Raw genomic sequence first — 72,089 nt, forward strand, 5'->3', positions numbered from 1 at the left:
AATATAATAATGATATATGCTCAGTGTTTTAAAAAATAATATTAGGTATTTTACATGTTTAAATTTTAGTTATTCATATTATCTACCATTAAGTTGCCAATAAATAAATAAATATTGGGAAATAATTCAATGCAATCACGATAAAAGTGTTGAAATAATATCCCATGATACATGATTGCATCTGTGCCAGTTAATATTATAATAGATGGTAGAGACTTTTCTGGCCAAATATTCTCTAAAATTCTTTGGATGGGATAAAATGTATGCTTTAGGAGCTTTCAATTAAATTACACTTTCATTCACCCTAAATCAGAAACTTGAGTGTTTTTTTTTTTTTTTTTTTTGCTTACCTGTCTTAATTTTAATTATCTGTTACGCTTTGAGTCGGGGTAACTTACCTCTTTTATGACGACTGCCAGTAAAGTCAAATGGGAATTTGACCCCAGTTATATAGAGAGGATGTCCAGTGGCTATTTATGGGATTAAGCTCTGAAATAGACTCAGAACTTCCTCCCTAAGGAGTCTAAAATTATTTTTTTGAATCATTGGCTTAAGTGAGTTTTGGAACATAATGAGTTTTTCTATTACATTTTATGGCACAGTCCCCTCAAGTCTGGCTCCAATGGAGTCTTCCCAGGCACACAGAAGAGAAACCTTGTCAAATCCCTTCAAATTTGCCCAATGAAATTGCAGTTATAGCCCTGAGTCTAGCCTGCTTCAACCACATGGGCTGCTCACCTGCATTCCCTTCTCCTGACCAAAATGTACTGTGGGTCTGTTACATATTTTCCCATCCTGTCATTGCCAACTATGTCAGGTTTGTTAGATGCCCTTTGTTAGATCCTTTGTCACCCAGGACCTCTATTAACTCTACATGCCAGGTATCTGGAACTGTCATTGAAAGATATCCTTTCACACATCCCCAAACATCAAATGTTCCCTATATTTTTTCAATGTTTCTCTTCACTGTCCTTTGATGATTCAAATTCCCTAGTAAACTTTCAAGTAGCAATAGTCTATTTCCCTTAAATTCTCATATCAGCCTCAGATAGCCTAAGGTTACACTGTTTTTAAGTTGCCCTTCTTGCTTCATCCACTGACCAAATATCTTCCTTTGTAAACTTTCCTCATCAATGCCTCTCATTTAGCATGTGAAAATTATTTAACATTTTTTTAAAGTTAATAATTATATCAAGCTCTCTCCCTCCTTGTTATTTTGATCTATCAATCACTTTATAGAGTGTCCTCCCAACACTATAGAGAATACTGCTTTGTGTTCACAATTATTTCTTCTTCTCTAACTCTCCCAAGCAGCTTCAATACTTTCCCCTCAACAAGGTAGATTTTTTTTTTTAAATCATCCTCAACTCATTGATACCCTTCATTCTACACTATCATCCAGAACTGCTTTCCCCAAATACCATAACCTTGGGAATTTCATTTAAAAACTAAAACATATTATTCTGATAATTTTTAATGAAATATTAAGAGTGAATTTGGAGAATGATGTATAAACAGGTATTTCAGCATAAAACACATGTGTTTTAAAGAAATCTTCTTTAAATAGGCATATATTTTAAAGAATATTTGATAGGATTTTTATATTCTGGGAATTCAAATTTAGCCAATTCTAAAAATTTTACCAAATTCTTAAAAATGTAGCCTGCCTGTTGGTAAGTAACCATGTATGAATTCAGTCTATTTTACTATTATAATAAAGTAATGTTATTTTTAAAAATAATCTTACCTGTAAATGGTGGGTGATGAATGCATTCATACCCTTCTTATTCCATTTTTATGTTGTGTTATTGCCACTGCCATTATTTTTACATGATTTACAAGAACATTCATCCAACTCCTAGAAGTATTTCCCAGAGAATGCAGGCTGGCAATGACAGCTGTACGTCTTGCTGTAAGACATTGACCATGCCCAGAGCAAAGTTCTGAACTTGGATTCTCCTGGCACAATCGCTCTTTCACTGTCACATTTAGGGCAAGGCCCAGTTGACAAAGGGATGAACCATGACTGTGATAAAATAATGTGTTCTAACACTCAGCCACTAAGAATTAACAGTGTGCATTCCTTTTAGTTTGCAACCAAACTAAATCTGATCTTCAGATTTAAATCAACCATAACTGATCTTCAGTTGTGGTATTTTGCAGACAGTCAATGAATGATGCTTCAGAAATGTTCATTATTTCTGGATATTGAAGAGATGGTTCAGAAGAAATTACGAGGATATCTCCTATTTGAATTTGCAAAGGGCAAATCTAGTAAACAACTTGATTGCCAGAATTATTCATTTTAGTATTTACATCTCCAAGCCAGCAATCTCTGCCTGACATTCAGGCAGATGTCTTCTTTTAGTGTCCAATTTACCACATACATTAAGGGCCATGTATGCCATTCTTGCACCAAGTGCCTTTTGCATGTTGTTTTTACATGGTGTAAACATGCTGCAAAGAATCACCAGGCTCACAAGCATAATTAATTTGCTAGTCATTTTGAAAATTGTGCCTAGCAATCTATCATAAAGTGTAATAAAGAATTGCTGCAAAACACGCTTTTAATATTGATGGAAATTTCTAAGCAGAGACTTGATTCAGAGATTCTCTAGGAACTGGCCTCTTTTTGTAGTCCCAAAGTGCAAGCAGATTTGATGACTGAATTTTGATCAAGAAGAGTAGAGTTCAGCTATTTAAAATGCCCTTTAAAACAGAGAAAAAAAAAGTTAATGAAGTTTTATTAACTTAATGATATAGAAAATTCTTACTTGCTTTCTGCAAAGACTGTGTCATCAGCAGCTAGGCAGCTTCTTTGTGAAACTAGGCCAGGAAGACTGTGGTCAAGATACATTGTATCTCTTCCTGCACTATATACTCACCTGCTTCCGAAACGTGTTGGTCTCATTAGACAATTAAACCAACAACTTACTGCAGTCTTTTATACCAAGTTTCAACATAACTGAAACACACTAGTCAAGACCTTTATTTTATGTGGTTTAATTAATTAATTTATTTTTTTTCAGATACAAGTATCCCTCTCTGATTAGTTTTAGAAAAACTTCTTTAACAAACACCTAAAATAAAAATGGTTCAAGTATACTATTTATGTAATATTTTCTCACAAACATCAGGCTTAAGGCATCTGTTGGTGACCAATCATGTTCATGTAATCCAGGAGGATGGAGTTTCCACATTTGTACAATATTCATGGAAAATTCTGTTATACACATGGCTAAACTCAGAACGAGTCTTCATTCAACTTCTGAAGAAATGGCGGGAGAGTAGAAGGCAAAGAGAAAAGGAAGTATAAAATGGTGCGATGAAGGGATGATGCACAGAAACAGTGTGCATCTCTTTCCCTGCTCAGCTTCACCATTCACTCCCACTGAGGAGGAAGGAGTTGGGGGTCAGGTCTGTTGTAAGGCACCATTACTGTCCAAGGGTAAGAAACCAAACAGGAAATTTGATATTTAATCAGATCAGATCAGATCAGTCGCTCAGTCGTGTCCGACTCTTTGCAACCCCATGAATCGCAGCACGCTAGGCCTCCCTGTCCATCACCAACTCCCGGAGTTCACTCAGACTCACGTCCATCGAGTCAGTGATGCCATCCAGCCATCTCATCCTCTGTCGTCCCCTTCTCCTCCTGCCCCCAATCCCTCCCAGCATCAGAGTATTTTCCAATGAGTCAACTCTTTGCATGAGGTGGCCAAAGTACTGGAGTTTCAGCTTCAGCATCATTCCTTCCAAAGAAATCCCAGGGCTGATCTCCTTCAGAATGGACTGGTTGGATCTCCTTGCAGTCCAAGGGACTCTCAGGAGTCTTCTCCAACACCACAGTTCAAAAGCATCAATTCTTCGGCGCTCAGCCTTCTTCACAGTCCAACTCTCACATCCATACATGACCACAAGAAAAACAATAGCCTTGACTAGACAAACCTTTGTTGGCAAAGTAATGTCTCTGCTTTTGAATATGCTATCTTATAAGCTTATTTAAAAAAAAATAGTAACTAATATTTATTGAGGGTTTTCTCTGGGCAAATCATTCTACTCCTTAAGAAACAGTTGCAATCCATTCTCACAAAAAAAATCAAATTCTGAAAAGAAAGATAAATAGTTTAATATAAATAATCTTTGGATCTATGTTATTTATTTTCTCTGTTTCTTAGACCATATGGATTTTCATTCCCTCCATTGTTCTATAAATAAGAATACATTTAAAAGGTTAATTTAAATAAATTACTATAGTAGTATTGAATTAACAAGTTAGAATTAAAGACTGAATTAGATTATGTAAACATATAGAAGTTATTTAATAAATGGTAGTTTTATTATTGTCTAATTTTACTCAGTAATCAACATCCACATTTATCAGATTCAAAATACCAGCATTCTCTAGTATATAGAAACAATATTCTTTAAGTATTGTTAAAATAAATGATTTCATGCCATCATGTTGTTAATTTTTAGTTTATATCAAATATTTATGGTAAATCTAATATATTGATGAGTATTGTAGGTCATGTAGAAATTAAATCTGAATTATAAATTTTTATTTCTGTTTTTTAGTCACGAAGGCATGATTGACTCTTTTGTGACTCTATGGACTGTAGCCCCAGAATGCTCCTCTGTCCATGGGATTTCCGAGGCATGAATATTGGAATGGGTTGCCATTTTCTTCTCCAGGGGCTCTTCTCGACCCAGGGATCAAACCCAGGGATCTCCTGCCTTGGCAAGTAAATTGTTTACCACTGAGTCACCTGGTAAGCCCCAAGTTATAAACTACTACTTTGTAAATTCAATTTTGTATATCATAAATCTATAAGATAAAATTCATATAATATACTATTGCTATCTTAAGATTTTTGTGGAAGTGTTAAATTATAACTTAGAACTAAAAATTATATGTAATCATGTTCATTTAAAATATGTTAAATATAACTTCTGAATTTCAATAAATAATAATCCTAAGGTTAAAAAGATACTTTAAACAAATATCCCAATCTACATGCAAGACAATATGCTGAGTTCTAGGTATTGGTCAGTGACCAAGTGGAGTTAGGTGTTGATGTAAAGAACTGAGAATTTAGTGATAGACACAGATTAATGGGCAAGCAACATCATCAAGTTCCTATTGAAAGGATAGTCTAGAGCCCTCTAAAAAGATGCCACAGGGGCATTTAGTAGGAAACAAGGATAAGCTGGACAATGAAGTTGAATCATTTAGTAAAATTGCCAAGGGAGGAGAACTCCAGGAGAAAACAGTTATCTGAAGATTTTGAAAATAGTGTAACACTGTATGCTTTCCAAGAAATGAGAGGTTTAGCTTCTAAAAGTAGAGGGAAAAGAACTTATAATAAAATATGCACTCTTAATTTATATAGAGATTATCTCAAGAAGGATCAGGCATTGTTAATAAAGAAGGTCACATTTTATCCAGGGGAATTGAAGAGCTTCTTGAGGATCTTATGTAGGAGATTAACAAAAGTAAGGACATTGGCTTAGTGGGAATGTGAAGAAGATATTTGTGGATACACCTGGGTGAGTTGAGAATTTGGGGAGGGGGCATAACACTGTAATCTAATGAAATAATAATGATGGTCTGATTAATGCAATGGCACTGGAAATATAACACCAGTGGACTCCAGAAATATGCAAATGCTAGGTCTTGATGCAAGTAATAAAATATGCAAGTAAGGCCTTGATGGCTGCTGACCCAAGGGGAGAAAAGGAAACCCAGGTGCAGGAACAAGATGATAAAGGAGAGGGTATGTCAGAATCACTTAAATGTATATTGAATTTGAAATGTGTCTGAGTAATTTTCCTATAGAATACCCAGATATCAATGGTATGTACAGATATGAGTGTAGTAGAGAATCTGGGCTGGGATCCAAATTTTATCGTATTTATCACATATTTTTGAATTTCAATATGTATGTAAATGTTTTGTAAGATTGTTTTAAGATGGGAAAAACTTGATCTTATTTAAATCTTAAGGAAGGGATACCTATAGAGATAATAAAGCAGATGGAGTTGCAATGAATGCAGTACAGGGTAGGAGGAAAGAAGAAAGATCACTGTATATTGTTAAAGTTGTGGAAGGAAGTTGAATAATTTATCTTGTGGGATTTTCACTTGTTTCTGTGAAAGAAGAGGTGGATGGAGGAGATGGTTATATTGTAGAAAAGAGAGGAATGGGCAAGGTTTGAAATAAGCAGTGAAGATATGTGAGATAATGTTAATTTAAAAGAAAAACAGAAGGATCCCTAGGCAATATTGAAAAACTTTTGTGGCTGTAAATCACAAACTTAACAGTAGTATCAGCCTGCACAGGTGCATTATTTTCCCAGTAGCCTAGTTTAAAAATATAATAAAAAATTAAGTAGTCAATGGGTTTAAACAAACACAGTCACCAGCAAATTACATTTGCACTGAAGCAGAATTAGATCTGTATGACAGTTTTTAGACTAGCTGCAGATGTGAGCTCATATTACTGTGTGGCTAATCCTGTACTTCTCAGAATTCTCTGTGTCCCTAATTATTGTGCATTTATATTTTCTAAGAGAAAGTGACTTGATGTGTTCCATTTCCATCTTAAAAAAATTAAATAAAATGGCAAGCCACGGAGGGGGGAAAAAACTCTCTGAGGTCAGTTTGCACCTAAATATGCCAAAACCAAAATGCTTTGGGTTTTACTAGAAACAAAAATAGTATGAACATCACATACAGATGTATTTGAATAAAGAGCTGTGATTTGAACTCAAATTTGAACTCCATTCTTCATTTTAAAAGAACTCTTCAAATTCTGTCCAAAGTGGAAGCCAAGTGACATTCTGCTCACTTCTAAACATATACACATGTTCATGGTGTATATAAGAGAGGCATCCGGGGATTATTTTCACCCCATTTGTGGTATTGCCATCTTATTAAAATCTTGAGCCAAGAAATCCAGAGTTATGAGGGAAGCATTCATAACACTGTGCATAATAACAACCTGAACATCACTCAGAACTGACACTACCAAAATAATATTTAAAAGGAAAAACAACTGAGTAATTTTAGAGAACGTGAGCTGAATCACTTTAGCAGAAGCTTTGTAGTTACGTTACTCTAACAACAACAACAAAAAAAGCACAACTTAGAGTCAATAGTTAATAAAACATAGATAACATTTCTCCCATTCCAATGTACAAATTATCTTAAATGACCTTAAAATTAAGAAAATGTATTCAAACAAATAAACTGTACCTAAGCAAAGAATGATTTACATATAATGTGCCTATTACAGTGATCAGATTCTGATAAGCATTCAATAAAAGATAGCTGAGTGAGGATTAGAAACGTTTGTAACTCATTTGCATTGGTTTTGTTTAGTCCCCATGTTGTCTCCAGGTCTTTTGCGATCCCTGAACTACAGCCCACCAGGCTCCTCTGTCCATGGATTTCCTATGCAGGAATACTGGAGTGGGTTGCTCTTTCCTTCTACAGGGAATTTTCCGGACCCAGGGTAGTGCCCAGGTCTCCTGCTTTACCACTGAGCCACCAGGGAAACCCTTGCTTGATACATAATATCATGAACTGTGGAAACTTGTAATGAGTTTGTAATTGATTCTATGATAACTGACCATTTTTCTTTTTTCACCCTATTATGAAGTATGATTCTATAATAGCTTTTTCTTTTTATACATTGCATGTTATACTTGATAAAACATATGCAAAAATAAAAATTATAAGTATAGACATCAAAATTCTAATGTTCTGTGCTTGACCTTTGGATAATCTACACCATATTTGAGATACCACACATTGGACTAAAACTGAGGGTAGGTGATGGGGGAAAATTAGTTTTAGAAATGTCAATAAAGCTACCAACAACACAGAGGATGAACATCCTAGGCAGGAGTCTAGAAGGAAGGTGGAAGAGTAAATTTTAAGGTCAGAGTTGAGATAGAAGCAAGGGAAAAGAAGAGACAACTAGTGTAGGAAGATAATTCAGAAAAACCTGATCATGAACAAGACACCATAGTGAGAACAAGGACTTAGGTGAAAGATGACAGATAAAATCCTGAAGAACTATAATGTTCTAGAGATGGATGAAAGATGATAGTTCAAAATAACTACATGTTTCTAAGGAAAACAATGGAGGGAAACATCCTTTTTGTTTTTGTTTTTTACAAATTTAGTACTTACATGTGAACTATGATCTGTGTTTACTAAATTTGATGACTAAATATAGTTTAACTGATGTAATAAGAAGAGGAAAATTAGATGATGGATTTAAAAAAGTTAAAAGAAAATTTCAATGTATTGATAGAAACCTATTTGATAAACAATTTGTCTATGAAAAAGGGAGACTGAATTAAAAAAAAAATCCAAAATTGAATTAAACTCTCATCAAACAAATGAGGAAATTCAGTGCAGGAATATTACAATTAAGGAGACCAAATAAATTTTATTTGCCATAATGCATTAATAGCTAGTATATAATATCTGAGTCCAAATGTAAACAGGAATGGAAAGAAAAATCCAAGTGTTTCACTTCTAAAGAATATCTATGATGCTTGATAACTCTCTGTGTATAAAATATAAAGGATAAAGGAGTCACCATCCTAAGAACTGTAATTTTAATTACTATAATGAATTCTATATTAACTTTTCTATGTATTGTGGTTGGTTAAACTGTATTAAACCAATTGATTTAATACATGACATTGTGAAAATGTAAATACATTATTGTTGACATCTCCCTAAAGAGTTAGAATTTTTTTTAGTAATATTAAACTCCTAATTTTAAAATATTACCTCAGTAAAGTTGCCATTTTCTAAAGGTTGAAATATTAATGTTAAATAGAAAATGATGGCATGATGGCACCATAGGTTTAACCAATGTGATTATTTGCTCTTAGGAAACAGACTAGGTTTGGTGAAATTAAAAATCAATTAATTATGCCTTATTTTATACTTCTTTCCTTCTCCATTTAACTAGGAATATTATCTTATTTTTCAATCTCTTTTTTAACTAAATGAAGCATTCTTTCCATTTTCTATACATTTCAGTTGCCATAAAAATTAAAAATTTTGAATTTTCATTGAAATACATTGCTAAAATATGTGAGAAAGTAGTAGCAATATATGATGTATACCAAAAATATTTTGAGAATTGAAGCTAACATTACAATCCTTTCATGCTAACATCCATTCATTTCTTAACCTAGAGAAAAATCCACATACATATGGACAACTTATCTTTGACAAAGGAGATAAAAATATACAATGGAGAAAAAAAAAATCTCTTTAACAAGTGGTGCCGGGAAAACTGGTCAACAACATGTAAAAGAATGAAACTAGCAAACTTTCTCTGTTCAGTTCAGTTCAGTTGCTCAATCATGTCTGACTTTTTGAACCCATGAATTGCATCACACCAGGCCTCCCTGTTCATCACCAACTCCCAGACTTTACCCAAACCCATGTTCATTGAGTGGGTGATGCCATCCAGCTATCCCATCCTCTGTAGAACCCTTCTCCTCCTGCCCCCAATCTCTCCCAGCATCAGGGTCTTTTCCAGTGAGTCAGATCTCTGCATAAGGTGGGCAAAGGATTGGAGTTTCAGCTTCAGCATCAGTCTTTCCAATGAACACCCAGGACTGATCTTTAGGATGGACTGGTTGGATCTCCATGCAGTCCAAGGGACTCTCAAGAGTATTCTCCAACACCACAGTTCAAAAGCATCAATACTTTGGCACTCAGCTTTCTTCACAGTCCAACTCTCACATCCATACATGACCACTGGAAAAATCATAGCCTTGACTAGACGGACCTTTGTTCCCAAAGTAATGTCTCTGGTTTTTAATATACTATCTAGGTTGGTCATAACTTTCCTTCCACGGAGTAAGCGTCTTTTAATTTCATGGCTGCAGTCACCATCTGCAGTGATTTTGGAGCCCCAAAAAATAAAGTCTGACACTGTTTCCACATTTCCCCATCTATTTCCCATGAAGTGATGGGACCCGATGCCAGATCTTCATTTTCTGAATGAACTTTTCCACTCTCCACTTTCACTTTCATCAAGAGGCTTTTTAGTTCCTCTTCACTTTCTGCCGTAAGGGTGGTGTCATCTGCATATCTGATGTTATTGATATTTCTCCCGGCAATCTTGATTCCAGCTTGTGCTTCTTCCAGCCCAGCGTTTCTCATGATGTACTCTGCATATAAGTTAAATAAGCAGCATGACAATATACAACCTTGACGTACTCCTTTTCCTATTTGGAACCAGTCTGTTGTCCCATGTCCAGTTCTAACTGTTCCTTCCTGACCTGCATTCAGGTTTCTCAAGAGGCAGGTCAGGTGGTTGGGTATTCCCATCTCTCAGAATTTTCCACACTTTATTGTGATCCACACAGTCAAAGGCTTTGGCATAGTCAATAAAGCAGAAATAGATGTTTTTTGGCAACTCTCTTGCTTTTTGTATCATCCAGCTGACATTGGTAATTTGATCTCTGGTTCCTCTGCTTTTTATAAAACCAGCTAGAACATCTGGAAGTTCATGGTTCATGTATTGCTGAAGCCTGGATTGGAGAATTTTGAGTATTACTTTACTAGTGTGTGAGATGAGTGCAATTTTGCAGTAGTTTGAGCATTCTTTGTCATTGCCTTTCTTTGGCATTGGCATGAAAACTGACCTTTTCCAGTACTGTGGCCACTGCCGAGTTTTCCAAATTTTCTGCCAATTGGAATGCAGCACTTTCATAGCATTATCTTTCAGTATTTGAAATAACTCAACTGGAATTCCATCACTTCCACTAGCTTTGTTCATGGTGTGTTTTCTAAGGCCCGCTGGACTTCACATTCCAGAATGTCTGGCTCTAGGTGAGTGATCACACCATCGTGATTATCTGGGTCATGAAGATCTTTTTTATACAGTTTTTCTGTGTATTTTTGCCACCTCTTCTTAATATTGTCTGCTTATGTTAGGTCCATACCATTTCTGTTGTTTATCAAGCCCATCTTTGCATGAAATATTCCCTTGGTATCTCTAATTTTCTTGAAGAGATCTCTAGTCTTTCCCATTCTGTTGTTTTCCTTTTTTCTTTGCATTGGTCACTGAGGAAGGCTTTCTAATCTCTCCTTGCTATTCTTTGGAACTGTGCATTCAAATAGGAATATCTTTCCTTTTCTCCTTGCTTTTCACCTCCCTTCTTTTCACAGCTATTTGTAAGGCTTACTCAGACAACCATTTTGCTTTTTTGCATTTCTTTTCCACGGGGATGATCTTGATCCCTATCTCCTGTACAATGTCATGAACCTCTGTCCATATCTCATCAGGCACTCTGTCTATCATATTTTGTCCCTTAAATCTGTTTATAACTTCCACTGTATAATCATAAGTGATTTGATTTACCTGAACGTTCTAGTGGTTTTCCCTACTTTCTTCAATTTAAGCCTGAATTTGGCAATAAGGAGTTCATGATGTGAGCCACAGTCAGCTCCTGGTCTTGTTTTTGCTGACTGTATAAAGCTTCTTTATCTTTGGCTGCAAAGAATATAATCAATATGATTTCAGTATTGACCATCTGGTGATGTCCATGTGTTAGAAGAAACACTTTCTAACACCACAGATAAAAATAACCTCAAAATGAATTAAAGATCTAAATGTAAGACCGACATTATAAAACTATTAGAGGAAAACATAGGCAGAACACTGCCTGACATCAATCACAGCACGATCCTCTATGACCCACACCCCAGAGTAATGGAAATTAAAACAAAAATAAACAAATGGTACCTAATTAAGCTTAAAAGTTTTTTCACAATGAAGGGAACTATAAGCAAGATGAAAAGATAGCTTTCACAATGGGAGAAAATAATAGAAAATGAAGCAACTTACAAAGAATTAATCTCAAATGTATACAGTCAGTTCAATACCAGAAAAACAAACAATCTAATCAAAAAGTGTCCAAAAGAACTTAAAAGACAGTTCTCCATAGAAGACATACGGAGGGCTAGTAAGCACATGAAAAGATATTCAACATCACTCATTATTAGAGAAATGCAAATGAAAACCACAATAAAGTATCATCTCATACCAGTCAGAATGGCCAACCAGAAAGTCTCAAAACAATAAATGCTGGGGAGGGTGTGGATAAAAATGGAATCCTCTTACACTGCTGATGGGAATGCAAACTGGTACAGTCACTGTGGAGAACACTGTGAAGATTCCTTAAAATATTGAAAATAGAACTGCCATATGACCCAGCAATCCCACTCCTTGGCATACACACTGAGGAACCCAGAACTGAGAGACATATGTACCCCAATGTTCATTGCAGCACTGTTTACAATAGCTAGGACATGGAAGCAACCTAGATGTCCATTAGTGGATGAATGGACAAGGAAGTAGTCATACATATACACAATGGAATATTATTCAGCTATAAAAAAGAGCGTGTTTTAGTCAGTTCTAATGAGGTGGACAAAACTGGAGCCTATTATTCAGAGTGAAGTCAGAAAGAGAAACACCAATACAGTATATTAACACATACATATGGAATTTAGAAAGACAGTAACAACAATCCTATATCCGAGGCAGCAAAAGAGACACAGATGTAAAGAACAGACTTTTGGACTACATGGGAGAAGGGGAGGATGGGATGAATTGAGAGAATAGTAATGAACCATGTGTAATTACCATATGTAAAAGAGATGACAAGTGCAAGTTCCATGCAGGAAGTAGGGCATTCAAAGCCAGTGCTCTGGGAACACCCAGAGGAATGGGGTGGGGACAGACGTGGGAGGGCGGTTCAGGTTGGGGAGACATGTCTGCACCAGAGGGTGATTCATGTCGATGTATAGAAAACTCCATCATTATATTTTAAAGAAATTATCTTCCAATTAAAATAAATCATTAATTTAAAAAAATAAAAAAATAATATCCATTTCTTGGCAATGTTGAATACTATAGAGTTTGTAGAGTTCCCTACAGTTTTTAGTACCCACTGCTGCTGCTGCTGCTAAGTCGCTTCAGTCGTGTCCAATTCTGTGCGACCCCATAGACGGCAGCCCATCAGGCTCCCCCGTCCCTGGGATTCTCCAGGCAAGAACACTGGAGTGGGTTGCCATTTCCTTCTCCAATGCGTGAAAGTGAAAAGTGAAAGTGAAGTCGCTCAGTCGTGTCCAAATCTTAGCGATCCCATGGATTACAGCCCACCAGACTCCTCCGTCCATGGGATTTTCCAGGCAAGAGTACTGGAGTGGGGTGCCATTGCCTTCTCCGTTTAGTACCCACTAGAGAGATATAATTATCCCATGTTGAAGTCTGAATAAATGATTTTTAAATGCAGTGATATATACTGGAAGTCCATATTCTTTGAAGATCTGAATGGCTAGACACATAAGGAAACTGGAAGTCTAGTGGACAATGTCACTGGCTTTGGCAGGGCCACAGATGTCCACTTCTAAATCATTTCAAATATAGACCAAAATACGTAAAGTCAAGAAAATCCTGTTTGTAATAGTATTATATGTTAAAATGAAACTTGTAAATTACTCTTTGAAAGTCAAAACATAAATATATAATTTGAGATGTTCATACTTAAACTGAAGGGAAAAAAAAGACCTGGTTTTATTTGCAATATGATTTATGTGAAAATAGAGCAAAAAAATACTGTCAGACAAACTCAAGATAACTTTTACTTACTAAAAGTTTTACAGAAGTTAAGGAGACTAAACTGCAGTCAAGAAAGGAGAAAAGTAGGCACTGCAACAAAATTCATGTAAACTAGAAAATGTACTGAAAAGAAATTATGAAAGTGAAAAGGAAGAAATTAGACCACAAAGACACAGTGAAAAAAGACAAAATGCCATAGACAGCAGACTATTGTAAGGGACGCTAACATATCCAAAACTAAGTGCCATCTAATCAAGTGACAGAAGTATAGATAAATTATTTTGGGATATTCTTAAATTTTATTTTATAATTACTAAAGTTTAAAAAAATGAATAATTTAAGCTATAGAAATGATATTTCATGAGGCACTTAATGAAGTAAAAGTGGCACTCCACTCAAAATCATGACTTTTCTGTCCAATGCACCAAAGACTGTACATTCACCTCTTTAATCATTTTCTTCAAGAAATTATTTCTATGTTGCCAAATTATTTATATATGTATGTTTAATTTTTAAGTGGAATTTTTTTTTTAATCTTACAAGTTTCAGATATACAGAATTAGAGGAAGAGTGCAGTGTTTTGTATAAATACAACACCTAGTTTCTCCTAATTAAAAAATATATATATATTTTTTTTAAATTGAAGGATAATTGCTTTACAAAATTGTGTTGGCTTCTGCCAAACAGCAACATGAATCAGCCGTAGAGATACATGTGTCCCCTTTCTCTTGAACCTTGCTTCTGCCAGCCTCCCCTCCCACCCCCTGGGTTGTTACAGATTCCAGGTTTGAGTTCCCTGAGTCATATAGCCAATTCCCACTGGCTGTCTACATTTGGTAATGTAAGTTTCCATAAAGTAACTTCCGTAAAGTTCCGTAAAGTAACCTCGTTACTATATTTTTAACATCTCACATTAGTCAATTAACTTCAGTTAGTCAGCCCCTCCTGCTGCTGCTGCTGCTGCTGCTAAGTCACTTCAGTCGTGTCCGACTCTGTGCGACCCTATAGAGGGCAGCCCACCAGGCTCCTCCATCCCTACTTTATTCCAAAGTTCTCAGTTTTTAACCTCATGTTTTTTTGTTTTCCCTCCATGATCTTTTCCAGAGAAAACAATGGCAACCCACTCCAGTACTTTTGTCTGGAAAATCCCATGCATGGAGGAGCCTGGTAGGCTGCAGTCCATGGGGTCACTGAGCATCAGACACAACTGAGCGACTTCACTTTCACGTTTTACTTTCATGCATTGTAGAAGGAAATGGCAACCCACTCCAGTGTTCTTGCCTGGAGAATCCCAGGGATGGGAGAGCCTGGTGGGCTGTGGTCTATGGGGTCACACAGAGTCAGACACAACTGAAGCGACTTAGCAGCAGCAGCAGCATGATCTTTTCAGGCTCCCGAGTTACATAAGGTAATCACATTTCTTACTCTTCTCTTGGTTGTGATAGCTTCTCAGATTTGCCTTACTTTTGATGACCTTGATATTTTTCAAGAGAACCTGCCAAGTAGTTTGTAGACTTCCCCTCAATTGGGATTTGTATGATGTTTATTTCATGTCTAGACTGGAATAACATGTTTTTGGAAGAAGAACCACAGAGCTGAAGTGCCATTTTCATCACATTGTTTTGAAGGTAACTTGTGTCATTATGACTATTACTGTTTAGGTTAATCTTGGCTGTCTGGCTACAGCTAGTGTTTGTCAGGTTTCTCTGCCTAAAATTACTATTTTCCATCCCCACACCTCTGCCTTTTACTTCCATGCTGTATTTTTTAGAATGTGGTAAGACTGTGTTTGTGCTGAGCTACTGGGCTCAGTCATATCTGACTATTTGCCAGCCCATGGACTGTAGCCCCAAAGGCTCCTCTGTCCACGGGATTTTCCAGGTAAGAGTATTGAAGCAGCTTGTCATTTCCTTCTCCAGGGGATCTTCCAACCAAAGGACTGAACCCTGTCTCCTGGGTCTTCTGCACTGGCAAGGCATGTTCTTTTTAGTTTTATTAAGGGGAAAAAAAAAAAAAAAACACAGAAAAAATAAAAACTGCCAAAATATTTTCCACAGTGGTGGCCCCATGCTTCATTCTGTCAGCAATGAATAAGAGTTCTCATTACTCTGCAGTCTTGCTAGCAGTTGGTATTTTTGCTGATTTTTTTCTGCTTTTAATTTTATTATTATCTGATATAATTTTACTAATATTTTACTAATATCTCTTCTAATTATTGTCTATTCTAATTTTTATCCACCTCCCCTTTTTTTTTTTGCTTATGTTGGCTGATATTCTTCTTTTTCTAATGTCCTGAGGTGAAAATAAGTAACTGATTATAGGGTTTTTTTTCTCCTTTCACTATATAAATTTAAATGCTACGATTTTTTCCCCCTGTTTTTGTTGCATCCCATAAATATTGATGACTTCTATTTTCATTTAATTCAAAGTAATTTCTTAAAATTTTATTAAGACTTCTTTGATAAAAATGATGTTATATTTCTACATACTTGAATACTTTTCAACTATCATTGTGATTATTGCATCCTAGTTCTATTCCACTTTATTTTGAGAACACACTTTGCAAGATTTCACTTTTAAAAATTTGTTTTTTTGTGTTTTTATGCCCTAGAATGTGGTATATTTTGTGAAATGTTGCATGTGTACTCAAAAAGGATGTGTCTTCAATTGTTAGGTGGGTTTTCTATCAATGACAATTAGATCAAACTGATTTATAGTGCTGAAATGGTCATTGCTATCTTTATTAGGTTTCTGCCTCTTTGGCTAATCAATTTTTGACAGGGATATCCACTATAAAAGTGAAGTCACTATTTCTTCATTCAGTTTTATCAGTTATTACCAAAATACTTTGATATACATTATTAGGAATGTGCATTTTGGATTATTACATCTTCTGTGAGAATTTAATCTTTTCTTATTTAGTATCCCCTTTTTTATTATCTAATACATTTATTTCTGATAATGGCCTTTGTTCTAAAAGCTTCTTTATTTGTAATTAAAATAGCCACCCCAGATTTCTTTTGATTAATCACAGTGTAATATAACTTCTTCTATCTCTTTAGTTTTACCTTTGTCTTTATATTACAGGGGACTTCTTGTAGACAACATCTAAATGATCCAATTTTTTTCTTCTGTCCTGAAAAACTCTCATTTTTGTAATTATATTTCCATCATTTTCAGAGGCTTCTTTTTATAAGTTGTCTGGTTTTAATTCGGTATTTTATATAACTCTCATTTCAACTTTTAGCATGTCAACTATACTTCTTGTAATAAACTATATTCCTTGTACCAATGTTTATAATCTACTTTTTTCACTGAATCCAGTTTCACCTTTATATAGCAGTATTCTCCAAGCCAGGCTTCAGCAATATGTGAACCATGAACTTCCTGATGTTCAAGCTGGTTTTAGAAAAGACAGAGAAACCAGAGATCAAATTGCCAACATCCGCTGGATCATGGAAAAAGCAAGAGAGTTCCAGAAAAACATCTATTTCTGCTTTATCGACTATGCCAAAGCCTTTGACTGTGTGGATCACAATAAACTGTGGAAAATTCTGAAAGAGATGGGAATACCAGACCACCTGATCCGCCTCTTGAGAAATTTGTATGCAGGTCAGGAAGGAACAGTTAGAACTGGACATGGAACAACAGACTGGTTCCAAATAGGAAAAGGAGTTTGTCAAGGCTGTATATTGTCACCCTGTTTATTTAACTTATATGCAGAGTACATCATGAGAAACGGTGGACTGGAAGAAACACAAGCTGGAATCAAGATTGCCAGGAGAAATATCAATAACCTCAGATATGCAGATGACACCACCCTTATGGCAGAAAGTGAAGAGGAACTCAAAAGCCTCTTGATGAAAGTGAAAGTGGAGAGTGAAAAAGTTGGCTTAAAGCTCAACATTCAGAAAACGAAGATCATGGCATCTGGTCCCACCACCTCATGGGAAATAGATGGGAAAACAGTGCAAACAGTGTCAGACTTTATTTTTCTGGGCTCCAAAATCACTGCAGATGGTGACAGCAGCCATGAAATTAAAAGACGCTTACTCCTTGGAAGGAAAGTTATGACCAACCTAGATGGCATATTCAAAAGCAGAGACATTACTTTGCCAACAAAGTTTCGTCTAGTCAAGGCTATGGTTTTTCCTGTGGTCATGTGTGGATGAAGGCTGAGTGCTGAAGAATTGATGCTTTTGAACTGTGGTGTTGGAGAAGACTCTTGAGAGTCCCTTGGACTGTAAGGAGATCCAACCAGTCCATTCTGAAGGAGATCAGCCCTGGGATTTCTTTGGAAGGAATGATGCTAAAGCTGAAACTCCAGTACTTTGGTCACCCTATGCGAAGAGTTGACTCATTGGAAAAGACTCTGATGCTGGGAGGGATTAGGGGCAGGAGGATAAGGGGACGACGGAGGATGAGATGGCTGGATGGCATCACTGACTTGATGGAGGTGAGTCTCAGTGAACTCCGGGAGTTGGTGATGGACAGGGAGGTCTGGCATGCTGCGATTCATGGGGTCGCAAAGAGTCAGACATGACTGAGTGACTGATCTGATCTAATCTCATCTGATTCTTCATATGTGGGTTTCCCAGTTGACTCTAGTAGTAAAGAACCTGTCTGCCAATGTCTGAGATATAAAGAGATGTGGGTTCAGTCCTTGGGTCTGGAAGATCCCCTGAAGGAGGGCACAGCAACCCACTTCAGTATTCTTGCCTGGAGAACCCCATGAACAAAGGAACTTGGCAGCTACAGTCCCATAGGGTTTCAAAGAGTCAGATACAACTGAAGTGACTTAGCATGCACACATTCTTCATTTGTAGCACCTGTACCTTTTTTTTTTTTTTTTAATTTTATTTTATTTTTAAACTTTACATAATTGTATTAGTTTTGCCAAACATCAAAATGAATCCACCACAGGTATACATGTGTTCCCCATCCTGAACCCTCCTCCCTCCTCCCTCCCCATACCATCCCTCTGGGTCGTCCCAGTGCACTAGCCCCAAGCATCCAGTATCGTGCATCGAACCTGGACTGGCAACTCATTTCTTACATGATATTTTACATGTTACAATGTCATTCTCCCAAATCTTCCCACCCTCTCCCTCTCCCACAGAGTCCACGAGACAGCAAAAGAGACACTGATGCACCTGTACCTTTTAACAGAGTAGTTTTAAATTCTCTCTTCTGTCCCTTGCAGCACTGCTGTCATTCACTTGACTTATCCATATCACCAGATATAGTGTTACTATTATTATTTTGAACAGACTTTTAAATCACTTTAGAAGAAGAAAAATGAAAGTTAAGTTTTACTTTATTTCTTGTCCTACTCTCTTTCTTAATGTAGATCTGAGTATCTGACCTAAAATATTTCACTCTCCCTAACAAAGTTCCTTTTAATATTCTTCTGTGGCAAATCTACCTGTGTTGATTTCCCTCATTTATGTTGGTCTGAAAAATCAACAAGAATTTGGTTTTCTCTCTTCTTTATCTCTCACTTTTAAAATACAGTTTCACAGGGTATACAATTCTAGTTTAGAATGTTTTTCCCCTTAACTCTTTAAAAATATCACTGAATTCTCTTCTGGTTTGTGTGGTTTTCTTGAGAAAGTACTTCTTATCCATTTTATTCTAAAGGTAGGATGTTTTGCTTTATTAAAATTTCTCTATATCATTTTCTGTCATTTTAATATAGTGACGCCTAGGTAGAGGTATTTTGTTTTTGTTTATAGTATTTATATTGTTAGTGTGCTCTGAACTTCCTAAATATGTGGTTTATTGGCTGTCATCAATTTGGGGAAGATCTCAGTTATTATTTCCTCAAATATTTATTCAGTTCTACACTTTCTTCTCCTTTGATATTCCAAAACATATGCCAAAATTTTTGAAATTGTTCTATAGTTATTTGATATTCTAATTTTTTTCTATTTATATTTAATTTGGGAAGTTCCTATTGATATATTTTTAAGTGCACTGGTTTTTCCTCAGCTTAAAAAAAGAACCCACACCCCTCACTGTGTAGAGGTCTGGGCTTAGTTCAAAAGGATTTCTGTTCCTGTCCTCCTGCCTGGGTCCCTGGGATCATTCTGATTGTTCATATTAAGAATGCAGTGGTTCTTCTAGAGATACAACTCGTGAAAGCACAGGGACCCACATGAGACTGCAGTTCCTAGGAGTTTCTATTTTTCAAATGAGTCCATACTCAACCTTCAGCAATTCACTGAAATTCACATTTAAGTGTTCTTACCAATTTATGTCTCCAGTGGTTTCAGCTCTAAAGAAAACATCTTTGCTATGACTCTCACTATTCACCTATCTCTTCAGATTTCAGGGTGGCAGTTTGCCCTATAACTGCAGTTTCCTGGTGGACCCAAGACACCTCACTAACTTATAATTTGTTTACATTTATCTTGCTATAGGTATAGAAATATGCAATATGTCAAAGCTGTCACCCAAAGTCTATATTGAATTTTACTGATTTTTTCTTTTACTACTTTCAAATACATTAACATCTGTCCATTTTGCAAGTATTTTGTATACTTTTACCATGTGTAACTCTACTGAATAGTACTCCATCCCATGGATTTACCACAATTTGTGTATCCACTTTCCTGTCATTGAACATTGGCGTTGTTTGCAGGTATTGTCTATTATAATATTATAAGTATTGCCTATTATAAGTAAAGCTGCTATAAACATTCAACTACAAGACTTCTGTGGATATGCATTTTTATTGGTCATATCTGAAGAACTTTTTAAGAAACTGTAAAACATTCTCCAAAGTTTTGTTTTGTTTTTTTTTTACCATTATACATTACTGTCAACAGTTTTTGAGGTTTCAATTATTCCAAGGACTGTCCAACATTTGGTATGGGCAGTCTTTTTCATTTTAGTTGTTCTAACATGTGTGTCACTGTAATTTAATTACTAATAATCTTGAGCATCTTTTCAATACTTATCTGCCATCTGTACCTATTATTTGGCAGTTGTTCAAATCTTTTGCTTACTATTAAACATATTTGCTTGTATTCTTATTGAAATTTGACAACATTTTACATCATCTAGATACAAATACTCTGCTAAATATATGATGTGCAAATATTTTCTCCCAGTCTAAATTTTTACTCTCTGAAGGGGATCTTTTAAAAGCAGATCTTTACTATGATGATGTCCAATTTATCATTTTTCATCAAAGTGCTTGAGCTTAATATCAAACCCTTGTCAACATGATGAAATCTGATAAGTAATTCCATTTTTGTTTGCCTGTTTGTTTCTTCCCCATAGATTTCCATCTGGGACCTCAGCAATGTGAACTGACTTTGTTCCAGATGGAAGCCCAGCTGTCCTTCTGGAATATCCTATCTGAATTAAGCTGCCTATTCCTCCTGCCTTACTTCTCTGTGGGATCCTTATTTACTGGCTCCCATATACTGCTTTTCAGTGTGATCCTTCGTTTTGGTGATTATTATTTTACAATAGGTCTCTCAGAAAGGGTGAGTAAGGGACATATATGTTAAAAGCTCAAAAATCAGAAAGTAGCATTAGATTTACTTTTCGATGTATATTTTTGGTAGAGCAAAGTGATAGACTGAAAATCATTTTCTTGCAGGAAAGACATTATTTCCCTTCATTTTTCTGATGGAAAGTACAAGAATATCTTTATTTCTAATCCTATGTATGAATTTTTTTTTCTTCGTTTGTTTTAGTCTTCACAAACACTCATCTCTGATACTCTAAATTTTTTAGTGATAAAATTTGAAGTCTGTCATTTATCATATGTACAAAAGCAAGGTGTGTATGTGTGTGTGTGTGTGTGTGTGTGTGTATTTGGTTTGAAAGTAATATTACTCAAGTCAATTATTTCATTTATTTATTTTTTTATTCCATTGGGAAATGTGGTACAATATGCAATGATCCATATTGTCTCCATTTTTTCTCTCCCTTTCTTTGAAGCTGAACTTCAGAGCATTCTCTGACTGCACTTAAAATACTGTAAAGTTAATTTTTTTTTTTATTAAGAGACATTTTCTTACCCATTCCTTAAGGATATGTTTTTAACTTCTTACACACAAAGATTACAATTGCATTTTGAAAGCCAGGCAATGAAATTGACAAACAGTAAATAGACTCTGTTTCTTTATTTTTTGCCATAAGAATATATTACATTACATTACATTAAAAAGCTGTAAGAAAATAACACATCTGCTTATTTTCCTACTAATGGTATATGATATTTTGATCTTCTAGAGAGAAATTTTCCTCTATTATGTGAATAATTTCAATTTAAATCAAATAAAAGTTTTAATTAAAACTAACTTTTTAATGTATGCTCATTACATGTATTTGTGAGTGTATGTATGTGTGTGAGAGAGTTGTAGTTGTGTCCTACATTCAGAAGACATTAGAAAGCAAAAGATGACCTGTGCTCCATGCATTGGAGAAGGAAATGGCAACCCACTCCAGTGTTCTTGCCTGGAAAATCCCAGGGATGGGGGAGCCTGGTGGGCTGCGGTCTATGGGGTTACACAGAGTCGGACATGACTGAAGCGACTTAGCAGCAGCAGCAGCATCTCCTTATAATTAAGGTTGCTGTGCTGGAGAGGAAAGAATGGTACTCTCATTACAGAAAATCAGACTTTATTCAACTTTCTTTTACCTAGAATTAACAGCTTAACATTCTATTTGATTTTTTCATCTGCCATTTACATGCTTCTGTGTATACTTTATCACACAATCTCATAGGCAGAGTTCTCATAACTTGCCATGTAGCGAAAACAGCATGCCTGAAACTATATCAAGCAAATTGTTTTCAGCTGTTACTTGGGTATCCAAGGTGGATATTATTGTTTTCAGACTGAAAATAAACAAAATTGGTGTCAGAAAGATCAAATAATTTATCCAAGATGATATAGTTTGAGATTGTTGTTTTTGAAAAATTTATCCTTGACTTCCCCCGAACTCCTAGACATTTCTACCTATAGTTATCCAACCTGACAAATAAGTACATCTACAGATACAATCAGAAAATAAATATAATTCAGAGCAATTTTTTATTTTCTTTTTTTTTAATTTTATTTTATTTTTAAACTTTACAAATTGTATTAGTTTTGCCAAATATCAAAATGAATCTGCCACAGGTATACATGTGTTCCCCATCCTGAACCCTCCTCCCTCCTCCCTCCCCATACCATCCCTCTGGGTCATCCCAGTGCACTAGCCCCAAGCATCCAGTATCATGCATCAAACCTGGACTGGCAACTCGTTTCATACATGATATTATACATGTTTCAATGTCATTCTCCCAAATCTTCCCAACTTCTCCCTCTGCAACAAAGTCCATAAGACTGTTCTATACATCAATGTCTCTTTTGCTGTCTCGTACACAGAGTTATTGTTAGCATCTTTCTAAATTCCATATATATGCGTTAGTATACTGTATTGGTGTTTTTCTTCCTGGCTTACTTCACTCTGTATAATAGGCTCCAGTTTCATCCACCACATTAGAACTGATTAATTGTAGAAATCTTAGCCAATAGTCTAAAGCTATATATATTATGCATTCTCTTTTATATTAAGTCTAAAGAATATTTATAGAAGGGCAACAGGAGAACAGGAGTAGAGGTCTTTCCTCATAGCTCAATGGTAATGAATCTGCCTGCAATGCAGGATACCTGGGTTGGATCACTGGGTCGGGAAGATCTGGTGAAAAAGGAAATGGCAACCCACTCAGAAATGGGAACCCACTCAGTATTCTTGCCTGGAGAACCCCATGGACAGAGGAGCCTGGCAGGCTACAGCCCATGGAGTTACAAGTGTTGGACAGACTTAGTAACTAAACCACCACAACCAACAGGGGTAGAAAGATTGAAAATAGAAAAAAAAAAAAAGGAAGGAAGGATAGGAGGGAGGAAAGAAGGAATGATTAAGGCATAAAGATGCTGGAACTATTAAATGAGATGATATATATTAAAATCCCTAGCACAGATGAGAAGCTTCTGTTAAATTTTGTAAGATATGACAGATAAGATCAACTCCATAATCTGCCTACAAACGTACAAAAATCTACATATAGATGTACACATTACATATGTGAAAGTACATATTTCATTTCTGTGTAAATAATCTACTTCTAAGCTATTTGGCCTGTAGTTTGACAAAGGTTCAATGCTAGTCCCCACAGTTATTAAGCCACTTTTAAATATGGTGATTTTAAGGTCCATAGAAAACGTATATGCAAAGTACATCATTTGAAATGCTGGCTGGATGAAGCACAAGCTGGTATCAAGATTGTCAGGAGAAATATTGATAACCTCAGATACGCAGATGACACCACCATTATGGCAGAAAGTGAAGAAGAACTAAAGAGCCTCTTGATGAAAGTGAAAGAGGAGACTGAAAAGGCTGGCTTAAAGCTCAACATTCAGAAAACTAAGATCATGGCATTTGGCCCCATCACTTCATGGCTAATAGATGGGGAAACAAAGGAAACAGTGACAGACTTTAAGTTGTCGGGCTCCAAAATCACTGCAGATGGTGATTATAGCCACGAAATTAGAAGATGCTTGCTTCTTGGAAAAAAAGGTATGACCAGCCTAGACAGCATATTAAAAATCAAAGACATTACTTTGCCAACAATGTCCATCTAGTCAAAGCTGTGGCTTTTCCAATAGTCATGTATGGATGTGAGAGTGGGATCATAAAGAAAGCTGAGCACCAAAGAATTGATGCTTTTTAAACTGTGGTGTTGGAGAAGACTCTTGAAAGTTCCTTGGGCTGCAAGGAGATCAAACCAGTCCATCCTAAAGGAAATCAGTCCTGAATATTAATTGGAAGAACCAATGCTGAAGCAGAAGCTCCAATACTTGGCCACCTGATGCAAAGAACTGACTCATTGGAAAAGACCCTGATGCTGGGAAAGATTGAAGGCAGGAGGCGAAGGGGACGATGGAAGATGAGATGGTTGGATGGCATCACCCACTCGATGGGCGTGAGTTTGAGTAAGCTCCAGGAGTTAGTAATGGACAGGGAAGTTTGTCGTGCTGCAGTCCATGGGGTCACAAAGAGTTTGATCCGACTGAGCTACTGAATTGAACAACAACAAAAAGAGGAATTAGGGTATATAAGCAATTCTGAGAAGCCTCATTTAAGATTCAGATTGATGAAATATACTGGCAGTATGAATGGTAATTTATTTTGCAAGAGAAAATGTGAAGAAAGAGAAAAATAGAAATTTCTGTATAGAGTGAAACAATATCTTAAATATGTCAGAGTTATCATTTGTTGAAGGCATGATCTGCATCAGGTTCTAAGCCAAGCATTTTATATGTTTACTCTTTTAATCTTCAACCTTAGAAATCAGTACAACTATTTACCTTTATTTTATATATAATGGCATGAAAATGTACAAGGATGTGTGCATGCATGTACAAGGATGTTGTGCACTGGAGTAAAGCAGGTGGGAGTGGGGAGAATCCAGTCTGATGAGGTCTGAATAGTACAGGCAGAGGAAGGCTGTGCCTGATGAGCCAGACTCTGGTCCTCTCCGGCTCCTGACTGAGGATTACAGTATATGGTCAGTAATATATGGTCAGATACAGTATATAAGTTGTTTCAGTCTTGTCCAATTCTTTGTGACCCTATAGACCGTATCCTCCCAAGCTCCTCTGTTTGTGGGATTCTCCAGGTGAAAATACTGCAGTGGGTTCTGTGCCCTCCTCCAAGGGATCTTCCCAACCCAGGGATCGAACCCACATCTCTTATATCTCTTGCATTGGTAGGTGGATTCTTTACCACTAGCACCACCTGAAAGACCTATGTACAAGGATACATGTTATCAGCCACTTTTCACTATAAATTCCTTTAAAAGTCTATGCATCAAAAATAATTTTCTTAGAGGCAATATCGGAGAAGGCAATGGCACCCCACTCCAGTACTCTTGCTTGGCAAATCCCATGGACGGAGGAGCCTGGTAGGCTGTAGTCCATGGGGTCACTAGGAGTTGGACATGACTGAGTGACTTCACTTTCACTTTTCACTTTTATGCATTGGAGAAGGAAATGGCAACCCTCTCCAGTGTTCTTGCCTGGAGAATCCCAGGGACAGGGGAGTCTGGTGGGCTGCTGTCTCTGGGGTTGCACAGAGTTGGACATGACTGAAGCAGCTTAACAGCAGAGCCAATATATTGTAAATGAACAAGAGTTCATGAGAAAATAGTAGAACTAGATTCTGCTCCAGATACTGCTACTTATTAGTCAGAGAATTAGTTCCTTCACTTGGGGCAAAAACACACAAAAAAGTTTTGACTTAATAAAAGTTAATGTGCATTTCAGTTCAAAGACTGTGAACTTTCTCTGTAGCACTTTCTTTAAAATAATTAAAGATTTGATTTATGATGGTTAATTTATCTATTGACAGTAAGCATGTATAGGAAAGGTTGGCATGTGAGTTGTGCACTGGAGTAAAGCAGGTGGGAGTGGGGATAATCCAGTCTGATGAGGTCTGAATAGTCCAGGCAGACTCTGGTCCTCTCTGGTTCCTGACTGAGGATTACAGTATATGGTCCCTGATTCTCAGGGCTTGGGACTCAGACTAAACACCAGCTTTCCCAGGTCTCCACTCCAGCTTTGCCTTACACACACACACACACATACATACATACATATATAGATAGATAGATATAGATATACATATATCTATATATCTATATCTATATATACAGACACATATATGTAGAGAGAGAGACAAAGAGTCAACTTTCCATCCCTCAAGATTCATGGGGAATTGGCTCCGTCCATGGGATTTTCCAGGCAAAAGAGTACTGGAGTGGGGTCTAGGAAAACCAAGGATACAAAAATCTGCATATGCTCAAGTTGCTTATAGAAAAGAGTATATATTCACATATAACTTATACATCCTTCCATACACTTCAAATCATCTCTGTGTTACAACATAGATACAACATATCTGCTATATAAATCAATGTAAATGACATGAAGATAATTGGCATTCAACATATTCAAATTTTGCTATTTGGAACTTTCTGCAGTATGTGGATGCAATGCCCAGGGATAGGGAGGGTGGACTATGTGTTTGCGTGTGTGTGTATGTATGTACATATGAACGCATGTTTTGCTTCTCTGGAGAACCTTAACAAATATACCATTATTACTGACCGTATTCAGCTTTTATGGAAAACAGCTCCATTATATTTAGTACTTTCAGTGTCTGTTATATGAACTGATGTCATAATTCATTTTGAACATTATTCTAAATCCCAGGTATTAATGCAAAATTCTTTCTCTTAGAACTCACAAGTCGGTTTATGAACCAAAGGAAGCACTGTAGGTAGGAGTACTATATATCTAACATATAATATTTTTTCCTATTGTAAACCTAGAAAAAAAAGTTATACTTTGCTTTTTAATAGCTTGTTTGTATTCCATGAGACATAGTTATAATCAAAATAAGTCAGTAATAAAGTTTTTTCTAAACCTATTTTTTCCTTAAAATAGAAAAGTAATCCCATGTTTTAAAGAACTAAAATCAATCCTTCTGTACACAAATTTGCCACTTAAAATTTTTTTTAATTTTATTTTATTTTTAAACTTTACATAATTGTATTAGTTTTGCCAAATATCATAATGAATCCACCACAGGTATGCATGTGTTCCCCATCCTGAACCCTCCTCCCTCCTCCCTCCCCATACCATCCCTGTGGGTCGTCCCAGTGCACTAGCCCCAAGCATCCAGTATCATGCATTGAACCTGGACTGGCAATTCGTTTCGTACATGATATTTTACATGTTTTAATGCCATTCTCCCAAATCTTCCCACCCTCTCCCTCTCCCACAGAGTCCATAAGACTGTTCTATACGTCAGTGTCTCTTTTGCTGTCTTGTACACAGGGTTATTGTTACCATCTTTCTAAATTCCATATATATGCGTTAGTATACTGTATTGGTGTTTTTCCTTCTGGCTTACTTCACTCTGTATAATAGGCTCCAGTTTCATCCATCTCATTAGAACTGATTCAAATGTATTCTTTTTAATGGCTGAGTAATACTCCATTGTGTATATGTACCACTGCTTTCTTATCCATTCATCTGCTGATGGACAACTAGGTTGCTTCCATGTCCTGGCTATTATAAACAGTGCTGTGATGAACATTGGGGTACACGTGTCTCTTTCCCTTCTGGTTTCCTCAGTGTGTATGCCCAGCAGTGGGATTGCTGGATCATAAGGCAGTTCTATTTCCAGTTTTTTAAGGAATCTCCACACTGTTCTCCATAGTGGCTGTACTAGTTTGCATTCCCACCAACAGTGTAAGAGGGTTCCCTTTTCTCCACACCCTCTCCAGCATTTCTTATTTGTAGACTTTTGGATCGCAGCCATTCTGACTGGTGTGAAATGGTACCTCATAGTGGTTTTGATTTGCATTTCTCTGATAATGAGTGATGTTGAGCATCTTTTCATGTGTTTGTTAGCCATCTGTATGTCTTCTTTGGAGAAATGTCTATTTAGATCTTTGGCCCATTTTTTGATTGGGTCGTTTATTTTTCTGGAGTTGAGCTGTAGGAGTTGTTTGTATATTTTTGAGATAAGTTGTTTGTCAGTTGCTTCATTTGCTATTATTTTCTCCCATTCTGAAGGCTGGCTTTTCACCTTGCTAATAGTTTCCTTTGATGTGCAGAAGCTTTTAAGGTTAATTAGGTCCCATTTATTTATTTTTGCTTTTATTTCCTGGGTTTATATAGGTTAATAAAGTTACATTTGAAACAATATATAAAATTGTTGAAAGTTAAAAAATATATATATATTTCTAAATAATATGCTATTTCCTCTTCAGGACAATAGCAATGTAGGCAACTTTAGGTTTTATGTGAGTTTATTTAAGCTGAAGAAAACTAATAAGCTAAAATGAAAGGGCTTAAAGGGAGGAACATTTATAAATTAACAATTAAGATATAGTGACATCAAAGTAAAGTTTGACTGTTTTAACCAGTTATGTATAAGTATAGGTAATTATAGCATGAATAAATACCAATGGAAATGTATCACAAGAACATACAAGTTGAAAGAGTAAGTTTGAGGCAAGATGGTTAAAATTTACTTAAAAAAAAAATACTTTCATGTTAAAAGAGTTTCCAGATTGTGTGGAAATGGTCCCTGCACTTAATGATCTTTTTGTTTAGGTAGATAACAGAAGGGAAAAAAAATAGGGGAAATTATATTGATCATCAACTATCAAACAATCTTTCTTAAAGTGCTTAAATTATCAAAACATCTATAAAAAAACAAGACAACCCTATTTGATAGATGAATAAACTGAACCCCAAAGAAACATCCCTAGTGTCTCACAGCTGGGATTTAACAGTATAACTATGAATCTAAATACTTTTTTAAGGGCTGTTTTAAATATTGTTCTTCAGTAAACTAATTTGAAAAAAATATTTCACAAAATTAAGAAACATATGAAAACATGTATAAGTACACATATGTTATGAAAAGTATGTTTTCCACTTCAAATCTTCCGATTTTAACTCTGCTTTAAAATGACAGGGATATTTTTGTGTGCGTTGCCAATATGGAATAAGTTGGAAAACAAATGGTAAACTCTTAGTAGTAACTCTGTTGAAACATCACAGTGTCCTATGCACATTAAAAGGAAAATGTGCAGTGCTAAGTCGCTTCAGTCGTGTCCAACTCTCTGGGACCTTATGGACTGTAGCCTGCCAGGCTCCTTTGTCCACGGGATTCTCCAAGCAAGAATACAGGAGTGGGTTGCCATGCCCTCCTTCAAGGGACCTTCCCAATCCAGGGATCAAACCTGAGTCTCTTACATCTCCTGCATTGGCAGGTTAGTTCTTTATCACTAGTGCCACCTGGAAAGCCCAAAAGGAAAATAGACATTTCCAAATCTATTTGCTCCATACAGTGAAAATGCTACCTGTGTATATTGTGTTTATTTTGTTATTTTCTGATTTTTTAGGTCGTAAAATTTACTGTGGAAACATTTTAATCTTAGCATCTAAACTCCATGAGGACAAGGGTTTTCGTCTAATTTTGTTCATTGTTATATGCTCAAAGCTTGTTTCAGAAAAAAAATGTGGAAGAATTATAAATGAGAAAAAATGGTTATCATGTGTCCTGGGTAGCACATTTGAATATCTTTCATCATTATTTTTTCTCATTTCATTGAGCTGTTCTACTAAGGGATATCTTCCTCTTTCATTATTTTACAACTCTACAAATAATAGAATATTCATGTCATTGTAAATGATTTTGTGTGGAAATTGAATTTGTGTCCAGTGGAGACACAACTGATTATTATACTGTGGAATATGTATCAGTTTTGCATTAAGTTGTACATTCATTTCAAATTCCTGACTATTTGTGTGTATATGTGCATGTGTGCAGGTGCATATATACCTTGAATTCTCCTTTGAATCAGTTTTAGCATGCTAAAGGTTTGCTCATTAATTGGTGAGTTAAGTAAATCTTTAATTAGTAATCATTTTATATTTGAGTTATTTGTTTACTTTTTAAAACTAGTGTTTTTTTTTTTAATTAATATTTGAAATTGGCTGTTCAGTCACTCAGTCGTGTCTGACTCTCTGCAACACCTTGGGCTGCAGCACCCCAGGCTTCCCTGTCCTTCATGAACTCCCAGAGCTTGCCCAAACTCATATCCATTGAGTTGGTGATGTGATCCAACCATCTCGTGCTCTGTTGTCCCTTGCTCCTACTACCTTCAAACTTTCCCGGCATCAATCGGCTCTTCTCATCAGGTGGCTAAAGTATCAGAGCTTCAGCTTCAGCATCAGTACTTCCAAAGAATATTCAATGTTGATTCCCTTTAGAATTGATTGTCTTGATCACCTTGCAGCCCAAGGGACTTTCAAGAGTCTTCTCCAATACCACAGTTCAAAAGCATCAATTCTTCAGCACTCAGCTTTCTTTATGATCCAACTCTCACATCCATACATGACTAATGGAAAACCAGAGCTTTAACTATATGGATCTTTTTTGTCAAAGTAATGTCTCTGCTTTTTAATACACTATCTAAGTTTGTTATAGCTTTTCTTCCAAGGAGCAAGTGCCTTTTAATTTCATGGCTTCTGTCACCATCTCCAGTGATTTTGAGCCCAAGAAAATCAAGTCTTTCACTGTTTTCCTTGTTTCCCCAACTATTTGCCATGAAGTGATGGGACCAGATGCCATGATTTTAGTTTTCTGAATGTTGAGTTTTAAGCCAGCTTTTTCACTCTCCTCTTTCACTTTCATCAAGAGGCTCTTTAGTTCCTCTTTGTTTTCTGCCCTAAGGGTGGTTCTTCATTCATCTGAATATCTGAGGTTCTTGATAATTCTCTTGGCAATCTTGATTCCAGCTTGTGTTTCATCCAGCTAGCGTTTCTCATGATGTACTCTGCATATAAGTTAAATAAGCAGGGTGACAATATACAGCCTTGACAATACTCCTTTCCCAATTTTGATCTAGTCCCTGGTTCTGTGTCTTGTTCTAACTGTTGCCTCTTAACCTGCATACAGATTTCATAGGAGGCAGGTTAGGTGGTCTGGTATTGCCATCTCTTTAAGAAATTAACACAGTTTGTTGTGATCCACACTGTCAAAGGCTTAGCATAGTCACTGAAGCAGAAGTAGATGTTTCTCTGCAATTCTTTGCTTTTTCTATGATCCAGTGGATGTTGGCAAAAACCCAGCTTGAACATCTGGAAATTCTCAGTTCATATACTGTTGAAGCTTAACTTGGAGAATTTTGAGCATTACTCTGCTAGCATGTGAGATGAATGCAATCGTGCAGTAGTTTGAGCATTCTTTGGCACTGCCTTTCCTTGGGATTGGAATGAAAACCAACATATTCCCAGTCCTGTGGCCAGTGCTTAGTTTTCAAAATTTGCTGGTATGTTGAGTGCAGCACTTTAACAGTATCATATTTTAGGTTTTTAAATGGCTCCTCTGGAATTCCCTCACCTCCACTAGCTTTGTTCATTGTAATGCTTCCAAAGGCCCACTTGACCTAGAAATTCAGAATGTCTGGGTATAGGTGAGTGATCACAGCATCATGGATATCTGAGTCTTAAAATCTTTTTGGTATAGTTCTTCTGTGTATGCTTTCTGCCTCTTCTCAATATCCTCTGCTTCTGTTAAGTCCAAACTGTTTCTGTCCTTTATTGTACCCATCTTTGTATGAAATATTCCCTTGATATCTCTAATTTTCTTGAAGAGATCTCTAGTCTTTTCCAACACTTAAAACAGTGTATTTCATATAATAGATACTTAAATATTTATTGGTGAATGAGTTTATAAATAAATGAAATCTATTTATGAAACAAATGAGTTATGCATGTTTCAGTTTTTACTGACCTGAATTTCTAATATTCATAAATTTGGGCAGGTAATTCAGGTCATTTATAAAAACCATACAATAAATCAATACAGTTCTAAATCACATACAGAATTTTCTTCCTTAAGAAGAAATGCAAGCATATCACAAGTTATTTTTCAAAGAATTTTTCAAGTATATATAGAAATGCAAAATATATGCAATATATTCATGTATATGCTAAGATAAACTTATATGTGTATGTTACATTCACTACAGATACATTTGTGGCAGAATTTTAGAGCTTATTTTGTTTAATTTAAATTTTGTGCCTGTTGATTATTGATTTCACTTTTCCCTTTCACGCCAGCCATTGACAACTACCATTTCCCCTTTGATACTATGAACTTGACTATTTTCGATACTTCACAGTAAGCAGAATCATGCAGTATGTTTCTTTCTGTGACTGGCCTATTTCACTTTGCATAATGTCCAAAATTTCCATACATACTATTGCTTATTGCAGAATAGTCTTCTTTTATAAGGCATATACTAAATTTGTATTCATCCATTACTGGTATATACCTATGTTCCCACCATTTTGGCTGATATAAATAGTGCTACAATTAACATGGTTGTACATATATATTTTCAAGATTCTGATTGATAAATACCCACAAATATATTGCTAGATCATAGAATAGTTTTGGAGAAGGGCATGGCAATCCACTCCAATATTCTTGCCTGGAAAATCCCTTTGACAGAGGAGACTGGTGGGCTGCAGTCCATAGGGTCACAAAGAGTCAGACACAACTGAAGCGACTTAACACACACACACACACACACACACTCACACACTCTTCACCTTATGCATGCTGCTCTGTGTTGGCACATAGGTTGCTTGCCCTCTGGATCCTGTGTCCAAACCAGGAGCCTGAATCCACGGGTACCACCAGATACTAACTGAAAGACAAGGAGACTAAATAGACTCCAGCCATCTGATTAAGAGCCACCAACATGACTTCTTCTGGTGGCTCAGATGGTAAAGAATCTACCTTCAATGCAGGAGGCCCAGGTTCAATCCTTGAATCAGGAAGATCCCATGGAGAAGGAAATGACAGCCCACTTCAGTATTCTCTGGAGAAATCCGTGGACAGAGGAGCATGGTGGGCTACAGTCCATGGGGTCTCAAAGAGTTGGACACGGCTGAACAAATAACACTTTCACTTTCAGTTCATAGACGAACCAAATAATATGCAAGTATTTTGCTTCATAGATATTATTTAGAACATCTTTATTTTTTATATCTTTAATTAACCTAAATTACTATAATCTGATATGAAGATGTAATTTCTTTGAACTTCCAGATGTTCAAGCTGGTTTTAGAAAAGGCAAAGGAACCAGAGATCAAATTGCCAACATCCGCTGGATCATCAAAAAAGAAAGAGTTCCAGAAAAACATCTATTTCTGCTTTATTGACTATGCCAAAGCCTTTGACTGTGGGGATCACAATAAACTGTGGAAAATTCTGAAAGAGAAGGAACTACCAGATGACCTGACCTGCCTCTTGAGAAATCTGTATGCAGGTCAGGAAGTAACAGTTCAAACTGGACATGGAACAACAGACTGGTTCCTAATGGGAAAAAGGCATACATCAAGTCTGTATATTGTCACCCTGCTTATTTTAACTTTTATGCAGAGTACATCATGCGAAATGCCAGGCTGGATGAAGCACATGTTGGAATCAAGATTGCTGGAAGAAATATCAATAAACTGAGATATGCAGATGACACTACCCTTATCAAAGAAAGTGAAGAAGAACTAAAAAGCCTCTTGATGAAAGTGAAAGAGGAGAGTGAAAAAGTTGGCTTAAAGCTCAACGTGCAGAAAATTAAGATCATGGAATCTGGTCCCATCACTTCATGGCAAATAGATGAGGAAACAGTGGCATACTTTATTTTGGGGGGCTCCACAATCCCTGCACATGGTGACTGCAGCCATGAAATTAAAAGATACTTACTCCTGGGAAGGAAAGTTATGACCAACCTTGACAAGATATTAAAAAGCAGAGACATTACTTTGCCAGCAAAGATCAGTCTAGTCAAGGCTATGGTTTTTCCAGTAGTCATGTATGGATGTGAGAGTTGAGCTGGAAAGAAAACTTAGAGCCAAAGCAATGATGCTTTTATACTGTGGTGTTGGAAAAGACTCTTGAGAATCCCCTGGACTGCAAGGAGATCCAACCAGTCCATCTTAAAGGAAATCAGTCCTGGGTGTTCATTGGAAGGACTGATGTTGAAGCTGAAACTCCAATACTTTGGCCACCTGATGTGAAGAACTGACTCATCTGCAAGGACCCTGAGGCTGGGAAAGATTGAAGGTGGAGGAGAAGGGGAAGACAGAGGAGATATGGTTGGATGGCATCACCGAGTCAATGGATATACATTTGAGTGAACTCTGGGAGTTGGTGATGGACAGGGAGGCCTGGCGTGCTGTAGTCAATGGGATTTCAAAGAGTTGGACACAACTGAGGGATTGAACTGAGCTGAACAACCCATTAGCAGATAATTGGATTAAAATTTACTGAACAAGGCCCTGCTCACCAGAGAAAGACCCAGTTTTTCCCACACCAATCCCTCCCAACAGGAAGCTTACACAAGCCTCTTAGCCTCCTCTGTTAGAGTTAGGACAGAAAAAGCAAGAAGAAACACAATCTCACAGGTACTAAAACAAAACCACATTACAGAAGGTTAATCAGTATAAAAAAGCAGAAAGTTTTGTTCCAGATGAAAGGACAAGACATAACTCCAGAAAAACAACTAAATAAAGTGGCATCACTTCCAGAAAAAGAGTTCAGGATGATAATAGTGAATATGATTCAAGATCTTGGAAAAAGCATTAGGGCAAAAAATGAGTAGATGCAAGAAATGTTTACCAAAGACTTAGAAGAACTAAAGAACAAACCGAGATGAATAATACACTAGAAGGCATCCACAGTAGAATATCTGAGGCAGAAGACTGGATAAATGACTGGGAGAACAGAATGGTGGAATTCATTACCAGAGAACAGAATATAGAAAAAAATAATGAAAAGAAATGAAGACAGCCATTGAGACTTCTGGGATAATAATAAATGCACAAATATTTGCATTATAGGGGTTACAGGAGAAGAGAGAGAGAAAGGAATTGAGGAAATATTTGAAGAAATAATAACTGAAAAATTCCCTAATGTTGGAAAGGAAATAATCAACCATGTCCAAGACACACAGAAAGTCCCAGGTAGGATAAACCCAAGGAACACACTGAGACACATAGATATCAAACTGGGAAAAATTAAAGACAGAGATAAAATATTAAAAGCAGCAAGGGAAAAACAACAAAAAACCATTCACAGGAACTCCCATCATGCTGTCACCTGATCTGTCCACAGAAACTCTACAGGCCAAAAGGGAATGGCATGATATATTTAAAGTGATGAAGATGCTACAACTGATAATGCAATACCCACTAAGGTTATCCTTCTGATTTAATGGAGAAATCAAAAGTTTCTGGACAAGCAAAAGAGAATTCAGCGTCACCAAGTCACCTTTACAACAAATGCTAAAGGAACTTCTCTAGGCAGAAAGCAAGATAAGAAAAAGCCCTACCTACAGAAAATAAATCCCGAACAGTTAAGAACATGCTAATAGGATCATACATATCAATAATGACCTTAAATGTACCTGGATTAAATGCACCAACCAAAAGACAGACTGGCTGAGCAAAACATGTTCATGTATGCACTTCCACTTACCACATCACTCTCTGCTTGACTCCCCAAATTGTATGTAACTATTTTATATTGTTAAACTAATCATGTTCCCATTATGTCTTGCAATTGTAATTATCTTTTATTTTTTGACTGGCTATTCATTTTGAAAACTGATAAACATCTATTACTATTGTGATTATGCAACTATTACTCACTTAATACAATTGTTTCATGATTGGTCAACAGAAAAAATTATAGAATTCTATATCACCAAAACTACCATTTATTACAAAAACCTGTAATCACTTTTAAAAATCCCGATGTATATCAGAATTATCTTAGAATTTTGTGAAAAGTACAAATATCCATTTATTGTTTTGCCTTTTTTTTTCTTCCCAGCCACAGCTCCAGATACATTTCTAACGAGCATCCATGGTAAAGTCAACTGGACTATATGAGAGTCTTTTACTTTTACCTAGTTTATTCCACTTTTTCTATTTCATACTCAATGCTCCAATTTCGTTTAGTTTATGTTTTCTAATTTTTCCATCTCTTCTTTTTTTTTTTTATGTTCTTTCTTAAGCCTTTATCAAGCATAGTAGAAAAGATTTTGTGTGTATATATATATATATATAATGTGTATAATATATATAGTTTAGAAAACATAAATTTTTGCCTAATAAAAATTTTATGACATTTTGATTTGAATTATTTCACTTAGTATGAATAGAATGCTAGATTTCTAATTAAAAATAGGTATGTATCAACAAAGGTTTACTGTATAGCACAGGGAAATATAGTCAATATTTTTAATAACCTATAATGGAAAATAATTTCAAAAATAATATAGGTCGATATGTGTAACTGAATCACACAGACATAAATATTTCTACTTTTTAAAATTTAGTAATGTTTATTGCTAGACAGTAAAGAATCTTCCTCCAATGTAAGAGACCTAGGTTTGACCCCTGGGTTGGAAAGATCCCTGGAGGAGGGCATGGCAAGCCACTCCAGTATTATTTCCTGGAGAATCCCCATGGATAGAGGTGCCTGGTGGGCTACAGTCCATGAGGTTGCAGAATCAGACATGACTGAGTGACTAAGCACAGCACAGTATATATTATATGTTGTATAGTTGGATAGGGTGACTGGTGGGCTACAGTCCATGGGGTCTCAAAGAGTTGGCCATGAATGAGTGACTAAGCACACATCTTTTTTCCTAGTTTTTCAAAATATTCTATGGATATCAAATAACATTGTATGAAATACAAAATTTTAAATACATTTGTGTAGGATATAAGATTAACATGAATTAATTCAATATAAATCTATTATATTTAATTTAACAACATCATTCAATATGCTCCTATTCTTATGTTTTCTGCACTTGATAAAATAGTGTCAGAGAAATGTTAATATGTCTCAGTAAGATTATATATTTTTTTCTTTTCCCTTATATTTCTTCTGACTTTTGTTTTTATGTATCTTTGTTGCTAAGGTGTCTAATGGTTTATGATGTCATCTTCTTTGTGAATTGTACCTTTTATCATTAAATATATTCACCTTTGTTTCATTTTTAAAACAAATAAATAAATTAGTTATTGATACAAAGCAATAAACAAAGTGTCATAAAAGACAGATGACAGTATTTACACAAGCTGGAAGATCATCTGTATCAAATGCAGTGGGGAAGATAAATGAATATTATCAACTATGCTTTGCAAAATGGTGGCCATCACTGACCTTATGGATAATAATCTCTATGGCCTTGTTCAAGTAGACACTAACCTTCTATGGTTTTAAGTGCCTGTAAACTTTTGGTTTTGATCCTGTGTTGGACTAGATATAGGTGGATGAATTCTAAAAATGATTAAATATATGATAAGATGTTGAAGTCCTTTGCTGAGAAGGTGTATAACATAATGAAGCCACAGGGACCAGAAACCAAACATGGATTTGTATAAAATCTTAGCAGAGAAAGGTATAAATCTTTATTAAGGAAATAAATTGATTCCTTAGGGAGATACAACATGTTTGTGGGCAGAAAGACTCAACATTATTAGGTTATTGCTATGCTAAGTCACTTCAGTCGTGTCCGACTCTGTGCGACCCCATAGACGGCAGCCCACCAGGCTCCCCCGTCCCTGGGATTCTCCAGGCAAAAACGCTGGAGTGGGTTGCCATTTCCTTCTCCAATGCATGAAAGTGAAAGTGAAGTCGCTCAGTCGTGTCCGACTTTTAGCGACCCTATGGATTGCAGCCTAACAGGCTCCTCCATCCATAGGATTTTCCAAGCAAGAGTACTGGAGTGGGGTGCCATTGCCTTCTTCTTCTCCTCCATTAGGTTATTAAGTGTTGCTAAATTAATACATAAGTTTCAGCACAATGTATTCAAAATCAAAAGAGCAACTGGATTTTTCTGACGGAGCCTGAAAATTGTATTCTAAATTCATATGACAAAACGAGTGAGCAGGAATTGTTAAATAGTTTTTTAAACTGAACATGGATATGGATATATATTACCACGTATCAAAACACATGCTGTATAGAGTGTAATTCAACTAAACATATATATATATATATATTCTAATTAAGATAAACTACACCTGTTAAACTTAAATATTTTAAGAAATATTTGCATAAATATTATGTATACACACATATACATATCTATGATTAAAGATTGGAGGGAAAAATCTGGGAGGATAAACATTAAACTGTTCAGAGCAGTCCTTCTGAAAACTCACTTACTGGGTCAGGGATCACATAGACAGGAAGCCTGGCTTATCTACAATATAATATGAATGTATTCACTATTAGCTTACAAGTAAAAATTTCATTTGTAAAATAAAATGTAGGAGTTGAAGAAGCAAATATTATACATTAACAGATACTTTAAGAGGACTTCCCTGAAGGAAAAGAAAAAAAAAAATATATATATATATATATATGTTGAGCAGGAAGGATTTTTAGATATGCAAATTACTAGAGCCTGCATGACTATTTATGAGGGTGAGTCATTGGAGGGGCAGAGCTGAAGAAATAGAAGATAAATAATGGAGGAGACAAGATCCAGGAATACAAAGAGAGGCCAGACTTCGGTAGGAGCAGGAACCCTGCAGAAGCACTGATGCTGATAGACCTTCAGATTTTTGTTGAGAAGGGAATGATTAATAGAGAGGGGCTTTGGAGTCATATCCTGAGTCTGAATTTCCTGCTTTGACTCTTACTAGCTGTGTGACTCTGGGAAAATTACTTATGCCCATCTGTCAGTTTCCTCATTGGTTAAGTAGCAATAAAAATAGAATCTAATTTGAAGGCTAAGGAAAGTTATGAGAGATACTTTCAACAGTTCCTCGCACAATGTGTTTAGTGTCTGCTAAGTCACTTCAGTCATGTCCTTCTCTTTGCAACCCTATGGGCCATAGCCCACTAGGCTCCTCTGTCCATGGGATCCTCCAGGCAAAAATACTGGAGTGGATTACCATGTCCTCCTCCAGGGGATCTTCCCAACCCAGGAATCAAAGTGGCATCTCTTATGTCTCCTGTACTGGGGAATGGATTATTTACCACCAGTGCCATTTGGAAAGCCCAATGTGTTAAGTATGGTTGACTACTATTACAATCCTAGCTGCTCCCTAAGGATTATATAGTAAGGTTGTCAGATGATTGAAAATGTAAACATTTTTAAGAGAATTAAGAAAGCAAGAAAAGTGACTGAATAATAAAAGATAATAAGAATAATAAAATAATTTGATTGTTAGACAATTTTAAGGGCTCATTCAAGGCTGGAAATTGTGAATAGCTAGTTTAATAAATTGTCTAGAAATAGTATCTCCACCCGTGCACATGAAAAGATGATATTTATAAGTATGCACTACAAATTTTATTTAGCATTTCCTCTGTATCAGGGTTTGTTGTTAAGCTCTTGACAAATATACCCTCATTTAATTCTCAAAATCAATTACTGTGTAAAAAGCAAACAACATCAGCTTTACCTCTACACCCTATAACTTCAGGGTATCCCCCCAAACTATGTGTTTAAGCAGTGGACTCACCATCATCCATTCCGACCATTATAGTATAGTTGTGGTCTATTTATGACCTAGCAACCATGGAAATCCTTCCAAAGTATAAAGAGAGTATATTACCTTTTTGTTCAAACCCTCCTATGATCTCACCTAACAATCAAAGTTCCATACTGTAATAAGACAAGGTGCTAAATAATCAGGCATCCTGTGAAGTCACTGACTTAAGACCTTTCTGATGTCTCTCACAGCCTCTAGACACATGAGAATCTTGCTACACCTTGAATATTGCAAGGGTATGCTCGAACCTCAGGGCCAGAAAATAGTTTTACAATTCTGGCTATATGTCTAATATAATTTAAAGGATAAGTGAAATAAATGGAAATTAATAAAGAGACAACTTATTAAAATTATTTCTCTTTCATCTAGATTGCTCTCCATTTCATTTAAAGTGTTCATTATTCTATTGCACTACAAAATATATATTCTGCAAATTAGATTACATCTAAATGGGAAATCCATATTTCTATTTGTCTACTTTTGTAGCTGGAACATTAAAAATAATGGCAGATTCATCACTTAGGAGTTTTAATATTTTCCAAAATTATTTGACATAAAAGACATCTCATGAGAAAAAAAAAATCTCTTAGAAATAACTTTGGGAAAGGCTACAGGAGAAAGAGTACTTTTCCCATTCTTTTCCCTATTTAGATTTGAAATTGTGGTACTACATAATCTAAACGTTAGCTTCATTATCTTGTAAAATTTCCTAAAGAAATAAGCTTACAGAGCAGTGTTTATTCAGAGAAGATGCTACCAGCATGGGAAAAATTGACCAATCAATGACATTTAGTTGAATCATATATATATATGATTGAATATATACATAATATATATATTATATATATATATAGAGAGAGAGAGACATCTTCAGATGCTATAAAACTTTTGGCAAAAGTTACAGGTGTCAAACAGTACTTATTAAATTATTGATCCTTTAGGTACTTCACTAATCAAATCCAAATAGTTAATTGCATAATTAGGGGAGGAAAAAGATGGCAAAGGAGCAGGTGGATGTGAAATATATTTCTCTCCACTGATACATCAGGAATAGACCTTAAAACACAGAAGTGCATGCAGAACATTAGCTGAGAGCAGGCAGGAGTACCTGATCACCAGAAAAGAATATATGGAGCCACACAAAACTTGGTAGAATGAAGGAAGTAGGGGGGAAGCGAGGAGAGTTAGTACGACTGGACCTGTCCTCAGTGGTTGGGGGAACTGAAGCGAGGGTCTGATTCCCACATCACAGCAATTATCTGGGAGAGAGGAGAAACATTTGAGGCTGACAGTGAAGCAGCTGGTCTGTGACAGTCTATATGAAATAAGAATCATACAGACAATCCTTGTCATAGTCCTCTATACCTTGGACAAGAACACAGGTCCCCTAGAAGGCTGGGAGTTGGAGCACAGGATTGTGGAGAAATCCCAGGGTGAGGTCTGCTGTTGACTGTGGGGGGACAGCCTAAGGGGAAGTGATGGATGAGATTGTAGTGGAGAATGCCTGTGGAGGAAAACCAGGCAGCCATGAAAGCAAACTGATACTGCTGAGTCATACATAGCAGGTGGAGGCATCACTATAGCCTCTCTCTCCCCGCATGCCAATACTGGCAGCTGAACAATAGAGAGGAGAGGCAGGTCCTTCAAGCACCTGATGCAGGAAACACCAGAGTAGGGCCCCAGCCAGGGGGCCCCTTTGTGTGCCTGACATGCCAAGCAACAGAGAAGCAGTTCAGCCAGGAGAACGCTCTAAGTGACTGAATGCGCAGAGTAACAGAGAAGGATTAGCCAAAGAGGCCTTTTGATCGCCAGCTGACAGAGCGTCAAAAAATGACTCTAATAGGGCCATAGATCCTGAGGTTGAGGCAGTCTGTGTCCCTTACACTTGGTGCCACCAGAGTTTCTGCAACACAAGCAGCTACGCCACCTACACGCTTAATCCTCAGTGGGGCAGAGCTGCCACAGCCTAAAAAAAAAGCTCTAATAACCCCATATCTCCTGTGACAGTAGCTGCCAGGGCTCCTGAATTGTCTGCATAGCCAGGGTTCCTGTGATCCAAGCAACCGCACCTCCATCATCCCCACTGGGACAGAGCTGCCAGAGGCTAGAACTCTTTGCAACCCTGTTGACTGTGACCTGCAGGGTTCTCTGGAGAATTCTCTAGGCAGGAATACTGGAGTGAGTTGTCATACTCTTCTAGAGCACAATAGTTCCTGCTGCCTGAGCACCTCGTGCATCCAGGGCCCCTGTGACCCAAGCAGCTGCACCATCTCCGCACCTGGGCCTCACTGAAGCAACCAAAGTCCTCCAGCGCAGCCTCATGGGCAAAGCCCTGGGGACAACACAGAGGCAGAGGTGGGGATAAACCCACAATTGAAACCCAAGGGCAGTGTGGCTAAGAAAGAGGACCGAAAATCTTCCCACCATCTGTACAGGCTGCAGAATAAATCTACACAATCAACTAGGCAGATTCTGTGTCTACGGAATATGTAAAAAGACAATGAGAGTTCTCAGAAAATAAAATGCATTGGTTCTGACAGCTGTGGACATTGGAGGCAAGAACACACAAGAATAGGACTTGACCAATTAGAGAACAGCCCATTGTTGGAGGGCATCCTAGGGAGGTGAGGTGGACTGTGACTCACAGCTGTAGAAAGGATGCTGATAGCAGAGACTCAAGAAAAACATATATTATTCTTACATTTTTACTTGTTCTGTAGTTGTTTCTGGATTTTCTTTTTCTTTCTTTCTTTTTTTCCCCCCTGTTTTCCCCTCTGTTGTGGTAGTTGTTGATTTTATTAGTATTATTAAATCTACTTAAATTTTTGAGAAATTTTTAAATCACAAATTTACTTCGGTTATATATGTCTGCCTCTCCATTAGCCTTTTGTGTTTCTATGGGGTTTTCCTTTTTTTTTCCCTTTCTCTCGTTTCTTTCTTTTTACTTTTTTTTAATTTTAATTTTTTAAATTTATTGTTTTCTACACATCCATCGTGTCCTTTTCCTGTTATTATTTTCCCATTGCAGTTAAAGTTTAATACATATAAATCTTCTTTATCTACTTTGATCTAAGTTAGCATTCAATCCTTTCTCTCTTGTCTTTCTTTATTCACCATACTTGTTAGTTTGTTTTGTTTTCATTGTTTTATTCCCCAGTTGATGCTGCTGCTAAGTCACTTCAGTCGTGTCTGACTCTGTGGGACCCCATAGATGGCAGCCCACCAGCCTTCCCCATCCCTGGGATTCTCCAGGCAAGAACACTGGAGTGTGTTACCATTTCCTTCTCCAATGCATGAAAGTGAAAAGTCAAAGTGAAGTCGCTCAGTCGTGTCCAACTCTAGCGACCCCATGGACTGCAACCTACCAGGCTCCTCTATCCATGGGATTTTCTAGGCAAAAGTACTGGAGTGGGGTGCCCTTTCCTTCTCTGTTATTCCCCAGTTGACACCTTGTTTAGTTTTTAATTTCAAGTTTGTTCTTTAGTTAGTTTTTTTCCTAACTGGTGGATATAATTTTTTATTTCCTTTGCTTCCTGGGTCAATTCTACTGTACTTTATTTTTTATCTTTTTGAACTGTTTTATTTTCCTTATCGGTGTATGTTTATGTGTGTATATTTCATTATTTTAGTTATTATTTGCTTGATTTTGTAATTGCTGTTTGTCTGAGGTGAACCTTTTTTTCCTCCTTTTTGTTATTTGTTTTAATCCCATTTAATGGCATAAAAAAACACCTTCAGAATCTCTGTGCCTGACCAGAGATCAGGCCCTGAGTCTTTGGAGTGGGAGCACTGAATCCAAGACCCTAGACTACCACAGAACTTCTAACCTTAAAGAGTATCAAATAGTGAGAATTCCCACCTGACAAAACCGGACACCACCCAACTGTCAGTAGCGCCCTGTGAAGCACACATTATCCAATCAGTAAACAAGACAAAACTACAAACCCAGTCATCATCAGATAGGATTTCCACTTCATTCAGCCCTGCCTATCAGAGGGAAAAAAAAAAAAAACACCTCATCTCCTTCTACCAGAATGCAAGCCCAGGTCATACCCTACATGAAACTAACACACACCACTGGACCAACCTTACAAGGGCAGAAACCAAAAGGAAGAAAAAATTCAGCCTCAAAGCCTGGGAAAAGAAGACCTCAAACACAGTAAGTTAAAATAATGATAATAATAATGAAAAGGCAGAAAAATACTGTGTAAATGAAAGAACAACCTAAAACTCACAGGTCCAAATAAATGAAGAGGAAATAGGCAAAAAACCTGAAAAATAATTTATAATAATGATAATAAAGATAAACTAGAATGGAGAAAATGTAAGAATCAATTAACAAGACTACAAGAAATAAGGAATAAACATACAGAGACAAATAACAAATTTAATTGCTGAAATTCAAAATACTCTGGAAGGAATCAATAGCATAATGCATGAGGCAGAAGAACAGATAAGTGAGCTAGAAAATAGAATGGTACAAATAACTAATGAAGAGAAGCATAAAGGAAAAAGACTGAAAAGGACTGAGGGAGACCTCTGGGACAATATCAAACACACTGATATTCGAATTATAGGGATCCCAGAAGAAGAAAAGAAAAAGAAAGAGTATAAGAACATTTTTGAAGAGATTATAGTGGAAAATTTCTCCAACATGGGAAAGGACAGAGTCAGTCAAGTGCAAGAAGCACAGAGTCCCATACAGGATAAACCAAGGATAAACATGTCAAGACACATACAAATCAAACAAACAAAGATTAAACACAAAGAAAGAATATTGAAACCAGCAAGTGAAAAGCAACAAGTAACATACAAGGAAAACTCTATATGTTCAACAGCTGATCTTTTAGAAGAAACTCTGCAGGCCAGAAGAGAATGGCAAGATATAGGGAACATGTGTATACCCGTGGCAGATTTATGTTGATGTATGGCAAAACCAATACAATATTGTAAAGTAATTAGCCTCCAGTTAAAATAAATACATTTAAATTAAAAAAAAAAAAATAAAGTACTGAAAGGGAAAAATCTACAATGAAGATTATTCTACCCAGCAATGATCTCATTCAAAATTGATGGAGAAATAAAAAGCTTTTCAGACAAGCAAAAGTTAAGAGAATTCAGCACCACCAAACTAGCTTTCCCAACAAATATTAAAGAGACTTACATAGTCAGGAAATACAAGAGAAGAAAAAGATCTACAAAAAATAAATACCAAACAATTAAGGAAATGGCAATAGGAATATATGTGTGTGTGTGTGTGTATATGTGTGTATATAGATATAGATATAAATATAGATATATAATTATTTTAAAATTAAATTGATTAAATGTTCCAGCCAAAAGACACAAACCAGCTGAATCAGTACAAAAACAAGACCCATATTCTTCCCTCATAGGTCAGTCAAGAATCTGCCTGAAGTGCAGGAGACCTGGGTGTGATTCCCTGGGTCAGGAAGATGCCCTGGAGAAGGAAATGGCAACCCAGTCCAGTATCCTTGTCTGAAAATTCCTAGAACAGAGGAACCTGGTGGGGGCAGTCCATGGGGTCACAAAGAATTAGGCACGACTGCGTGACTAACACTCAGTCACTCACAAGAACCCCACTTCAGACCTAAGTGCACATATAGACTGAAAATGAGAGGATGGAAAATTATTCCATGCAAATGGAAAAAAAAAAAAAAAGATGGAGTAACAACCCTGATATCAGACAAAATAGATCTTATAGAATATTGCAAGCAACAAGGAAGGAAATTACCTAATGATCCAAGAATCAACCTAAAAGGAAGCCATAACAATTGTAAATATCTATGTACCAGATGTGGGAGCACCTCAAGACAAACACTAACAGACATAAAAGGAAAAATTGACAGTAACATAATAATAGTAAGACACTTTAACACCCCACTTACACCAAAGTACAGATCATCAAAACAGAAAAATAATAAGGTCTGCCACATTAGACCAGATTAATTGCTTTAATATCTTCAGGATATTCCATCCAAATGCAGAAGAATACACTTTCTTCTCAAGTGCACATGGAGTATTTTCCAGGATAGACCACATCTTGGGTCACAAATGAAAACTCAGTAAATTTAAGAAAATAAAAATCATATCAAGCATCTTTTCTGACTCCAACACTATCAGACTACATATCAATTAAAAGAAAAAAAAAACACAATCATATGGAGATTAAACAATATGTTTCTAGATAATGAACAGGTTACTGAAGAAATCAAAAGGGAAATTAAAAGTTCCTAGAAACAAATGACAATGAAAACACAACAACTCAACACCTGTGGGATGCAGTGACACAATTCTCAGAGGGAAGTTTATAGCAATGCAATCCTACGTCAAGAACAAGGAAAACATCGAATAAACAACTTAACTTCACACCTAAAACAACTGCAAAAAGCACAACAGAAATGCAGAGTTAGCAGAAGAAAGAAATCATAAAGACCAAGGCAGAAATAAATGAAAAACAGATGAAAGGAAAAATAGTAAAGATTAACAAAATTAAAAGCCGGTCCTTTGAAAAGTTAAACAAAATTGCCTAACGTTTAGCCAGACTCATCAAGAGAAAAAGAGAGAAGGATCTAATCAACGAAGTTAGAAATGAAAAAGGAGAGATTACAACAGACAACACAGAAATGCAAACTATTATAAGAGACTTTTATGAGCAGCTATACAGCAATAAAATGGATAACCTGGAAGAAATGGATAGATTCTTAGAAATGTTCAATCTTCCAAGACTGAACCAGGAAGAAATAGAAATTATGAACAACACAATTATAAGCATTGGTATTGAAACTATGATAAATTTTGTTGTGAAAACTTAAACTGAAAATATGTTCTTTAAAGGTATGGATCTCTCAGTTTAGAAAGAGTGTGAATGTTGTTATGGACTTACTGGGCTTCACCTCAACTTCTCTTACTGCCCCCATCACTAAGAAAGTCTGGCTATGTTTCATTTTCTTCTAGCTGAGATGGGTGGGTGTTTATTTCACAAAATTTTGTGCAAGGACCTCTGACATCTTACATGCCCCCATGAACCTCCTGGTGAGTTCTGGGTCCTAACACATTCCGGAACCAATGGTAGGTTAAAAAGACTTTAACTTAACAGCCTTTTATGCCTAAACCTTTTGCACTGCCAAATATGTACAGCTGACCCTTCAGTGGTTCAGGTAAATCTGCCAGGAGGGCCTCATCCCAGGGTCTGGGACTCAATGGGTTTTTTGATCAGTTATTACTCCAAGGTATTCAACACACCTGATGTCTATAAATGTATTTCATTTTCTTCTATAGTCCTAAATTTGATGTTCAGTTCAGTTTAGTTGCTCAGTCATGTCTGACTCTATGCAACCCCATGCAGGCTTCTTTATCTGTAGAAGTTTTCAGGCAAGTATACTGGAGCAGCTTACCATTTCCTTCTCCAGGGGATCTTCCCAACCCAGGAATCAAAACTGCAGCTCTCTCTCTCTCTCTTTTAATTAATTTATTTTTTTGAAGGATAATTTTTTTACAGCATTTTGTTGTTCTCTGTCAAACCTCAACATGAATCAGCCATGGGTATACATATATCCCCTCCATTTTGAACCTCCCTCTCCCATCTCCCTCCCCATCTCACCCCTGTAGGTTGAAACAGAGCCCCTGTTTGAGCTTCCTGAGACATACAGCATATTCTTGTTGGCTATCTATTTTACATATGGTAATGTAAGTTCCTATGTTACTCTTTCCATACATCTCGCCCTCCCCTCCCCTCTCCTCATGTCCATAAGTCTATTCTCTACATTTGTTTCTTCAGTGCTGCCCTGTAAATAAATTGTTCAGTACCATTTTTATAGATTCGGTGTATATACCTTAGAATACTATATTTCTCTTTCTCTTTATGACTTATTTCACTCTATGTAGTAGGTTTTAGGTTCATCCACCTCATTAGAACTGACTCAAATGCATTTCTTTTTATGGCTAAGCAATATTCCATTGTGTATAAGTACCACAACTACTTTTTCCATTCATCTCTCGATGGACATCTAGGCTACTTGCATGTTCTAGCTATTGTAAATACTGTTGCAATGAACAATGGAATACACGTGTCTTTTTCAGTTTTGGATGTCTCAGTGTATATGCCTAAGAGTGCAATTCCTGGGTCATGTGGTGGTTTTAATTCTAGTTCTTTAAGGAACCTCTGTAAGGTCTTCCATAGTGGTTGTATCAACTTACATTCCCACAAACAGTGCAACAGTGTTCTCTTTTCTTCACATCCACTCTAGTATTTATTGTTTGTAGACTTTTTGATGACAGACATTCTGACCTGTGTGAGCTTTTATCTCATTGTAGTTTCAATTTGCATTTCTCTAATAATGAGCAACGTTGAGCATCTTTTCATGTGTTTGTTAGCCATATGTATGTCTTCTTTGGATAAAGGTCTGTTTAGGTTTTTTTTTCCAACTTTTTGATTGGGTTGTTTGTTTTTCTGGTATTGAGTTCTATGAACTTCTTGTTTATTTTAGAAATTAATAATTTCGATACTTCAAATATATCTTGCGATTTCCTTCTGGCCTGCATAGTTTCTGCTGAAAGACCAGTTGTTAAGTATATGAAGTTTTTCTTGTATGTTACTTGTTGCTTTTCCTTTGCTACTTTTAGTATTGTTTCTTTGTGTTTAGTCTTTGTTTGCTTGATTAGTATGTGTCTGGTGTGTTTCTCCTTGGGTTTTTCCTGTATGGGACTCTTTGTGCCTCTTGGACTTGGTTGACTATTTCCTTCTCCATGTTGGGAAAATTTTCAACAATTATCTTTTCAAAATTTTTCTCGTATCTTTTCATTTCTCTTCTTCTTCTAGGACTCCTATAGTTCGAATGTTGTTGCATTTGGTATTGTTCCAGAGGTCTCCGAGACTATCCTCAGTTCTTTCCATTCTTTTTACTTTATTCTACTCTTCAGAAATTGTTTCCACCATTTTATCTTCCGGCTCACTGATTCGTTCTTCTGCTTCTGATATTGTGCTATTGATTCCTTCTAGAGTATTTTTATTTTCAGTAATTCTGTTGTTTGTCTCTGTATGTTTATTCTTTAATTCTTTTGGGTCTCTGTTAATTAATTCTTGCATTTTCTCCATTTTGTTTCCAAGGTTTTTGATAATCTTTTCTATCAATATTCTTAATTCTTTTTCAGGTATTAATTCTTAATTAATTCTATTTCCTCTTCATTTATTTGGACTTTTGTGTTTCTATTTTGTTCCTTCATTTATGCAGTATTTCTCTGCCTTTTCATTATTATTATTTTTTTAACTTATTGTGTTTGAGGTCTCCTTTCCCAGGCATCAAGGTTGAATTTTTTCTTCCTTTTGGTTTCTGCCCTTCAAAGTTTGGTCCAGTGGTTTATGTAAGCTTTGAATAGGGTGATATTTGTGCTGAGTTTCTTGATTATTTTTCCTCTGATGGGCAAGGCTAAGTGAGGTGGTAATACTGTCTGCTGATGTTTGGGTTTAGATTTTTGGTTTGTTTGTTTAGATGAACACTTGCAAAGGTGCTACTGGTGGTTGGGTGATGCCAGGTCTTGTATTCAAGTGGTTTCCCTTGTGTGAGTTCTCACTATTTGATACTCCTAGGGTTATATGCAGAGTACATGATGAGAAACACTGGGCTGGAAGAAGCAAAAGCTGGAATCAAGATTGCTGGGAGAAATATCAATAACCTCAGATATACAGATGACACCACACTTATGGCAGAAAGTGAAGAGGAACTAAAAAGCCTCTTGATGAAAGTGAAAGAGGAGAGTGAAAATTTTGGCTTAAAGCTCAACTTTCAGAAAACTAAGATCATTTCATCTGGTTCCATCACTTCATGGGAAATAGAAGGGAAAACAGTGGAAACTGTGTCAGACTGTATTTTTGGAATCACTGCAGATGGTGATTGCAGCCATGAAATTAAAAGACACTTATTCCTTGGAAGGAAATTTATGACCAATCTAGATAGCATATTAAAAAGCAGAGACATTACTTTGACCACAAAGGTTTGTCTAGTCAAGGCTATAGTTTTTCCAATGGTCATGTTTGGATGTGAGAATTTTACTCTGAAGAAAGCTGAGCACTGAAGAATTGATGCTTTTGAACTGTGCTGTTGGAGAAGACTCTTAGAGTCCCTTGGACTGCAAGGAGATCCAATGAGTCCATCCTGAAGGAGACCAGTCCTGGGTGTTCATTGGAAGGACTGATGCTGAAGCTGAAACTCCAATACTTTGGCCATCTCATGCGAAAAGTTGACTCATTCGAAAAGACCCTGATGCTGGGAGGGATTGGGGGCAGGAGGAGAAGGGGACGACAGAGGAGAAGGGGACTCAATGGACATGAGTTTGGGTAAACTCCGGGTGTTGGTAATGGACAGGGAGGCCTGGTGTTCTGAGATTCACGGGGTCGCAAAGAGTTGGACACGACTGAGCAAGTGAACTGAAGTAAACTAAACTGACGGAGAAGGCAATGGCACCCCACTCTAGTTCTCTTGCCTGGAAAATCCCATGGATAGCGAAGACTGGTAGGCTGCAGTCCATGGGGTCGCTAAGAGTCGGACGCAACTGAGCGACTTCACTTTCACTTTTCACTTTCATGCATTAGAGAAGGAAATGGCAACCTACTCCAGTGTTCTTGCCTGGAGAATCCCAGGGACGGGGGAGCCTGGTGGGCTTCTGTCTATGGGGTCGCACAGAGTCGGACATGACTGAAGCGACTTAGCAGCAGTAGCAGCCAACTGAACTGAAGGTTAGTTCTCTGGTAATCTAGGTTCTTGGATTCAATGCTCCCACTCTAAAGTCTCAAGGCTTCATCTCCAGCATCACTTGTTCCAGTACTCCTTGCAGTCCACCATCACCTGTCCAGCAATCCTATCTGGACCTCTCCCTCTGTGAGGTGTCAGTCTGTGGGCCCCATCTTAATTCTTTTCAGCCATTTTCTAAAACTGCATCTCTTGAGTCTCTTGCATTGGTAAGCAAATTCTTTACCATGTTTCTACATGGAAAGCCTTGGTTTTAGACACAGTGGTAACTCCCGTTATAAGTAAATCTACAAGGGCTTTGGTTTTTGTAAAGTCACAAATACTCAGCTCCATTTGTTCACAATCAGTTGATCTCCTCAAGCATTATTTTGGTAACAACTGCAAATGGACACTGATCTCTCCCTTTTGCCAAATAAGATTCATTCATTACACATAAAATTAGATTGAGCATCCACTTAAATAAATAGAACCTTATCAGAGTTCGCTGTTTTTTGCTGTTATTGTTCAGTTGCTTAATTCTGTCTGACTCTTTGCAACCTCATGGATTGCAACATGCCAGGCTTCCCTGTTCATCACTATCTCTCGGAGTTTGATCAAATCAATATCCACTGAGTTGGTGATACTATCTAACCATCTCATATCCTGCTGCCAACTTCTCCTTTTGTCTTCAGTCCTTCTCAGCATCAGGATATTTTCCAGTGAGTCACAAAAGCTTCAGCATCAGTCCCTCCAGTGAATATTCAGGATTGATTTCCTATAGGATTGACTGGTTTGCTCTCTTTGCAGTCCAAGAGACTCTCAAAAGTCTTCTATAGCACCCCAATTTGAAAGTAACAGTTCTTCAGCACTCAGTCTTCTTTATAGTCCAATTATCACATCTATATATGACTACAGGAAAAATCATGGCTTTGACTATAAAGATCTTTGTTGGCAAAGTGAAGTCTCTTCTTTGTAATAGACTGACTAGGTTTGTCATAGCTTTCCTTCCAAGGGGCAAGTGTCTTCTAATTTCGTGGCAGCAGTCACCTTCTGCAGTGATTTTGGTGGCTAAGAAAATAAAATCTGTCACTGTTTCCACTTTTTCCCCATCTATATGCCATGTAGTGATGGGAACATATACTATAACCTTAGATTTTTTTTTTTTTTTGGAATGTTGAGTTTTAAGCCAACTTTTACACTCATCTCTTTCAACTTTCATCAAGAGGCTCTTTGGTTCCTCTTCAATTTCTGCCATTAGAGTGGTATCCATCTGCATATCTGAGATTGTTGATATTTCTCTCAGCAATCTTGATTCCAGCTCGTGATTCATCCAGCTTGGCATTTCTATGATGTACTCAGCATAGAAGTGAAATTAGGGTGACAATATGCACCATTGACAAACTTCTTTCTGAATTTTGAATAGATCCATTGTCTCATCTCTGTTTCTAACTATTGCTTCTTGACCTGCTTATAGGTTTCTCAGGAGATAGGTAAGGTGGTTTGGTATTCCCATCTCTTTAAAAATTTTCCACAGTTTGTTGTGATCCACAGTCAAAGGCTTTAGCGTGATCAATGAAACAGAAGTAGATGTTTTTTTCTAGAATTTCCTTGCATTCTCTATACTCTGGCAAAGGTTGGCAATTTGATCTCTGCTTCCTCTTCCTATTCTAAAACCAGTTTGTGCATCTGTACATTTTCATTTCATGTACTGCTGAAGCCTAGCTGAAAGGATTTGGAGTATAACCTTACTAGTGTGGAAGATGAGTGCAATTGTCTAGTAGTTTGAACATTCTTTGGCATTACCCTTCTTTTCAATTGCAGTGAAAATTGACATTTTCCAGTTCTGTGGCCACTGCTGAGTTTGACAAATTTGCTGAGATATTGAGTGCAGCATTTTAACAGCATCATATTTAGGATTTTTTATAGCTTAGCTGAAATTTCATCACCCCCACTAGCTTTGTTCATAATAATGCTTCCTAAGGCCCACTCGATTTCACACTCTAGGATGTTTGGTTCTAGGTGAGTGACCACACCATCATGGTTATTAAGAATTTTTGTTAGGTATATATGTATGTATGTGTATGTTTTCATTCTAATATTAGATGTTTTTTTGCCTCACTGGGAGTTGATGAAAATATTTATCTTTTCTAGCAAATGGAATCTCTCAATGCAAATCTTTTCAAAATTTTGTTTTCTTTTAATCAATTTTTGGCTCACAGTTTGCTGCTTCCTAAGAGAAAACAAGAGATGACTTATAGAAGATAAACTTTGACTGTGTAAAACTTATCTAATGCATCAAATAGTAAGCAGTCTGCTTCTGTCTGCATGGGTACAGTGAGGGATATGAAGACTTGATAGTCATGGTGTCAAATTTCCCCCTTCATTATTAAGACAGAGAATGACTGCCTACAGACCCTACCTGGAGGAGAATCTGAGGATTAGTTTGTTTCCACTGGACTCTTTAAAGCTACATGTTTGGCCTTTGCTTTGATCATTGGATATAATTTGGTGTTGCTTATTATATTTCATGGCAGTAGATTATGTAAGTTGTTCAGTTATGAAAATGTGTGGAGTGCTTACCAGAAAATATTTTCTTCAAACTCATTTAACTCTACTTTGCAGAATGTTTTCAACTTACAACATATATTTTCCAATTTAAGAGTTTTGGCTGGTAGATAACTTTGGCTAAATTTATTTTTAAAGTAAAGATAAAGGGTGCTGCAGTAGTGTCTGACTCTGTGCGACCCCACAGATGGCAGCCCACCAGGCTCCCCCGTTCCTGAGATTCTCCAGGCAAAAACACTGGAGTGGGTTGCCATTTCCTTCTCCAATGCATGAAAGTGAAAAGTGAAAGGGAAGTCGCTCAGTCATGTCTGACTCTTAGCGACCCCATGGACTACAGCCCACCAGGCTCCTCTGTCCATGGGATTTTCCAGGCAAGAGTACTGGAGTGGGGTGCCATTTCCTTCTCCATTTTTAAAGTAAAAGACCTTGTAAATACTGAGTAAAAATTTTAAGTAAGCAAAATATGAAAACCATCAAAACTTAAACATGAGAGTCTATGTAAGTAGCCCAGTTTGTTTGTGATATGTCTGTCTTGGTGCCTCATTGAAGCAAAAACTAGTTAACATGATTATCTTTAAAAAATGATAATAATAACATTTTTACATAACACATTACTCCAACTAAAATGTTTTCAAATTTTTATACAATAATTTAAAACAAGTAATACTAATAGGAAAATTATTAATAAATTTTACAAGTTATATGGGAAAAAAAAATTTTTTTAAAGGGTTAAGGAGGCTGCCTGAACATTGAATCTAAATTTTCCTGAGAATAATAATAATAAAAAAAAATAGAGACTATTGGAAAAATAAACTGGAAAATGGATTCTCAGTACTCTGACATGTATTAGTTAAAAGCAAGTATAAGATGGTAGGGAGGTAAAAGTTCCCCTAAATGTTAAAATAAGGAATTTTTTTCTTGGAATATGTGACTGAATTTTAATAGGAACTTAGTATACCTGTACGTATTTCAAATTATTTACATATTAACTAAATTTTTGCATGTTTATTTTTAAATAATCTTATAGAATTTTATTTGAGTAGATGAAATCCCCTGGCAATTATCTCAAAAATGAAATCATTAAAAAAAAAATTAAAGATCAATTTAAATGTTGTAACCTATAAATGTCAAAGAAATATAACTATCTTAAATATATATAATATATAATATATGTAAATATATATATATAAATAAATATATATAAAACATATTTGTTAGATATTCATGTATCTTTTAATAAATATAGGAGTTTTCATTCAAATATTCCCTTCGAAGCATGATACATCCTATCATGTTCCCCTACTCATTCCATTTGCCCAGAATTCTTCTAGACTTGCTTAATCCTTTAATTAAAACCCTTTTCTGCCTGCCTTTGATGAATTTATAGATCTCATAGTGAAATCATCTCTTTTTCCCCTTTCCTATTTGCCCATTTTTTTCCCCTCTAACTTTGGAAGAACATAGTTAATATGCTTATTGTTTTTCCTAGATAATAAGAAATAAGGATTTAGAATTAAGGCCTGGTGTGCTTCAATTCATGGGGTTGCAAAGAGTCGGACACGACTGAGCGACTTAACTGAACTGAATTAGAGAATGAATGCCTCTCACTTCCAACAGTCTCCTTAGCAATCCTGCAGGTAGATCAGGTAGTCAAGATAATACATGAAGAGTCAGCCTGTCTATATGCAGTGGAGAAGGATGCAGAAAACAAACTGTTATCTTGATGATGTATTGATACTTTTTCCTTTTTTTTTTTTCCTTTAAAACCTGTCATCACTGAATAGAATCTTTGGAATTGATCTTGGGACATGAGTCCACCTTCTCTCCAGATTCCTGGCTTTTCTGATTAAAGCACCTTTCCTTTCTGTTGACATTTGCCCCTTTCACTTTCAATCAGTGAGTGGCTGATCTTGAATTTGATAACAATGGTTAGAGGATTCTTATTGCAAGAGCCCCCCTCCTACTCCTGCAACAGCCCATCCTCTCTTATTGTAATTGTCTTTTTGAATAAAGTATCTCCTAACTAAGCTAGATTTGCTTTGAATTTTACAATATTTATTATAAGTAACTTTACAATCTTTTTGGATATTTAAATTTGTTTTGGGCAGTGAGCAGTGATACTTGTGTATTGAATAGGCAGTTATAGTATATGAATATAATGGAATACTGTTTCCAATAGTTAAACATCCTATTTCTGTGTTCTCCTTTACTTCAGTGAAATTATCATTGCTTAGAAAATCGCTCAGAATGCTGTGGAAGAAACTCTTTTGGGTGCAAAGTGCCAACTAAAGAATGTCACCACCCATTTGGTTCTACAAGGATGACATCACCAGACACTGCAGCTGCTGATCTTCAGCATCTCCTGAAAAGGATACAGGGTGGAGATCAGAAGTGAGGACCTCTGTTCTCTGGGAAAAACTTGCAGAACAGACGTTCAGATAGTTAGATATTTTCAGGAGAAGATTGAACCCAATCCTTGCATTTCCTCATATCTAGAAAAGCACCTATGTCTTTAATAGGGACATTTCTCTACAAGATTAGCAGCAACCTTCTATCAAAATAGGTGTTGGTTGCATGTAACTCCCTGAGTAAAATCATGCATATACTCATGTCTCCATATTTTTTTGGATCAGTTCCTCAGAGAGTCTGTCTCCATGGCTGTAGTGTTTAGTAAACCCAAGTGAAACTTAATTCATAGCTCTCACATTGTGTTTTTATTTTCAGTAAAAAAAAAAAAAAATGTAGAAACCAAACTAACAAAGCATAGGAAAGAGCTCTCCCAGGCTTTATTGAGAATTGGGACTTTTGGAGAGAAAGGAGAGAAAGCAGAAAGAAATTAGAATAAAAAGGCATAGGCTTCAAAACCATGTTTGGAAGCAAGTGAGGTGATGTTACTGAGTTCAAGTTTGTTCTGCTTTCTGCACAATAGGCCAATAAATTTGAGAGACAAGGTGTTGAGGCAAGGAAGGGACTTTAATCAGGGAGCTGGCAGACCAAGAACATGGCAGGCTAGTGCCTCAAAATAACCCTCTTAGTGGGGTCTGGATGCCAGGCTCTTTCATAGATTAGAGATGAGGAAGCAAAGTAAAAAGGCCATTAATCTTACAAACATCTCCTAGAATGGCAAGCCTCAGGCAGTGGGTGTGTTAACTTCTTCCTTCCTGCCATCCACATGTGGACAGGGTTCTGAACAAAGGCACTTTAGTTTAACAGTCAGGCAGAGGGATAGGATTCTCTGAGGTAAACCACTCTGTATTGTTATAATAACAAAATCAATGAAAAGCAAGTCCAAGAAACAGTTCCAATATGAAGACAGAATTGACTTCCTCATTGCAACAGTGAGACCTTCCTAGAAGTACAGAGAACAAAGGATATGTACACACAAGTGGACTATTTCTTGTATTTCCTTATTATAGCACAAAGTCTCTGTCTTTATGAAAATGGAATCTGATGGAGCCAAACAATTCTGTGTGTTTGTGAGACAGTGAATTAGAAGAGAGGCACAGAAGGAAGGTATGATATCCTCTCACTCACTTTACTGGGAGCTCAGCAGGAACTAGACTTACATCGTAGGAGGTAAGAAATCCAAAGCTTCCTAACAGGATCCAGAGAGGTAGAAATGTGACTGCTCTTATGATTAAGGGAATGAAAATCTAACAGGGCAGATAATGTGACTCAGAAATATTATTACTAGCAAATGACTGTAGGGGAGAAAGCAATTTTCCATATATCCTCTTAGGTTCTTTTCTGAGACCCCTTTCTGTAACCAAACCTAGAGTAACAGAAGAAAAACAAAGATGTAAATCTCCCATATAAATGGAGAAAGCCAGGAAAACTGAGTAAATCCCTAGAATGGTCTGTCACTCTCATAAAACCATCTTTTGTAAAAAACCAGAAGTTTGGGGTAGGGAAGGCAGTTCTGGGCAATTATCAGGGAAGCACAATAACCAAAAATAACCAACTACCAATAAACATTATGCTAGTGGAGCATGTTTGAGGATGGTCTACTTTACTTCAGTTAATGTCAGAGTTTAGACAAACAGAATGCCTAAATGCTAAGTAGCCAATTACTTAATTATTTACCAAAGAATTTACCAAAACTGAAGTTTTTTTTTTTTTAGTTGTCCTGAATTCTTTTGTTTGTAATATTTATATTTTCTACATTTTATTAACAATTGTTTAAAAATGTTTTAAAATAAAATTTATTTTATGAAGTTTTTTATTAATTTTAATAAAATGTTTTAATGCATATATATTTTATTTTTACTTTATACATACATGTATAAAAGACACATAACTAAAATTGCATGACAATCTTAGTAGAACTGCACTCAAATCATATTATGCATCAGAGAAGGAAAGCATAAGAATATTTAGAAGTTACTGATTAAGTTTTATTTTTATATTCCAAATAGGATAAAACTCTATACTTTTATAGTGTGAAAATAAAATAAGTGTTCTTAATTATGTTAAGATAGATAATATCACACTTATCACCAATTATTGGTTCTGTTAAAGTTCACATATCCTTTTCAGTGTTGATTATTATTTTGATCTACAGAAATATTATTGCTATCTACTGTTGACAAACTACAAATGTAAAAACAAACAAACAAAAAATCTAAAAAATATTCTACAAATTGATAGGGCCCACATGGGGTCTCATTTTTAAGATGGCTCATTATGTTTGTTAGGTAGTTGGAGCAGGGAAAAGAAGACCAGAATGGCGGTGGCTAAAAGACAAGAAAGGGAAAAGCCCATGAAAATACAAGGAAGGTCCAAGGACCGGAGTGAGGGCCTCAGGTAAAACAAACAGCCTTCCTGGCTAGCCCAATTTACACAGGGTAGGTTCAAGGGGAGGAGAAAAAAATAAAATGAAAAGAGGAGCCAAAATTGAGTCGGGTGCTTCTCTTCTCATCTTTTGCGTCAGCCTGCCCTCACAACTCGCGGATGTATTTTCCTTTGCTTGCCAAATAAAACTGAGCTGTAACATGTAGCTGTAACACTGGTCCATCCCTTGCTTCAATTTTTTGCTGTGGTGAGACAGAACCAAGGAAATCACACACTCCCCTGACATATTGACCTCGCAAACAAAGAATAAAATCACAGTGATCCTTGAGATTGACCAAATTGCCCAAATGACATTTTGTTTTCTCACTGGTGCCTACCTTCAAAGTTGCGAGACCACCAGATTCCAGACCTCCGGCAACATGACCACAGGACTCAACTACAGGCTAAAAATTAACCATCTCTTCAGAGAATTTTTCAGTGGTGGGGTATAAGAAAGACCCCGTCAGAAAGGAAGGACACAAGCTCTCCTTAAAGGCCGGTCACCCTCTCTTTTCCCTCTAATGAATTTCCCTTTCTTGCCTGACTGCCCAGCTCGCTCTCTTTTTCTCTGCACTCATCTTGCATTGTGGTGCCAAAACCCGGGAGGAAGACCCACCCCAACTGAGTGAGCTCCTCTCATGAGCCCACCTCCAATGGTCCCCTCCCTTGGACCCTGTCCAGAAACTGAAATGAGCTCTGGAACGGGACTCTCCACTTGATTATTGGACTGACATTTCATCTGTTGATTACAAGGGTAAGTGAAATCCCATTCTCTTGGATCCTCTCTCTCTTGCCTCGTTTCCATGTCCTAGCGCTAGGCAGGAGGATCCCATGGCCCTCGGGCCCTCGGTCTTGTGCCCCATCTGACTGTAAAATAGGGGACGCCTTCTCTCAGACCTTTCTCCTTGCTTTCTCTTACCCTTGTGTAACCTCCCTATTCAGCTGCAATAGGACACTCTCAATCCCAGCCCTCAAAATCTCCTCCTTTAGGATGCCTTTTCCAAAACTTGGACTTCCAAGGAAAGTTAAGACCAAAAAGACTTATGTACTATTCTAGTACTGTCTGACCGCAATGCATACTTTATAATAGGTTCCAACGGCCAGAAAACAGAACTCTTGGTTATAATACTCTACAGGACCTTGATAACTTCTGCCATCACCACGGCAAGTGGTTAGAAATCCCTCATGTTCAGGATTTCTTTGCTCTTTGCTCTCGACCCTCTCTCTGTGAATCCTGCTCTACTTCTCAAATACTCTTAGCCCGCTCTGGGCCACATCCTCCTCATACAAAGTCTCCTGATCTCTATTCAGAATTTTCTTCTTCTTCCTTGGACCTTTCTGACCACAGCCCACACCCTATGGCTCCCAGTCCCTTTGCAGCTGCTCCAGATCCAATTCCACAACCTTCACTTTATGCCCCATCTTCCCTCCCTCCAAACCCCCCTCCCTGCCTGTGCTGGAGGCAAGATCTGAGACCTCAGCCCCACCCTGTACCCTGAGGGTCCCAAGGCTTTACCCGACCTCCATAAGACCCCTCCCTATACCCCATCCTGAAAAACTTAAAAACAAGAAACTTCACAGCAGGGCCCCTCTCCTTTCCCTGCTCCACGCCTCCCTTTATGGGAAGTAGCTGGAGCAGAAGGCATTGCTCAGGTTCATGCCTCATTCTCCCTCATTGATTTATCTCAGATTGAAAGGTGTCTTGGCTCCTTCTCCTCAGACCCTGACAATTAGTTAAAAGAATTCGAGTATCTTACCCAGTCTTAAGACTTAACCTGGCATGATATTTACATCATACTTTCCTCCAGTCTTCTCCAAGAAGAGAAGAAACAAATGTGGCAACCCTCTCAGGCGCATGCTGATGAGATACACAGGACTGACAATATTAAGCCTATAGGGCCAACGGCTGTCCCCAAGATGATCCCAACTGGGGTTATCAGGCAGGGAGACCTGGACTAGCAGCCCATAATCATACAGTTGCTTGCCTCATCATGGGCCTTCAAAAGGCAGGGCATAAAGCTGTCAACTTTGATAAGCTCTGGGAAATAACTCAAAGACTAGATGAAAACCCAGCATAATTTCTAGCCAGGTTAATGGAAGCCCTACAAAAATATACAAAATTAGACCCCACTTCAGCAGAGGGCATCATTGTCCTTAACACCCATTTTATCTCTCAGTCATCCCTAGATATCCAGAAGAAACTTAAAAAGGCAGAAGAAGGTCCTCAAACCCCCAATGAGACCTTTTAAATTTGGCCTTTAAGATTTTCAATAACCCAGAAGAATAGGCAAAGCTAGAGAAGACCCAACAAGATCAGGCCAAATATCACCTTTTAGCCACTGCCCTACATGGCTCCAAGCCTCCATCAACCAACAAAGAAAGGAAACCACTTGGGCCCTGCTTCAAATGTGGCAAAGGAGGCCACTGGGGCCCCTCCAGTTCCATGTCCCAGCTGTGGCATAAAGGGACATTGGAAGGTTGCCTGTCCAAATCCCCCTCTAGGGATCTGGACATCCCCTTCTGGTCTTTAGAAGGAGTCCTCTGATCCAGCTCTGTGTAGCCTCCTCAGACTGAAGGTGCCCAGGGCCCCAGGCCCCAACCCTCATCACCTCTATGGAGCCCGGGGTAACTCTTACAGTGGCAGGTAAGCCAATCTCCTTTCTAATCAACACAGGGAGCACATTCTCTGCTATGCCTGCCTACTCTGGAAAATCAAGGTCTCTCAGGTCTCTCTGCTTTGGTAGGTGACAGTTTAATATATACACCATAAATAACTGAGCCTATACCTTGCACAATTCAGGATATCTCATTTCCCCATTCTTTTCTCCTACTCCCCAAATGTCCCACTCCTATCCTTGGGAGAGAACTTCTCTCAAAATTCAAAGCCTCTATAACTATCTGAAGCCCACCCTCTGATCTAGCCTGGCTACTGCTCCTCAACCCCACCTCCTCTTCCCCTGCCCCATTTTCCTCCTCATCCATAAACCCCATAGTTTGGGATACAGACAACCCATCTGTTGCCTCTCACTATTCTTCAATTCATATCCATCTCAAAGACCCCCTCTAAATTCCCCAATCAACCATGATACCCCATCTCCCAAAAACATCAGCAAGTGTTAAAACCTATCATCACTAAACTCCTGCATCAGGGCCTCTTATCCCTATAGCACCCCTATCCTACGTGTAAAAAAGCCAAATGGCTCCTATCCCCTGGTCCAGGACCTGAGACTTATTAGTGGGGCTGTTATCCCCATACACCCAGTAGTTCCAAATTCCTGTGCTCTTCTCTGTCTCAGTCCCTTTTCCACTACCCACTTCACTGTTCTAGATATCAAGGATGCCTTCTTTACTATCCCTTTACACCCAGACTCTCAAGACCTGGACTGATCCAGACAATCATTGCTCCCAACAGCTGACATGGAGAGTCCACCCACAAGTCTTTTGTGATAGCCCTCATTTCTTTGGCCAAGTTCTAGCATCAGACCTAATCTCTCTTGACCTCACTCTGAGTACTGTCCTCCAATATGTAGATGATCTCCTCCTCTGTAGTCCTTTGCTTACACACTGTCAACAACACACTATACAGCTCTTCAATTTTCTAGCTGATCAAGGCTATCGAGTCTCTCCCACCAAGTTTCATCTCTCCGTTCCTAGAGTCACCTATCTCAGAGTCCTTTTAACATCAATAAAGATACATTACTACTGAGAGAAAGTCCCTTATATTTACCCTACCATTCCCTACATCAAAAACAGAGATCCTGTCCTTCTAGGGGTTAGCTGGATATCTACACCTCTGGATTCCTAATTCACCCTCTTAGTACAACCCCTATATCATGCTACCCCAGGAGGTCTTTCAGAACCCCTAGAGCTAAAATCAAATATCTATTCAGGCTTTAACACCCTTAAGCAAGCCATTCTCTCAGCCCTAGCTCTAACACTTCCTGACCTGTCTTGCCCCTTTACACTCTGCATTACTGAGAGACACAAAACTGCCCTAGGAGTTTTGGGACAAAATCAGGACACCTCCTTCACCCCTGTCACTTATCTATTTATCAAACCAATTAGATCCCACACTCTGAGGATGGCCAGCCTGCCACCATGCTCTGCAGCAACTGCCCTTCTTGATCAGGAAAGTAAAATGCTGACTTTTGGAGCACCCACTGTCATTCACCACATGACTTTAAGGACTTATTTTCTCACAAATCCATGACCCTTCTATCTCCTTCATGCATCCAACTAATTCATGTCACCCTGCTCGAATCCCCTGAGTTCTCCTTTGAACAGTGTCCTACTCTCAACCCCACCACCTTTATCCATAATTCTTCTGAACCCCCCATCCATACTTGCAAAGAGTCATTAGAAGACCTGATGCCCCATTTCTCCCATATTTCCTCAACCCCTTAAATAACCCTGACTTTACTAAGTATATTGATTGCAGCTCCTCTATGACATCAAAAGGAAAAAAAAAAAACTGGATATGCAATTGCTTCTGACACCAAAATTATTGAATCCCAACCTCTACCCTTGGTAAACTCTTTCCAAAAGGCAGAACTTATTGCACTAACTAGAGCCCTTACCATTGTAGCTAACAAACGAGCAAACGTACACACTTATTCTAAATACATTTTCCACATCATACACTCACATGCTGTCATCTGGAAGAAATGAGGTCTCCTGTCTACTAAAGGCTCTCCCGTAACTAATGTCCTGCTTATACTCCAACTTTGAAAAGTAGCTAACATGTCAACTGAAGTAGGCGTCATACATTGCCAAGATTACTAGGTGGCCTCAGATCCCATTTCATGGAGCAACATGCTGCAGACAGAGAAGCAAAACAAGCTTCACTCCAATCATCTGCTCAACAACTTATAGTAATTCCCACCATAAAGCCCCTTTACCTCCCCAAAGAAAAAACACAATTATTAAAAGAAGGAGCACAACCACAAGGAGACTGGTTACAAAAACAGGGCCACTATGTCCTTCCTCAATCCTAGACACAGATTCTTACAGACATTCATCAAGCCCTGAACCTAGGCACTAAACCTCTTTATCATCTCTTAAGACCTATTCTCACCTATCCTAACCTTCTTTCACTCCTACAACAAATCACTCACTCTTGTATTATCTTGCTCCTCAGTCTCATCACAGGGAGCCCTAAAGCCTATTCCCTCATTCCCAACACATCAGGCTCCAGGACATATCCCAGGAGAGGACTGGCAAGTTGACTTCACTCACGTGCCTCCAACACGAAAAATAACAAGCATGCTCACTCTAGTAGTGGTAAGTAAAGCAAAAATGGATGTATCGGTTACTAGTTGGACTGGGATTTCCCCTACTTACTTTATTTACAATAGAACTTAACTCTATGTCTCCCGCTGAGTGGGCTATCATTCAAAAACTTTCCCTTTGTTTTACTTACTTATCCATAGTTCTTGTTATTTGTGGGATAGCTCTGCTCTTACTGTGATCAGCCTAGATGAAGTCATTATCCACTTTCCTTCAACATAGTAACACAAACCCTTACCTTTCCTGGAAACTCCACTGTTACTGATCTCCCTTTATTCCTTGACTTTATAACCAATTTTTGGCTCCAGGGAGATTTCATAGAGTCCACACCAACCCAAATTAATTTCTATCCCTGGATTCTTGTTTTTATAATTTCTCCTCTTAGACATGAGACATCACAACATGATTTTACTCTTACTCCCTCTTTTTTTTTTTTTTTTTTTGCAGTTCAAACTTCACATTAATACCCTGCCTATAACTCACCCTGCCACAAAATGTGCCTATCTATTCAGAACTCTAAATTTGACCCATCACTTACTCAAGACTTCAAACCCAAACCTGGCCAGTGATTGTTGGATTTGCTTATCCATCTCCTCACCTGGAAGATTAGCACTCTCCATTTCCACAGATAAATGGACTTATATAAACACTTCTCTTTATCACACATATAGAGGAGAACTTCTCTTTTTTACCATACATATGTTATTTATATTCAATTGATCAAGTTCACAATCCCAACAAGATACTGACCTCCCTCCTTATAGATCTCACTTCTACTCACAAAGGACCAGCTATAGGAGGACCCACCACCTCTGACGATCATCTACAATAACAGACTCCTTTCTGTTTTTCCAGACAAAACTGCATAACTAGGAACTATACTGCCACACCTCTGTAATCTTACTTCACATCTCTCCTTCCCTTCAGGCCAATCCATCTACCACATCTCAGGAACTGCAGAACATCCTTTTACTTTCTCAGAGAGACTCCTTTCTGCATGTGGTATAAATGTTCCTCTTGTAGGGGCTACACTGGTGAGTTCACTGTCACTTTCAGAGACTACTAACAAGTTCCCAGAAAGACTTATTTGCTCTCGATTTCAGCTGTTGTTGTCTTACTCCTGGGATATTTTTCTTATGTGGAACCGCCACCTATTTATGTCTTTCCACTAACTGGACAGGAATATGCACCCTGGTATATCTAGCCCCAGATATTTCTACTCCTCCTAACAATCAGACTCTCCCTATCCCACTAACTCATAACAGACCCAGACAGGCAATTCAATTCATTTCTCTATTAGTTTAGGAATAGCGGCTGGGATTGGGACAGGAGCCACAGGACTCAACAACCTCTTTAAATGAATATCAAAGCCTTTCTAAAGACTTCACTGGCAGCCTAGAAGAAATAGCTAACAGCCTTATCACAGTCCAAAACTAGCTAGATTCCCTGACAGCCGTGGCCTTCCAAAACAGAAGAGGATTAGACCTCCTCACAGCAGAAAAATGAGGCCTATGTCTGTTTTTGGAGGAAGATTGCTACTTCTATACCAATAAATCAGGCGTTGCAAAGGAAGCAGCAAGAAATCTGACAAACAGTGACTCAAGAATACATCAACACCTTAGTAATTCATAGGAAAACTGGTTAGGCAATTGGAATTGGATGCCCTGGGTCCTACCTTGTCTAGGCCCCCTTCTTCTACTTACCCTTATTCTAGCTCTCAGCCCATGTTTAATGCATCTTCTTTCAAAATTTCTTCAGAACTGCTTACAAGCCTTCACCAACCAAACTATCCACAAACTACTTCTAATTCACTCAGATTATCAAAAACTTCTACCCCACACAAATTCCCTTGACCCAGATTCCAGCTTTTTCTTATCTCATCCCCACGATGCCCCTGTCCTGCAGGAAGCAGGTACTGAAGATTGACCTTTGGCCCTTATCCTAAATCAAAAAGGCTGGAATGGCAGGGCTCACTTGGGGTCTCATTGTTAAGATGGCTCATTATGTTGACCTTGGAAACAAAGAATAAAATCACAGTGATCTTTGAGACTGACCAAATTGCCCAAATGACATTCTGTTTTCTCACTGGTGCCTACCTCCAAAGCTGTGAGACAGCCAGATTCCAGACCTCCAGCTATGTGACCACAGGACTCAGCTAGAGGCTAAAAATTAACCAGCCCTTCAGAAAATTTGTCATTGGCAGGGTATAAGGAAGACCCCCATCAGAACGGGAGATTGTGGATTCTCCTTAAGGGTGAGTCACCCTCTCTTTTCCCTCTAATAAATTTCCTTTTTCTTGTCTGACTGCCCAGCTCCGTCTCTTTTCCTCTGCACTTGCCTTACACAAATAACTAAACAAAATCGTAAGTGCTTACTGGTGGATGATATTTAATATAAAAAAATGGAGTATTCTTTCATCATTTCTGGTTCTGTACCATAGGTTCTATTTAGCTAAACTAAAACTAAATTCTATAAACTAGTTTCACTGATTTAATTAGGTTTTCAATTATAAGATGTTTTTCAATTATTATTAGGGAAATATGAAAAATTAAAACTAGTCAAATCTTTTTACTGAGTTAAGTCATTTCATAGTAACTATAAAATTATGTAACCTCATCACAGTACCTTTTAAAAAGATAATATAACTTTTTAGTTTTATTTATTTATTTTTACTTTACAATAGTGTATTGGTTTTGCCATACATCAACATGCATCCACCATGGGTGTACACATGTTCCCCATCCTGAACCCCCTTCCCACCTCCCTCTCCATACCATCCTTCTGGGTCATCCTAGTGCACCAGCCCCAATCTTCCTGTATCCTGCATCTAACCTGGAGTGGCAATTCGTTTCTTATATGATATTATACATGTTTTAATGCAATTCTCCCAAATCATCCCCCCTTCCCTCTCCCATAGAGTCCAAAAGACCATTCTATACGTCTGTGTCTCTTTTGCTGTCTCGCATACAGGGTTGTCATTACCATCTTTCTAAATTCCATATATATGCGTTATTATATTGTATTGGTGTTTTTCTTTCTGGCTTACTTCACTCTGTATAATAGGCTCCAGTTTCATCCACCTCATTAGAAATGATCCAAATGCATTCTTTTTAATGGCTGAGTAGTACTCCATTGTGTATATGTACCACAGTTTTCTTATCCATCAGGTCCAAGTTGGTAGTGGTAGAATCATGGACAGTAGGTGGAACTGAGAGCCTGGAGTCAGACAGATACTATATATATATATATATATATATATATATATATATATTTTTTTTTTTTTTTTAATGAATTGAAAACAAAGGAACAGATGGCACAGTGGTGGTTGTAGAGCATAACAATTTAAAACTAAAAAGTTTTTAATTTTAAATAAACAAATGGGATTTAATTAAAATTAAAAACTTTTTAGTTTTAAATGGTTATGCTCTACAACCACCACTGTGCCATCTGTTCCTTTGTTTTCAATTCATTTCAAAAAAAGGTAGTATCTGTCTGACTCCAGGCTCTCAGTTCCACCTACTGTCCATGATTCTACCACTACCAACTTGGATCTGATGATTCAAATCTTTGTTTTTCCTCATGAATCTAACTTTAATTTTCTACAACTGCTCTAAAGTATAGGCTTTCCTGAGTATTAAACAAACTTTGGGCAGCCCTGCCTCAGAATCATCTTCTGGACATATATACACAGTCAATCCTCTAAACTCTTCTAAAAGACAAATCCAATTTTACATCTGAGTAAGGAAGAACGTTGGTGTTCTATAGCAGATGTCCTTGCAGAGCTTACAGTGATATCTGGACCCAATACTTCTATAAGAGGGAGGGAAATTATTAACTAAATGTAGTTGATAGAAGTAAATCCATATCACAGAATGACCAGGGAGAGAGTTGGGGATGCTGAGGGTCTCCATTATAAAATATTTAAAAATACATTCGCTTTAAATTTGTCATACTTTATCCCAGGGCTCAGATGGTAAAGTGTCTGCCTACTATGTGGGAGACCTGGGTCTGATACCTGGGTGGGGAAGATACCCTGGAGAAGGAAATGGTAAACCACTCCAGTACTCTTGCTTTGAAAATCCCATGGACAGAAGAGCCTGGTGGACTACAGTCCACGGGATTGCAGAGTCGGACACGACTGAGCCACTTCACTTCAATTCTTGATAAACAGCAGCCTGAGGCCACATCCAGGCCTCCTCAGTTTTGGTTAAAGTTTTACCACAACCCACCACTTGTGCAGCTATTAATTGTAGTCTGTAGTTGTATTTGCGCTGCAAAGACAACTATTAGTTCCTATGGACTCTGTATCCACCTTATTCCCCGGCTGTCTTTATGAGCTGTGACCAGTGCAGTCTCTCCCTCAGGGCTCCACACAGAGAGGTGCTTGGGTTTGAAGTTTAACACTCTGTAATCACAGTTTTGAAGTTCTTAAAAATGATACCTTTGAATTAGGGTTTTGTGAAGTCTTTGGGACTATAAACAACACGGTGGGGTTTGTGTTTTAACTTATCCTGCCTCTCCTCCATGGGAGGATTCTCTGGACCACTGCTCCTGCCAAACCTGACTTCCCATCCCCTTCCTTCTTGTCCTTGTTCTCAGTGGCTGCCAGCCTGGCCGGAGAAATGACAGCATTGCCTTGGTCAGGGAGGTCCATGAGTGCAGTGGAGTCGGGCTCAGGCACAGTCTCCAGGAGTCTCAGGGAGGCTGGCAGCTCCCCAGTGAACTTGATAAGCAATGAGTCGGGGTTTTGAGCTTATGTATCAGCCAGGGAAGCTAGCAGTGTTGGGTCTGAAATCTTAGGGAGGGCGCTGACAGAGGGCCTCCTCTTAGAGAAGACTGATTTCCTCATCTCTGCTAGCAGAGGGCCAATATTCTCCTTTGCACTGAAACCTAAATTATACCGCTGGGACTGTTTATCTTCTACGAGGGTCAGAAGTTTAGCTCTGACTCTACCATATCTTCCTGGCCAGGTACAACCTCAGTTCAGTTCAGTTCAGTCACTCAGTCATGTCCGACTCTTTGCAAGCTCATGAACTGCAGCACGCCAGGCTTCCCTGTCCATCACCAACTCCTGGAGTTCACCCAGACTCACGTCCATAGAGTCAGTGATGCCATCCAGCTATCTCATCCTCTGTCGTCCCCTTCTCCTCCTGCCCCCAATCCCTCCCAGCATCAGTCTTCTCCAATGAGTCCTCTTTGTATAAGGTGGCCAAAGTACTGGAGTTTCAGCTTCAGCATCATTCCTTCCAAAGAACACCCAGGACTGATCTCCTTTAGAATGGACTGGTTGGATCTCCTTGCAGTCCAAAGGACTCTCAAGAGTCTTCTCCAACACCACAGTTCAAAAGCATCAATTCTTCGGCACTCAGCTTTCTTCACAGTCCAACTCTCACATCCATACATGGCTACTGGAAAAACCATCGCCTTGACTAGACGGACCTTTGTTGGCAAAGTAATGTCTCTGCTTTTTAATATGCTGTCTAGGTTGGTCATAATTTTCCTTCCAAGGAGTAAGCGTCTTTTAATTTCATGGCCGCAATCACCATCTCAGACAAGGGCAAATCTAGACATGTCTCCATCTCCTTGTCTTCCATGACCTCTTAAATGTGTCCCTGCTTCACTACTTTCTGTTGTCTTCAAAACGATTGTTTTTACACATCAGGAAACATTTCCAGTGGCCCTAAACAAGAGATCTGTTATTACTACTGGGCCTCTGTTAAATATAAATGTAAGAATTTAAACTTGTTCTCTTGCCATTATGACAGTTTTGAAAGCTGACATTTAAAAATTACTTAATAGTTATACTTGACATAAAAATATTAGCTTAATGAGTAAGGTTAGTTTAAGTAATTGTTAGTCGCTCAGTCACTCCTGACTCTTTGTGACCCCATGGACTGCAGCCCACCAGGCTTCTCTGTCTGTGAGATTTTCCAGGTAAGAATGCTGGAGTGGGTTGCCATTTCCTTCTTCAGGGGATCTTCCTGACCCAAGGATTGAACCCAGGTCTCCTGCACTGCAGGAAGATTCTTTATGGACTGAGCTACAAGTTTAGATAACTATTTTTAGGTGCAATTTTATTTTCAAACTTAACCTGTGCTACCAATGCACTAAGTTACATTTGAAGGCTTTCAGTCTTTCTCACCAGAGAAGGCAATGGCACCCCACTCCAGTACTCTTGTCTGGAAAATCCCTTGGACGGAGAAGCCTGGTAGGCGCCAGTCCATGGGGTCCCTAGGAGTCGGACACAACTGAGTGACTTCACTTTCACTTTTCACTTTCATGCACTGGAGAAGGAAATGGCAACCCACTCCAATGTTCTTGCCTAGATAATCCCAGGGACGGGGGAGCCTGGTGGGCTGCCATCCATAGAGTCACACAGAGTTGGACACGACTGATGTGACTTAGCAGCAGCAGCAGCAGCAGCAGCCTTTCTCACCATGCTCTCTTCCGGGATATCTTGCCAACCCAGGGATCAAACCCACCTCTTGTAGGTCACCTGCACTATCAGGCAGGTTCTTTCCTATTAGTGCCACCTGGGAACAGAAGGCTAGAATCAAGGGAATGAGTAAGTGCCATATGAATTGGAACTTAACATCTTTGCCATGAAGAGTTCAAACATTTTTAGTTTAATTTACCCTCAAAATGATGATACTAATATAATCCTTTTCCATCTTACCTAAGATAGAAAATGAAAGCAGTAAACATGATTACTAAATATTTATAATCATGAAATGTAGGATAGTCAGGAGTTCTGGGTCCAGACTATTAATCAGAGGCAAAGGCCACTCAGCTGTAGGTGCCTATTTAAGAAAATAAAGCCAAATATTTGAGGGAGTTGCATTAATGAAAATATTTTAATTACATTTTTTATGGTTTTAAAGAAAACATTGATTTGAATCAGTACATTTGGAGATGGTAGTATTAAAAATTAAAATCTCATTAAAATTTGTCTAATGCAAACAATAGCAGATAAACTCATTGCTTTTAAGCTTCTATATGTCTACAGCTCTACTGAAGTCATCCTAACAGAAATTACTAGAAAAATATAAAGTCACATATATAGTCATATCTTTCCAAAATCGTGATCTGATACATATCTTTTCACTACAGAAATTAATGTGAAACAGTATATAGTAGCATGAAAGGGAGTGAGTATTCAAACACAGTTTAGAAATGCCACTGTAGGCAATAAAAGACCAGGAAAATATATTTCTCTGGGGTATAATCTATACATGATAATGTTTTGCTCTATGAAGAGAAACTTTAAAACTATATAGAATCATTAAAGCAAAGTGATTAATGTAAAGCCATCTAAAACAAAAATACAGACTAGGCAATCATTGGTACTTCTGTTTAAACTGAGGTAAGAGAAGTCAGTGATTTATATCTTAGAATGATACTGAACAACTGATGGAAATCATACGAATGGCAAAAATATCTTACCTACTGCAATTTTTGCTTTGTCAATTTGATAAAAATAAGTAACATAGTTTCTTCTTTTTTTTAATTTTATTTTATTTTTAAACTTTACAAAATTGTATTAGTTTTGCCAAATATCGAAATGAATCTGCCACAGGTATACATGTGTTCCCCATCCTGAACCCTCCTTACTCCTCCCTCCTCCCTCCCCATACCATCCCTCTGGGTTGTCCCAGTGCACCAGCCCCAAGCATCCAGTATCGTGCATCAAACCTGGACTGGCAACTCGTTTCATACATGATATTATACATGTTTCAATGCCATTCTCCCAAATCTTCCCACCCTCTCCCTCTCCAACAGAGTCCATAAGACTGTTCTATGCATCAGTGTCTCTTTTGCTGTCTCGTACACAGGGTTATTGTTACCATCTTTCTAAATTCCATATATATGCGTTAGTATACTGTATTGGTGTTTTTCTTTCTGGCTTACTTCACTCTGTATAATAGGCTCCAGTTTCATCCATCTCATTAGAACTGATTCAAATGTATTCTTTTTAATGGCTGAGTAATACTCCATTGTGTATATGTACCATAGTCTAGTTTCTTTAATAATTAGATTTGCATCTTTGAAATCTTATTTTTAAAAGCAAATTTTTAAAAATTTAGCAAGAATCTCTCTAAAATATTATATAATACAATGGGCGTTTATAAGAAACTTCTGCTGAGTTATGTATAAGTGATTCCTGTCAATGAATTAGCACAGCCAGCATTCCCTCTTTCAAGAAACTGATAATCTCCAAATCTTAAACTGATGTTTCTATTTGGTTTATTCAAAGTAAACTGTTGCTAAATATCCATATAAATTATTCAGAATATGTAAAACCTTTGAAAGATATATGTTGATGGAGAGGTGTAATTCACTGGTTTTCCAGTGCTTCAGTATCTCCAGGGTGTTTAGTAAATATCTTTGTCACCTACCTAGTGTTACCTTGGCCTGTGTATCATTAGCCAAGGAGATGTTCCCATTTCTTTAGGCATCTTTCTCCAGCTCATTTGTTTGGATAAATGCCTTTCCTGTATGCTCCCTCTGCTACAACTTCCATAGCTTTGTCACATGTTGCCATATTTGCCTATTTATTCACCTGTCTTCCTTGGTAATTACTATGATTTCTTTGTTCTTTGTACCCTATTCACCATTTTATCTCTGGCACATGAGACAATATCTGGCCTATTGCTGATATCAATTATTTGCTGGATAAATGAAATAAGTCTAATTAAGACAACAATATCCCACTGGAAATATTGTCAAGTGAATGATAGTTGTCTGTTTCATGATTTATAAAATTGTATAAAAGCTTAATGTGGAAGATAATTTCTAGCTAGGAGG

Source organism: Bos taurus, chromosome 9 (assembly GCF_002263795.3).
Source record: "Bos taurus isolate L1 Dominette 01449 registration number 42190680 breed Hereford chromosome 9, ARS-UCD2.0, whole genome shotgun sequence".
Lineage (NCBI taxonomy): Eukaryota > Metazoa > Chordata > Mammalia > Artiodactyla > Bovidae > Bos > Bos taurus.